Below are 72,089 nucleotides of genomic sequence, written 5' to 3'. Positions count from 1 at the left end.
TGCGAACTCGTCCCTTCGTCGAATCCCTCTTGGCCCATTTCCCAGCCACCTTGAGGATGAGCGCCTCCATGTCCGCATGCCTCCACAGAGCACATCCCTGCACCACGTGTCCTTGGATTCATTGGAGACGAAGACCATTTCAAAAGAAGTTCGTCGTGTAAAATGTGGCCTCCCTTTTTTTTTTGGACCAAACCCGAACTTATAATTTCACAACCGAGAGTCCTGCTGATTTTAGCGAGTGAGATGAGTCGTGCGAGCTCTCGAGTGCGCAGGAGGGTGCAACTGCACCGTGGAACATGAGGCTGGGAAAAGCGGACATGGGGCTGCATTTCGTTCCTTGCACCAGGGCCCAAGTCAACCTACTCCACTGAATGAGATATAAACTGAACTTTGTATTTTATTCTACCAAGTAAGGCCCACTGAGCTATATATCTTTTTTAGAAGCGTCCTGACCGCAAATGATAGCTCAACGGAGCTTCCTATTATTTGGAAATGTATAGCACCCAAATACTCTAAACTCATGTTTCTGGATGTGGAGGGAAAAAGCCGAGTACCCGGAGAAAATATCCACGCTACCACACGGAGATCATGCAAACTCCAAATCTACAGGCTGCAGGGTCGGAACCGAACCCACGAACTGGATACCAGATATATCCTGGCCATTTAAAAATTGAGAAGTTCAATGTAAAAGGATTTTGGGCACCTGCTGTTTTGAGTTTGGCCAAACATTTCAACGCAGAAGAAACCTTTTTTTTAAATCGTCTTGAGACTCAGCTAGGCTTTCCTGGGTAAATAAACGAGAGAGCGGAATGACAATGCAATCAATTTCACGTGCACCTTTTTAAATCCGCGTCTATCGTCAAACATTCCCCAACCGTAATGCAACATCTCGCTCGCAGTGCCGTTTTTTTTCTCTCTCTCTCGAATATATCGAATCACTGTCAGGGTAATATTTACACACCGGGGAGGCGCTAAGAGGCGCGTGCCATGTGGGATACAGATGGCCGGGCTGGCCAATGCTGCTGTGCAAATATATAATTATGAACTTTAAGCCATCCCGTGCGTTGATTTACTCGCACGAACGATGAATGAACGTAACTTTAAATACATATTATAAAAATAATAATAAAAAAAATCCTCAACATTGGTGGGTGGGGGGTGGGGGGAGGGCACTAATATTTACTGTCACTTAATCATAAAATACAGGGATGTGTTTATCGGAAAAGGTTTTCACCGCCCGATGCTTTCGGAATGAAATATGCCCCCCCCCCAGTTGCGGTCTCTTTTTATTCGAAGTTTTTTTTATTCTTTCAACTAAACAATGTGCTTCTTTTACAGAGGAGGCTTGGCTCGCAGTGAGATGACTGGCTTGGTCTCGTAAAACTCTTCAATCTAGCAACGCCGCGCCGACTCTGACGCTACTTGTTTGAAACAAGAAAAAAAACACATTACTCCTTTAGTGTTTTTGTTTTAGTTAACGTAATTCGTTTACCAGAAAATATTTACTTTGCAGTCTGGACATGTACCAACACGTGTTGCAGTTTGTGCTGGTGGGGTGGGTGCCGAGGTAATGATACTTTGCTCTCTGTGTCCAACCTTCTTCGGCTTGAAATCCAATACCTTTGCTGATCTCGTCAAGGAGCGTAAACCATCATCACGCGGACTTCTCGCGGTCGTCCTCGCAGCAAACAGCGGATTTTTGGCGAAACCATCGAACAAAGGCGGCGGTCACCGCATCGCGTGGCGCTTTCAGATGCGCTTCTGCGGCCGTCTGGAAAGCTCTTCCGATATCAGGAAGCCACTGGAGCCGTGCAAATTTTAAACCTTGATTAAAAACTCGTTTTTTTAGAACTGCTTTTTGCGTTTGGTTAGTTGCCCTTCCCCCGCACCTATGATTAGCACGGTTGGCTACGTACGGCGTGAAAGAAGTTCAACATACATACGGTGCGAAAAAAGTTAAACGGTTATTCAGTGCAAAATAAGTTCAACATACGCACGGCGCGAAAGAAGTTCAACACAACGGCGCGATGACGGGCGAGCACCGCGGATCGCGCGGCGGTCGCGCCGGCAGCCCCCACCCCCCCCTCGGGCGTCGCTTCATCGGCGACGACGCTGAAACGTCGGCGGCCGGTGTTCCGCTTTCGTTTTCGCCGAGACGTGCGCGTGGCACCAAACAAGTCGTTGGTTGGGGTCTGAAAAGTTAGAAACCCGTGACGTTGACTTCAGCACGGAGGCGCGTGCGTTTGAGCGGCTCTGAAGCGCCGCGCGGCGTGCGTGTATTTCGACGCGCTGTCGTGTTGTCGCGTAACATTTGCATGCGGTGGTTTTAAGCGTCGTACAATTGGAAGTGAAATAGCGAATGGGGAAACGGTGAGCCCCAGGTTAACTTACAGCAGTGCTGCATGGTTCCATGCGACTTAATGACCGCGCGCGCGCGCGCGCGCGCGTGCGTGTGTGTGAATACGATGTAGTTCGTATGTCTTTATTCGTGGCTGTTTCGAGAGACCATTGGGGCAACGAATGTTTTTAAACGACTAGGGAGACCTGGGATGAACATGAGAAATTGGGATTTGATGAACAATCCTATGATGAAGACGAAGAAAAGAAACCGCACGCATGATCCTTATCACTGGATCTCAAAAGGCGCGCAGCAAGAGAATGCCGCACTCGCCGATGCAATCGCGCACTGCAACACACGCTGCGATTCTTTAACTGTGGGTGCTGGGCCGATATTCATCAGCAAGGTCGCAGACTGCATGCACAATGCGTTCACGTTCTCTTTCTGCCCTCTTCACGTTTGTTTTGGCGGCGGGGGTGCGGGGCGCACAACTCGAAATTGCTGCTGCTATTTAAAAGTTGGAGCGACACACACAAAAGCGAAACAACGAACTTGTTCATCAATTTGTGTTCGAAACCTTGGGCAAAGCAAAAAAAATAACCACCCCCACCCACCCCAACGAGCATCGAGCATAACGGGCAGATTTACAGCTGTACCACGTGGCTCCGAGCCCATCCTTCCTCCCGCCACTCTTGCAAACATTTTTACACCGGCAGCATTTGGTCTCATTTACAGAGATGACAGCCTCTTGGCAGTGTGCAAAGCGGGTAGCAAACAGCTGGTCTGTATACCATACAACCCCCCCCCCCCCCAACACAACCCCAAACTGTCGTACACTTCATACAATGACGCACGTGGCATTCAGTGAGTTTGCTTTTTTAATATAAAATTTATATAAATATATTATTTTAAAAATGCTGGAAGTTTCTTATAGCACATTATTGGTTTGCTCATTATGATTTTAATTGTGAACGCGATTAGTTTCCTTAATCGTTTATGAAATATGCGTTTGCATTCACGGACGCTGTATACACAGATGGTTTTTATTATTTTATGAAAACAAAGCAATATTGTGCTTCTAGTAAACAAAACATATTAGATGTTTTGTTTTTTGAATAACAACATGTAACGACTAATTTGTTATGACTGTTATTAAGATATTCATCATATTTGGTAACAAAATATCGACTGGATTTTCGCAGTTGTTTTAGGTGAATAAAGCTGCAAGGTTTAAATTTCTTACATAAACATTTTTCTTACGAAATTTATCGAAAATAGTTTCAATATTTGAAAAGAATGCAATGAATTTGTATTTGCTTCTCATTTACCACTTTCAAATATAACTAAACTCTCAATTATTGAAATGCATTCTTTAAGATTCGCGAAGGACTATTATTAGAACGTAAAGAAATACCCCAAAAATCCTATAGGGTTTTAAAAGGGCATTTTTGAAATCCTATGGGATTTGTAATGGATATGGCAGTGAAAGAAGGGAAAATGATACCATCGGCAGTGGGGTACGGCATAGTGACACCAGTTTATGAAATTAGCGGTTCGTTACGCTCGTTTAGTTTGACAAATCGGAGCGCAATTTTGCCGACCGCTCATTCCGCACTGGGTTTCAACGGTGCGCAAAGAAGCTGGAAACGAACCGTCTGCGTCAAAAAGCAAAAAAAAATCTGTCACCCGAATTACTTCTCCATTTCACGGGAAACAAACTTGTGTTTTCACATGTGCCCCCCCCCTCCCGGCCCACGTCACATCTCCGAAATCCAGACACTCCACTGGCGGTATATTAATCAGCAGTTGCGCACGCGTTCCTTCTCTCACTCTTTGTTCACGTCGAGCACAGAAAAGACAAACTAACGCAGCAGTATGTGAGAACTTAAACAAATAGCTCCGCGCACACACACACACGCACACAATAGCGGCCCGCGGCAGAGCCAAGACAGCTTGCGGGCACGAAACTTGCTCCAGACATCCACTTCAACACCCCGAGTTGTGAATGCCGTGGCGGCCGTTGGTGACTTTGTGCCGCCCTTCGGTTGTGGTACTTTCTTTTTACTCAAACAAAACAGCCCCCCCCCCTTCGTCTCTTGTCTCCACAACTCCCGCGTCCCCATAACAGTACCTGGCTGTCGTTGACGTTCAGGGAATTATATCGAGAACGTGTCGTTGCAGTCCACACGAGTTTATCATCATCATCATCATCATCCATGGTCAATCCACTGCTGAATGAAGCGACCAAAATGTTCCAGAACGAATTCATAACGAGGTGGCACTCGTTACAATCTTGATTTGAAGCTTTCGTGACTGCAGAAATCCATACTCTTTGGTTCTTTCGGTAAAGTGACGTAGGTATAAAATTTAAAATAATATTTCACGACGTTTCGATCGCAACACAAGCGGTCGTCCTCAGTTCCAATGCTGGATTAGTTTTTTCCGCCTGAGGACGACCGCTTGTGTTGCGATCGAAACGTCGTCATTTATATTTTTTATTTGATACCTACGTGACTTTACCGAAATAACCAAAGAGTATGCTTGCCACAAATTAACCACAATACCTTGCTGATTTGGTCAAGGAGCGCAAACCACCACGCTCCCTGAGAACGATTGCTTGATGGCGCTTTATAAATTGAAGTTGTTATACTGGTTGGAACCTCCTGGTTACACCAGCCCACAGGGGATTATTGTGTCCGTCCGTCCGTCGTGCAGGGAGGGGCTGGGTGGGGAGGGGCTGGGTGGGGAGGGGCTGGGTGGGGAGGGGCTGGCTGGGGAGGGTGGGGCTGGGTGAGGGGTGGGGCTGGGAGGAGAGGGGCTGGTCACCCTGTGGTGCCCTTATAAAACTCAACGTTTAACCTACTCACGTCGGCTTGTGCCCGCCCTCACAGTCGGGCATATTTGCGGAATACACCACGCCGCCGTTGACCCTGGCCATTGACCGAGCAACCCAACGTTCCTACCAGCTCCCTCCGCAGGAATGTGTTCACAGCAGCGAATTTTGGTTGGCTATCGAACAAAGGCGGCTACCGCATTGCGCGCTTTTAGATGCGCATCTGCGGCCGTCTGGAACGCTCTTCCTTTCGACATTAGGAATTCACTGGAGCTCTGTACTTTTAAATAATCTAGATTGAAAACGAATTTCTTTAGAACTGCTTTTTGTGGTTCATTTATTGTCTTTCCTCCACATCTCCGATTAGCACGGTTGGCTGTGTACGGTGCGAAAGAAGTTCAGCATACATACAGATGCACGACCTCTCGGACACGTTTTATTCATTTGCTACCACTCGATCGTTATTCTTGACCATCGGCCATCAAGACGTGTCCTGCCTACTTGTCTCCGTTGCTTGAATGATGTGATCAGGCAAGTAGTTGGCGTTGCAGCACAGTGCTTCGTGTGTTGTTCTATGAAACCCATCTGCCTGAGTTCACTACATTGGCCATGGCCAATATCAGTGATGTTAGCAGTGGTGAGTGATACCTGAAACAATTGGACTCCTGCCCCTTCACGAATTATCAAACAACTGCCACAAGTGGCGTGGCGTGAAGAGGCCGTCACTCGGCAGCGGATTGATCGTGTGTTATGAATGATTATTGAGGTATTATTTGATTCAGGTTAACATCGAATTAATAAATGTAATGTGAAGTGGTGTTTCGAATGTCGAGATGGTAAACAGAGAGGATATCTCCATCATAATAAGCAGTGATCAATCCACTGCTGGATGAAGGTCTCCCCAAGTCGCCATCTTTCGCGATCCTTTGATGCAACAATCAATCCAGGAGTTGGCTCCTAGATAGCTCACGGATCTGCCAAAGTTTTATATTCCACTGCGAAAGCTTCGATGTGCTGAGTCTGGTCTACTCATTATTACAAAGACCATAGACTTTGTTGTTCTACAGGAGACGGAGCTTTTTGCAGCCAGGCTCCGCGATTGTGGAATCCCCTTCCCTTTTCGGTCCATTCTGGAATAATAATACAAATGAAGAATAATTTAAATGTATGAAGCGCCCTTAAACAATCGTTCTCGGGGCGCTATGCACGAAAAGGCAAATAGTTGACATCAACCAAGGAAAGAAGAAGTGAGAAAGACGTTTGAAAACAACTAGAGTGAGAAAGCCATTTTAAACATTTACGTTTTAGTCGAGATTTGAAGATGTGTAAGTATCTTGGAAGTCCTCTGACCTTGAAGGGGCAAGGAGATCCAGAGTCTTGGTGTCGCAATCGCATTGGCGCCGTCACCTCCAAATGTGAAGCCTCGACCGTGGGACAGTGAGCGCTGGTCAATCTGATGGGGCTTGATGATCCTGATGTGGCTGAAGAAGTCCATGAATGGAGGGAGGAGCAAGTCCATTTAAGGCCTTGAATACCAGCAACGGAATCTTAAAATCAATACTTTTTAAATCGTGTCTTAAAACTCGCTTGTTTTACACTCAGGCTTTCTCCATAACTTGAGCTTCTTGGAAAGTGCTTTGAGGCCCTGTGTGCAATTTGCTCAATTATAGAAATTCGACTTTATTATTATTACGATTACATGCACTGATACCATCATTCCATCTCCATGGTGGATTTCCTCTCGGATGCGTTGCAATTCTTGGCTTCCAACGCCGTGTTTATTCTTGACCTTCCGTCATTTCTTCGAGTAACGCATCCTGCCCAAGGCCAATTATTGTGGATGATGTCATCAACCTGCGTATGCTCTCTTCCTTGCGCACTTTTCAGTTTCTACTCTAAATTTTGTTTGCTAAATACTGAGTTTCTGAACCAAATTTCATGGTAGGGAGTACATACCGATTAAACAGCGCACACTCATTAAACACGCAGCGTGTTTGCCACGAATGAACCACAATACCTTGCTGATCTCAAGGAGCATGAACCATCACGTGAACTCTGGACATCCTCGCAGCAGCGGCTTTTGGCTAGCTATCGAACAAAGACGGGCACCACATCGCGCGCTTTGAGATGCACTTCTGCGGCCGTCTGGAACGCTCTTCCTCCCGATAATAGGACGCCACTGGAGCTATGCACTTTTAAATCTAGATTGAAAACTAATTTCTTTAGAACTGCCTCTTGTGTTTAGTTTTCTGTCTTTCCCCCCTCACCTCTGATTAGCACGGTTGGCTACGTACGGGGTGAAAGAAGTTAAAATACATACATGTTTTCATTTACTTTTCACGATCAAGTTTAGCTGCTCTCATCCACCTCTATTTCTTTTTTTATTGCCGTCTGCTTCGAAATGCTGCCCTAAAACATTTTTTTCCAAAGATTTATCTTAGGTTAACAAATCATCTAGGACGCCTATCGAAATTGATTTGTTAACCTAAGATAATCTTTTATAAACTAAAACAACCCAACACATTCTTCTTGCGTCAACCTGTCAGGCTCACTGACATAAAACAGTGATTTTAATAGTGTTAACCCTTTTTCAACGCGCAGCGACGCTTTGTAGGAAACGTGCGGTAACCGAATACATCACTTACATAACGTCGACGGCTGCCCCATGGTTCCCGCTGAGCACAGCTGTTGAGCTTCTCAGCCACTTCTGAACAGATAGCATGTTTTGGTGTCTGGGCTTGCAGCGCATTTCCCTTCATCGCCTTGAAAGTTACCAATGTGGCATTGCATGTGGAGGCTCGCGCGCTGCCCAATGTGTTGTAAGAACATTGCTACTACTGACGCACCGCCGTACACGCAGATAAGGGCGAAGGGGGGTTCACTTTACTGCGCTTATAAAAATGAGAATAAAAAACACTTGCGAATTTCACAGAAATTGTTTCTTGCCAGAAAAATGCACGGAAATGTAATAATAAAATGAGAATATGCCCGAGGATTCCATGGGTGTAAATGTAGAAAAGAAAAAAGGCATTCTAATGAGATATTCGTTTTTCTCTTACAGTCCAACTGAATTGGATTTGAGTCCCACGTATAAGCCATCCAAGTAGGTATCTTGAGTTATTTGCTTTCATAACAAACAAAAAAATCAATAATATATAAAAGACAATTTTAAATATATTGTGGATGTATTTTCAACATTATAGATTAAAAAATATATGACTAATGTGTCTATAAATGCCTACTCTAGTTTCATAAATTGCATTAACTTTAAATTCAAATATGCATTATTTTCATCAGGCTTAATGATCGAGTAGATTCTGTATTTAAGCACACTCCTTGTGGGTGATCGCATATCTGCTTATAACACAAGTAGTGTGTTTGTATCAGAAGTTACCAGTGTAAGTGTGCGTTATTCATTCCTGAATTGCGCTTATGTAAGATATACGTTCCGTCTATCCAGCCTCTACTCATATCGCTTTTATACTGATGTTGTGCCGTTGTGACCCGCCCCTACTGGACATCTGTGTAGAAAAAATAGCTTCATAGCTCATCGGAGATAAATACAGAATCTGATTCTAATATTCAGGTTTATTTTTGTTCAATCTACTCTGGGAAAAAGTTCTCCCCTTGCCAGGTGTCACCCATCACTAGTATTCATTCACTCTGACTGGAAATGAAAAGACAGACAACTTTAACATGAAAAAAACGTGTTAAATGGAGGAGTTATGAAATAACTGAAAACAAACGAACATCAGCTGCAATTACAGGTTTGACACTGTTGCTCAAGGCATTAATCGAAACATTTCGCTTGCGTTTGAAGCATCTGGATTTATAAACAGTAGAACAAATGTGAATTGGAGGAGCCTCCAGACTTGCATTGACACCGTGCCATGCTCAAATGTGCAGGCCACGTGTTGTCTCTTGAATTATATCGTTTACGCGTGACATCTGCCCCATAAACAGGTCCTTTGAGGAGATGCAGCAGAAAGAAAATTATCTCGCAAAGCCAAAGAGATCGCATTGAACATCAATAACGCAAAGAAGCATGCCATGAAAAATGCCTGTGTAGTGAGTTCAACTGAGTCGCAGACGTACTCTTTGGAGGCAACACATTTATTAACACAAACACACGGGGTAACTGCCCCTTGACACGATAACAACCTGTGGTGGTGGTGACCACCAGGATAACCACACTAATTACACCGTAACTAGCTACAATGGACCGGACCACAGCTCGGGTCCAGGTCCACGTGTTGGAGACTCTGTAGGACGTAGAACGTCGATTCTTCAGGATGAACAACAGCAGCAGCCGGTCCCTCTGGGGGACCCGGCTTATATCCTCTGTGACGTGGCTGGCCCCGCCCTTAGCCACGCCCACCTTCGAGAACCCTCGAGCAGGATCTGGGCCCTGACACGTGACCACCCCTAGCCCCCACCTGGGGACCCTGTGTAGACTTTACCGGTCACGTGTCCTTCGGGGTCAACCAGAGTGCCATGGCCCTAAGTAACCCCATTCCCATGGCCGGCACTCTCACACCCTATTCTGTAGGGGTCGGCACTGCACGCAGAGCGTGGTGCCATCCAGCACTGTCAGTCAGCGCTCACCGAGCCCCTCTATGGCCGGTACTGCACCCACATCCACGTGGTGTCCGAGATGTCTCTACATCGCACGCCGTGCCTCTCGAGAGCCGGCATCACACAGTGACATCCGCGGTGTCACTACACCTGTATTCATCTTCTTGGTTCTTTCGGTAAAGTCACGTAGAAGGGAAATGAGAAAGTAAAAATATTATTTTATTATTTCCCTTCACGTAGAAACGAAATAATAAAATAATATTATTATTATTTTTATTTCCCTTCTACGTCACTTTACCGAAAGAACCAAGAAGATGAATCCCTGCAGTCACGAAAGCTTTAAATCGAAATTTACACCTGTATTCCTGCGTAGGTCTTTGCGGTTGTGCTTTATTGCTGATGGAGAGCGGTAGTGTAGTGGTTGGCACTTTGTGTTACGAACCTGGCGACCCGGGTTCGATTCCCGCTCACGGCCAGCACCAGTGACGATTATCTGAACCGGTCCTGGGCCTCACCTAGATCGACTCAGCCTCAAATGAGTACCTGGTGCAGTGTGTAAACATCGCCACTAGGGAGACAAAAGCGGCCGGGCGTGGTGTTAGCCACCCACCACCTCGTGTGCCGTTCCAGCCTTCATAGGTGCTCGCTAACAGCGCTTGCTCCTACCGTCTGTTAAGGCTACACGGGGGATCTTTGTCTTTGTTCGCTCTACTTGTTGCGTTGTTGCTCTTCGTGACGTGATCCCAGCACGTGAAGGGAAAGCGTCGGACGTCATTCCCAAACAATGCGAGGAAACGAACGTGACAACGCGACGGAATTCCCTCGAGACGCCGGTTGTCTACGCGGAGAGCATAGCCAGGGCATAGCCAGCACGCGTGTCTGTCCGTGTGGCACGATTCATCGCGCCGGAGGCTACTTGCCCCCACAGTGAAACATAGGATCGGCAGAGGCGGTGTCTCTTTTCAAAAAGCGAAGTGAAGTTTGGAAATTGAGTGCGATCAGCGAAAGCCGAGAACTGAGGATTCAAAGATGGCCACGTTCGTCAAATACTTAGGCAAGAGTGACACGCACAATGGAGTTAGATCGTGTAAGTATATAGATGTGTCGTTAAACCCGTCACCACCCGACACAGCCAATTAGTAAGGTTTGTTCCGTAAACAGAACGTGGCCAATTCCTTACGAGTACAGCACTACACCGGTGTGTTGAAGAGCAAAGCCACAACATTGACAATCTGAGCACGACGTTTCGCCAGTGATTACAACCGGCATCATCAGGTGGCAGCCAAATGTGGCGACATGTCGTACTCAGATTGTCAATGTTGTGGCTTTGCTCTCCAACACACCGGTGTGCTGTACTCGTAACGAATTGGCGTGTTCTGTTTACGGAACAAACCTTACTAATTGGCTGTGTCGGGTGGTGACGGGTTTAACGACACATTTATATATTTACGCGATCTAACCCCCCCAAAAAATAACCCTGCATTATGGATGATATTGGTCGCGAAAGTCTAGCCCGTGTCAAAGAGTAACGTGGATTTCAGCAGTGCAACCGCGACCCACCACGGGACGTAAATTCGCGTGCTCTGCGTCAATTCTGATCCCGGTGTATGTGTCGAGATATGCCACGTGTCAGTCTGCCCGTGTGCTCCGCGTGATGCAGACAGCGGTGAATGCTTAGCGCGTCACTTTCGCAAGTGTTTAGACAATCATCGGCCGCGTGAAGCGTGAAACGAGTTCATTTGTATCTGAACGGGAGGGGTAAATTGGTAAAACGCGGAGCGTGGTGGTGGTGGTGGATCTCAAGGACTGACTACAAAGTACGCCACCGAGGATACGTTTGCAAGAAATATTTAGATTATTGACAGTAGTAAATATTAATCGGGCAAATTAATGGCCTTGTTAACGTGTTACGCTTGATGTGCATGTGAGTGTGTGCCTAAAACTGTATATAATCAATCAATGAATCTTTATTTGACGTGCCAATATCGCCCTCGATAAAGAAGGTATCGGTGCACATTGCAATGGAACGGGAACGATACCGGGGCGTACATTAAAGGGAATAAAAATTAAAATAAAGCACAAACTGAGCTGAAAATACCCTGCAATGATTCATGGGAGATTGTTGTTGTTGTTTTGGGGGGAAAATATTAAATTTGTATAGTGTCTGAAAGAGAGAAAAAGAAACCCACCCCCGACATTTTTATATTTTGTGATGTGCTGAGCAAACATTACTATTTGTATAAATTGCGTAATATCTTCAAGAGAAACATCCGCGTAGTTATTGTTGGACAGCGATGTGCAGTGGAGAGTTCAAGAGCAGGCGGTGTGTTTGTGTGCCCGGTGTGGATGAACACTGCGTGGTGTTCACGAGCGAGCAGGCCCCAGGTACGGCACGGCATTGGGCAGATACACGGCCGCCTTGTCCAAAGCAAAGAAACAACGACTCAAGGCACCACGTGACATGTTCACGGTGTTGTTTGTTTCTTATTCCCTCCTGACTTTCGGAATGAGTTGTCGGGCTGTATTGCGTGTTGTTCGGCACGATGTCCGACGTTTCGATGCACATGCCGGGAGCTTCTTCAAGGACTGAATGGCAATTCGTGCAGCGTTGAACATTGTGCCAAACAGTGTGCGGTACAACCCCGAAAATACAACCGTGATAAAGCTACATTTCTCTGTTATTTTTCAGTAACGTTCTACAAAAACATATTTATTAATAGGCAAACATTTTCACTCGTAAACTTAACTTGTCTTGCCCTCTTTATCCATGTGTTTTTGTATTTTTTTTCCCTATTTATAGAATAATGTCTGAATTCAGCAGTGAAGGGGCAGGGTCAAAACTACCCCCCTATATAAATGGAGCATTCTGCAGCTAATTCCCGACATGTGTGGCCTCATTAAGACTGCTTCCACACTAACAGGTGGACGCTGTGACAAAGGCGCATTCCATTTTTTTTGTAGGGGTATTTGTTTTCAAGCCCCCTCACCCCTGTGCCCTCACAGCCCCCCGCCGCCCAGCAGTGCGTCTGCCAAGACTGAGCGGATTTTGTTTTGGCACGGAGGCTGTTTGCACGTCCGCTCTTCGATGGGTTTTCGAATCACGCCGCGTGCTGTTCGGTGCGATGTCCGATGTTTCGCGCCGTGTGCCGGGACATTCTTGTAGGGAATTATTACTCTCGCTTTCCATGTCCGATGGAGCTTTGAGTTCCGGAACAATCTGAAGAGTATTCCATTCCAATGCAAGAGGCATCGTGCCAAACAGCACGCAGTACAACCCGAAAACACATCAGGCAACTATGCAGCACAACTGCAACAACAACAACTGCAACAACAACAACAACAACAAAAACTTACGACGTACCATTTGCATGTCCCAAAATTTAAATATACATAATTACCCAGTATACACGACCATTTTTTTACTTTGCATTGAGCAATGTTCACACATTGATGTTCACATATATTAAAACAACGTGCACTTCGAGTAAGATTCGCGTCAATTATTGGCGCGTGTGAACAAGCATTGTTCCAGAACCTGTAAACAAGGAACTTGTAAAGCCACCTGGGAGGCGTTAGCGGGGAGCCCGGCATTGTCGGCGCGACCGCTTTTACTGTTCGCACCGAACAAAGAACCACCACGTGGCCTCAAATGTGTGTTGGGGTTCCTTTATAAGGGGGCACGGCCTAAGTGCGCCGATTTAACAATATCGAATGCAAGTGGGGATTCAATAAAAAGGGTGTTTTGATGGCAGACTGCTCCCTACGTCTGGTGCGACAGAAAGCCCCCGCGGTGTCAGAGTGCTAAAGGCGCACGGGGGGGGGGGCTGGCTACGGGAAAAAATGAGCTGAGCAGACAATGGCACGAGACTCTGTCTCACTCCTTGCCCACTTTCTCCCGCTCCGAAACTTCCCTTGACTCCTTTAACTTTTCACTGGGTTCTAATCAGTATGATGTGTATAGAGGGTGTCCGTAAAAGCATCAACTACTGTTACCTCTTGACTTTAAGCTTTCGTGTCTGCAGGAATTCATATTATTTGGGTCTTTCGGTAAAGTCAGGTAGATAGGATCAAAGAAAATAACGAAAAATAACAAGAAACTACGACGTTTCGATCGCAACACAAGCGGTCGTCATCAGAAAGAAAAAAGAGGACATCTGTCCCCCTCCGTCCCCCTCTTTTCTTATTCCTGATGACGACCGCTTGCGTTGCGATCGAGACGTCCTCGTTTTTTTGTTATTTTTAGTTATTTTATTTGAACCAATCTACGTGACTTTACCGAAAGGCCCGAAGAATATTGTTAAATAATAATCGATAGACAAGTCTTTGCACCGCGGGGTGGAATGTCCGGGCTGTGCGACAGATGCAAGTGTTCGCCAATAAACCTAAAGTTTGGGCAACGTCCCACGGTGCATGGCAGAAGCGTTTGAAACAATCACAGCCGACATGTTGGTGAACACACCGGTGGCTCTTCTCACACACCGACGTGATGTGTATTGCCAATGCCAGGCGGATATGTGGAGGCTTAGAGGGGGGGGGGGAAATGGAATACGATAAAATCTATATCAATTTCAAGTGTACGTGTTAAGTTTGAGAAACTTTTCTCAAATTTTTTTTTATTTTTTTATTTCTCGCAATGTATGGTAACTTTATAAACAATACGTGTCATGAATTTTTGCTGACAAAAAGCCATGCTTAATGTATATGGAAAGCATTGCCTTACATTTTATGACATTTTCCCAACTTATTTTTAATAAAATCAATGGCAGACAGATCATCGTGTCATGTCGTACACTTTAACATTGATTACAGAGAATGTACGTCTTACTTAGGATGATTAATGAAGAAACAATTATAATCGACTGCGTGTATTTGTGGTAGATTCCTCAAGCCCCTTTTAAAATGGCAGCTTGCCTCCTGAAGGCAGGAAACCCCCTATAAGCCACGTCCGCTGTGATTTGGCTGATGATGCTGATGATGTCACCAAGCCCCGCCCATCGCCTCCCGTCCAATCGGCAAACGTGAGAACAGACCTCAATATATATTCCCCCCCCCCCACAACTATTTTCGTCTCATCAGATAGGTCGTGGAAGCGAATAGTGATAAATCACCTCACTATTTTGTTAATCCAGTTCTAGATTATTTCGTTTACTGCAGGCCTGGACACCGGCCTAGTTTCCCATTTCAGTAAATGTGATGGGGTACATCGTTTCCCATTTAACTTGATCCTCAGAAAGTTGATCCGGAGACTCTCCATCGTGACAATGCAAGTGCCACAGCTGCAATCACACCGGCCCGGCCTCGGCTCAGAGCGGACTTAAACAAACGTCTTCCTCGCTGGTCCTCCTACAGCACAACATTGGTCCTTAAGATTTGAACTGCGTTACATGATGTAAACTAGTGAAGGCGTAAAAAAAAACCTTCGCAGCAGACCATTCATTCCCATGAATGCCGGCACTGAAGGCCATTGGAGAATGGTCTTCATGCTGGAAGAGCGAACTTTAAAAGGAAATAAAAAAAAACAGCACACAGATGAAGTGGCACGTGCTGGGTAGCTGCTCACATCCCAGAACGGTGGTGCGTTGGCGGCTGCTGTGACATTGTTGTTCGCTCTGCGAGCCTTGCCACTAGGGGTGGTTTCACACTCATTTGGCAGCAATACCCAGAGCTCCAACTGGGGCTGCCACCTCTGAGGTTCAAAAAAAATAACTGGAGCATGGCAAGAAGAATAAGTGTATCTCAAACTCTTGGAAGAGGGGAGAACTCCGTGTAAATAATTTGATTTTGGATTGCTTATTAGATTTCCATTGCTATGTGTTATTATGTATTAGTCATGACACCACAATCATGGGACCTCCTTTGCCAGTACCAATATATGAGAATAGGCAAAAAAAAGCTATTTCTGGTGTGCACCAAACAGCTTCAAAGACAAATGCATCTATTATCAGAGTATGTTTTTACTCTTTGGTTCTTTCGGTAAAGTCACGTATAAAGACATGATTCCTTGTAAAATGTTTCAGTTTGGTTTTATAGCATCTTAACACCCATTTTGTTGCCAGAAAAAAGGGGAAAACCTATCCTCATGACTAAACAACTTTCCCTACTTTTAACACGCCTGCCAATTTGGTTGGGTCTCCATCGAATAAAACGATTCTTAGCTCATTGGGCCTTCCCGGAAATAAACTGGCTTAATGGTTGAAAAGGGACATTTAATGCCCCATAAATAATTATAGATTTCCCATCACAGCCACTTCAAAAAAAGAGGATGATGCTGGGAAAAAAAGATTGCAGTCATGGGGATATCGCTAATAGTAACTGAGCATGGTTGGCATGGGCCTTGGTGCAAATCCAAATAACATTGTATTGTAATGTGCATTTTGGAGTACTTTATCAGCATTACTGAGACACTGGGTTTGCACTCTGAATGATTAGTTAATCCAGTTACCTTGCACAACACATCCCGATGAAATATTCTATCTCACTAAATTTAGCTCAGACCAAGATCGTAAGGTACCTTGAATGGCATTGATGTCGCGTGGAAAATTATTTATTGAAGAACAACAAGGAACGTGTCGTATATGAGTTAGAGAGAGAAAAAAACACATTTTGGGAAGCACAAGTTGTGTTGTGGTCATCACCTGGAATTATTTAGGTTTTCCTTGCCGAAGATGTTCAGGGGGTTTTGGAACAGACACCCTCTGTGTCATATGCCCTGATGAGTGATAGCTTAAACACTTTTTTTAAGAGGCCAAAAACGACCGTAAATATATATAATAAACCTACCAAAATTTTCCAGTTGTTTCAATGCATTAGTATTACAACTGCGTAGGTCTTCGCGGTGTATCTGTACAGCTTTCCCATGGATTTGCACCGCATGCCCTGAACATGTGAATGTTCCAGTTTTTTAAATTCTAAATAGCATATCTGTGTCATAAGTCATCCCATTAGCACGGTTGGTTACGTACGGTGCGAAAGAAGTTCAACATACGTACATACATTACACGCCGATTGTCATGGCGACTGACGTTTCCCTCTGCTCGCTTGAGAACATTCGAAGAAGCTCGCACCAGCAAGTGGCGCGAGAGATGCCATCAGGACACCACGTCCAACAGGCACGCGGTTTCAACCCAGAAAACACCAGCGGAGTCTCGAGTGAGCTTTGTTGGAACGTAACGTGGAATGCGCCGGTGCCGCTGCGCTGACTTCGCAACCCCCCATACCCCATCCTCGCCCCCCCCCCCCCCCCCAGTTGGGCCCATGATTTTAGCGTTGCCAAGATTTGCCAGCAGCAAATCCCAGGTGCAAGGGAGCGGAACTGATAGATGCCACGGTGACAGGAGATGTGTGGGCCCCCCCACCACTCCCTCGCGCCCCCCCCCACTACCACCCACTCGCCCCCCCCCCACCACCACCCCCTCGCGCCCCCCCCACCACCCACTCGCCCCCCCCCCCCCACCACCACCCCCTCGCCCCCCCCACCACCCCCTCGCGCCCCCCCCCCCCCACCACCACCCCCTCGCGCCCCCCGTTCGTTGTGCCAGAACGGCGCTACTTAGTACTGTGCGAAACCAGGTGCGTGGCTTCCTTGCAGCGAGGGCGCTTCTTAGCCCCCTCCTCAGCCTCCCCTGCCGTCCAAAACCAAAATATCACAGAAACAAGCCTCAGATTTGACATTTAGAATAAAGCACAAAGTTAAATGAATGTACCAAAGTTTCCATCTATTATATTTGTGAGCAGAAGTATGCGTGCACACGTGGTGCGACGGCGCCGCCTCGAAACACGCCACACGTCTAACGCAAACGTGCACACAGGTCTGTAATGTCTCTGTGTGTGTGTGTGTGCTTATGGAGGAGGCTCGTGGAGGACTCTACTGTCAGTTGGAGGCAGTCGCCCTCCAACAACTACAACGGAGGGCAGAGGAGCGACGCTTCACAACAACGAGCGGAGCGCCGGGCGGCTAAAATACATCAAGTTGGCACAGTAGGGGGCACAGCTGGTGTGTCTGCCAGTCATCTCAGTCAGTCAACCCACGGCACCTGGGTATGTCCCGTGACCTGCTGTCAGCGAGCCTTCGACACTTCACGTGGCCTCAAAGTGCACCTGGCCTGGCACAGGCATCGTGGTGATGTCACATAACTTAATGGCGAACGGCGGGTGTGTGTGTGTGCTTAACGAAAGGCACTGGCTACAACAGCCTACAAGGATACATTGGCCTCATAAACAGATATTGTCGAGACGTTTTGCGAATGGAATGCTGTTGGCAACATATTTATATTGCAAGTTTCATTGGTTGACACAATCGACATCGCCTGAGGGACATTTGGTTCTCACCTGGTGAAATCAAGGTGCGCATGCACAGCCTGTTGTTTATCCACTGCAGGATGAAGGCCTCCTTGTGGCCGTGGGGTGCTGTTAGTTTCACCACACGTCTCCACGCTGATACCCGTGGGTTGGTGCCGGGCAGGTTGTATCGAGGTGGGAGCATAACAGTGGAGTGCGACAATTTTAATTTTCAATGCACTGCCCTCGGCTGTCAACCAGTGTAGCCCTATGGTCTGTAACGCCTGTTGTGCGTAGTGATCGCCCCATCCAAAAGGAACGGTAACAAGTCAGACCGAGGCTCATAGTATCCCATTGTAAAAAAAAACTGCCTTTATGTAACTACACATTTCATGCAGATGTGCGTACGTGCATTGTCCGTGTGGGTGATTTACAACGTCTTTTTTTCGTGGAAATGTACACTACATCTGTGCGCGTCTATTATAATTGGCAACAGGACAGAATGCGGTTTGTTTTTTGCAACACATTAAACGTGTAAGTATATGAATACCAATTTAGGCCTACGGGGCAACAAGCGAAGCTGGATGAAAATGAAAGAAACGGACGCTGCTTGGCAAATCGGCCGCCAACAAGAAAGGAAGAAGAAAGAAAAAAACAACCGACGGTGAGCAGCACAGGGGCTGCAGAAAAGAACCGAATCTTTCAGGAATCATGATCACAATCGCTATTTAGACTGGAGGAGGAATCCGGTGAGCTACGAAGCTCTTTGTCCCACAGATGTCCAGCGGCATGGGTGGTCTGGCGAGTTGCAGGACGTAGGTTACGAACCACGCGCGCCCTCTCGGCGCGCAACCTTCGACGGGAGGCATCGACTCTCCTCCTCCCGTCGGTGACCGCACTGCATCTGCACGCGCGTGCGTGCGCGTGCGTGTGTGCGCGTGCGTGTGCGCGCGTGCGTGCGCGTGCGTGCGTGTGCGTGTGTGCTCGTGCGTGCGCGCGCGTGCGTGTGTGCTCGTGCGTGCGTGCGTGCGCGTGCGTGCGCGTGGAGACGAGTGGCCCAGTGCACAGAGACACCACGGGCGTGAGCACGGGATCCGGCCCGAGTAATGCACCTCATGAAAACATATTGTTGCGAGTGCTGCTTGGCATCTAGGGTCTCAATATAAACGTGAAGCATCTACTCCACGCAGCGAGACTCACAAAGGTCCCATCTCCCTTTCCTGCCCCTTTCTCACTCCTGTCGCTCTCGGACTGAAATATTTGTACCCCTGTGGTTTTTCTGTTGCTGTTGATTATCATTAATTATTGTTTAATAATTGTTATAATTGCTTAATTCATTATTATCAACGGGTGCAGTGGTTAGCGCACTGCACTGTGAAACTGACGACCTCAGTTTGATTCCCTCCGAAGGTTTACAGCATGGGTGGGGAACGTCCGGCCCGCGGGCCGTACGAGGCCCGCGAAATCATTTGGTGTGGCCCTGCCAAGGCAACCGCAGGCGGGACTCTAAATTCAATAAATCTAGGAGCAAACCTGGAAAAGCAGTTGCGAGTAGCAACATCATCAATACCAGCTAACATCACACGCCTCACCAAAGAGAAGCAGTTACAGCCATCACATTAGGGGTGAGTTAATTAAATGTTTGACCAAATATAACAAGGTAATTTTTAAGTTGATAATTTTGTATTGCCCGCGAATGATGTTATAAATATCCAAATGGCCCTTGGCAGAAAAAGGTTCCCCACTCCTGGTTTACACCATCGGTGGTGAGTGATGTTTTAACAGGTCCTGATCCTCCCGCCCTCTGACTTTAGCATAGTGAAATATCAGAATGAGAATATGTATTCATACTGGAGGAATCCGATGAGTTATTAAGCTCTTTTCACATGTTCCAATCGGAGTGTAAAGTATAGGAAAGGTAAGCAAATCACCCAAAAACTATTATTAAAACAATTGTGTTTTTTTTTTATTTTACCAGGTAAAGCCCACTGAGCCATTAGCTTATTTTTCAGTGGCAATCTGACCACGAATGATAGCTCAACAACAATCACCATCACTGACAAGGCATGGGGAGACCTTCACCTTGGCAAAGGATCTGGTTCTAGAAAGCCGCAACGAGTCTCAACATTCACTTCAAGAGGGCCTTGTTGGAAGTGCTTGGCCAAATTTCTTGTTCATATATAAATAGTTTTATCACGTGGAAGGTCACCACATTGCCTGAAGGAGACCCACACGTGGCGAGGCAATACTCAGCTTCTGCACAAATAACTCAGAAACCCGTTCGCTGTACTTCCTCATTAAGTGTCCCGATTGTCCACTCGCTACCACACCGAGGTGACGGTAAATTGCGTCGAATGAACTCCTCTACGCTTGTCTCGCTTTGCCCTGTGTATTTACTCTGCAGGAAATATGTTACATGCATCTGTGTCGGAGTAAGTCTGGATTTTGAACGTTGGATAAGAAAAGACAGTGCGTGCATGAGGAAAATAGATTCTGCGTCTATTTAGTCACCAAAAAATGTATATTTGTAATCGCTATTAAGCCTCGGACAGGGCTTGTTGTTCCAAACGCATTTCGCAGGCCGCTTGCTGTCTAAAAAAAGCACAAATGCAGCAGCAGCAGGAGCTAAACAAATAATGTTTTTTTCCCAGCGGTATCCCGTTAATCATGCTATAAATCCCTGAAATATGAGCGATTCTTTGTATAACTACTTAACGGTGCTCTTTTTTTGCTGGAGAAATGTGTAGAACCCAGTAAATGCTCTTTTGACCTTTTAGGCGCCAAATACTTGATACATTGGCAATGATAATAATAATTTAAAATAAACCAGTTTTTTTTATTCAAACAAATGCACCACAAAATATCTTCACGCTCGAATATGTACACAATGGCGGGCACACACGGAGACAGACTGCCCTCTTTAGCCTTGAAAGATTTGTTGGGGAAAGTGCTGTGAGCAAGCACTGTGTATGGCATTCCAAGACAAAAACCCCCGTATAACCTTGCCAGACTGTTGGGGCAAGTGCTGTTAGCGAGTACCTATCAAGGCCTGCACGATACACGAGGGGGTGGGTGGCCAGCACCACGCCCGACCGTACCAGGTACTAATTTGAGGCCGAGTCGACCTAGGGGAGGCCCAGGACTGGTTCAGATAATTGTCACTGGTGTTGGCCGTGAGCAAAAATCAAACCGGGGTCAGCAGGTTCACTGCTACATTACCGCTCCCCATATGGCATACATAACACACACACATTGGTGATGGCAGTGATAGTGCCAGCACCATGCCTCGTCATCCTGGTCTGCCTCGTGCTGGCATTGTCCACATCACGTCAGTTAATCAGTACAGGCTGAGACGAACACAAGGGAAGCCAGCTTCGAATAACAAGAGCCGCCGAGGCAAAGGTAGAGATGCAGCCCCGGGATTAGTTGCTCACGCCTTGACTATCGGGAGCTCTTAGGGGCCGTCCATAAATGACGTCACGCACCTGGGGGGCGGGGGGGGAGTCAGACATTTGCGACGATGTGTGACGAGGGGGGGGGGGGGTTGAGAAATGTGACGTCACATCAAAATGCGCAACTTTAAATAAATATAGACAACACGTTCTACTTAATTAAATAGACTTTTAATAAATGTTTCTCCTACACCATCAGAGTGCAGCGCCACATTAAATACGCACTACAATGACAATAGTTTAAAGCGATTTGAAGCATTTTTTTTGGGGGGGGGAGGGGGCAGAGCTTTGTGACGTCATATTTGACGGGGAGGTCTGACTTTTTGTGACGCCGTGTGACAAGGGGGGGGGGTCAAAAATCGTCCAAAATCGCGTGACGTCATTTATGGACGCCCCCTTAAAGAGCCCCTCTGGCGAGCATTTGATCTGCCGCTCGTCTATAAGTACGCACGTCGAACTCCGTTCACAACACCCGTACAGCCAACCGTGCCAATCGGCGGAGAGCACGCGCGCTTTAAGCCCAGCAGCCACACGCGACGAAACGGCTTCAACCGTGGACCCGCTGCTTGGAGCAAAGGTGCGGGGCGATTGTAAAGAGTCGCCAAGTTTGTTTCAACTGCTGCGCCGGCAGTGCGCGAAACGGCGGCCTCCCGAATCGGCAATTCCGGCGCTGGGTTGGAGGGGGGGGGGTTGTCGACAAATGCGCCGACCCACAGAAGTCCCGCCCCCCCCCACCCGGAGTTGTTCTGCCGTGAGCGGAGCCTCGCGCGGCGTCTTAGAGCCCCGGGCGCGTTGCCGTTTGCCGTTCGGAGGGCGCGCGCCACCGCAATGAGCACGGACGGCCGCACAGCTTTTGGAAATAAAGTTAAACAAAATAAAGATCAGCGGTCGTGATTCACAACTTGACAATATTTACTGGTAACCACCAGAATTGGCGGTCGGCGGACTTTTCCACTGGTAAAAAGCAGCCTCGCCGCCAGTAAACACGCAATAAGTTGTGAATCGGGACCAGGAATGACCTGATAAATTACGTAGAAGTGCGGTACATGGCAACTCCTGTTGGCCGCTGTGCAGTTAACAAAAAAAAACAATAGCTGTGGGTTTTTTTTAACGAACGAAACATTTCTGGGTAAACTGCATTCGACTCAAGAATGATGACAGGAGTTGTCAAGCGAATATGCGGGTTTGTTCAGCATAATCTCCTAAAAGCTGCCAATGATGGCATGTGGAGGCACGCGTAGAGCCGTGCAGATTGTGTCGCTAGGTGAAGGTTAATCTGCGGCGTGGAGGGCGCTGAGCATCACCATGTCGGGACACATTGGGACGGCTTTATCACCTGAAGGAAACTCGGTTTGGACATTTCTGAAAAAAAAAACAATAAAAATGACAAAATATCAAAAATATTTCTCATCACCATCATGTATTATTCATATTCTGCCTCCCTTGCAGTGTATCTCGAGGTGTAAGAACCAATGGCCATTTGAGATAATAAACTCAGCAAGCAAGTTAGTTAAGTCAGACTCACTAAAATACAACATTCAAAATAATCTAGCACAGACAATATAAAGAATACATAAAAATACAAGTCAAATGCTAAAATGTGCTTCAGTTTATACCTTCTTATTCCAAACGCCATCTGAAAATGATACATATTCGTAATAATTTGATCATTTTGTGGGTACATTCACGTGCATTGAGTGGTGGACGTTTTTAAATTAAGTGTGCACCGCACAGAGACGCCTCGGCAGTTTTCAACGTCGCCTTGATGTCAAGGATTGTTTGAGATGTCCAACGTATTTATTTATAATTGTTTTTTTTCTTTAAAGCACTTTTCCACAGTGCTCCTAATGACTGCGTGGCAGATAAAATCCAGGTACACAACCAGTTGTTGATTTCTTCACATTCCCAGAGCTCCTTCAGAGCCCGAGGGACACAACAAAAGCTGGTGCTCAGTCAAGTCTCCTCTTTGAAGCTCCTCTGTTCCTCTCCGAGTTTTGGAAAGTATTCCTTTGGGTCAGATTTGGAAAGAGAAGCCACATTTTTCTAACCCCTCCGTGGCGTCGGCAAAAAGATTGGACAAAGAAATGGTGGCTTCCCAAGCTGTAAACCATTCTTTTGTATCAATGTGTGCCTGGATTTTTATAATTTATAACATTACTAGGAAATGTTTTTGTGACAGCATCAATATATTACTGAGTCGAACGTTCCTTCTAGCCTCACACCTACCTGCACGTGTGTCCGTGTGTGGATACGTGTGTGTGTGTTTGCGCGAGTTTGATTTCCGTTCACAGCCAACACTGGTGACGTATATCTGAACCAAACCTGGGTATCTCCTAGATCAACTCAGCCTCAGATGAATACCTGGTGCGGTGTGTACACATCGCCACTCACTTTCACTGCATCGCGCGCTTCCAGATGCGCTTCGGCAGCCGTCTAGAACGCTCTTCTTTCCGATATTGGGAAGCCACTGCATTTAAAAAAATCAAAATTGAAAACAAATTTCTTTGGAACTGCTTTTTGTGTTTAGTTTGTTGTCCTTTCCCCGTAGCTCTGATTAGCTCGGTTGGTTACGTACGGTGCGAAAGAAGTTCAACGTACATACAACATGTACTCGGGAGACAAAGGTGGCTGGGCGTGGTGCGAATCACCCACCCCGTCTTGTGCTGATGATCCTGTCTTCAGATGTGCTCGCTAACCCCAAATGTCTCTTGAAGGCTATATGGGGGATCTTTGTCTTTGTATATGTGCGCACCCGTACATTGCCCTGTTACTTGTAATTTGTATTATCTGCCGGAGCTGTTGGCTCCACGCAAAGTCCTCTTATAAGCCATCCTATTCTTCCAATTAAAGGTAAAATGTCAGCAAAATGTTTTGGTGGATAGAGTAAAATAGGGGATAACCCTGCAGATAATAAGATCTGCGAGAGAAACTACAACTCCTTTTAAGTGTTGTCGAATATTGTAATAGGAAGTTTCAGTCAACAGGATAACTCTTATCCGTGCTCATGTGTGGGGCGGACTTCACGGATTCTATTATCCGTATTTTGACTCCACTTATCCGTAATAATTTTCTTTTTTTAACCAGATAATAGGATGCATTTGTAGATGAACTGATCCATGATTTTTTTTGCGGATAATAGAAGCAATGATTGCCAGGAAAGGAGGGGACTAGTCAAGACCGTTGGATAAACACGGATAAGAGGATGAATTTGCCGTTCAACTCCACTTGTTCATGAACAAGCGTAGGGGCTAATGGGAATCTATTCCACAGTGCAACGCAGATAATCACGGCAGTACTAATAGGGGCGCAGGTAAAGGGAGTGTACAATGGAACCTACATTTACCGTGGTGGCGAGATGCTAATTCTCTCGCTTGGTATGCAGGAGGTCGTGGGTTCGATCCTGACCCTGACGCCTGCTGTATATTTGAAGTTTGTATGTTTTCCCCGTGGTTGTTTGTATTTTTCTCCGGGTCCTCCGGGTTTTCCACCCACATTAAGAATCAACGTCACGTGTTTAGAGTATTGAGCTGCTGTAAATGTCCACGTGATAAGCCACTTTGTTGAGCTATCATTTGAGGCCAGGTCGCTTCTGAAAAAGAGCTGCATAGCTCATTGGGCCTCACCTGGTAAAATATAAAAAAATATTTTAATAGTTTAGTTTGTCCTGCGATTAACAGAGGATGTGGGTAATAGGACCATAGCTAAGTGGAGTTCTAGTACTGTGTATCACTCACACACCTACTTACAACCGCCATCCAATTTATTGCCATGAGTCAGGGTTGAGATTCTATGAAAAAAATATATACAACAAATTAATTTAGTGTAATTTCATGAATCTGCTTTGTCGTCTTTATAATTTATGCAGTCTCATTTGTGGGTTTGTTTACCCAATTAGCATCTACATCGCATTGTTCGTAATCTATTCTCGCACGTACTTCATGGGGCGTATTGTGAGCGAAAAAAATCAATTTTAATCCATGCACCGTCACATGCCGATGTAGCAACGCATCGACTGTACTTTTACAAGTATACAGTTGTTTGTTATCATACTAATGTGTTGCTTGGGAAGGACATTGCATGTCATTGGCGTGGCACAGAAGTCCCTCTGTACACGGATTGCTGTTATCAGCAGGTGCAGCGATGAGCGCATTGCGTTGTGAAGCCAACGCCCTTCGTTTAATCCCGGCCACGGCGAACATCACGGAATGAGTGGTATCTCAACTGGTCTTGGGTGGGCCCCACAATCTCCGTCAGTCCGCACTATGGTCAAGCAACATGGCATGGGGATGCCTTAATACAACCGTCGATTGACAAAAGGGTTGTACGTCTTTATTATGTATGTAGGAGATGAGTGTGTACGTGAGGCAATTTTTGTAACATTCAATCCATCATACTTAGCGGGTTTCTTTCCTGATTAATGTTGCCCGGTATCATTTGTCCAAGCGAAGCGACCTTGCCCTTGTTTTGACTTCTGTGAGTCTTGGCAGCAAGGTGTGGCCTTACACGGTGATAAAACAAACTTCTGTTTTGTCCACCATTTTTTTTTACGACAATACTTCACTGCAGCAGCGCAGCATATTTTAGTAGAGTCTGCATGATTGTTTCACGCACCTCTATAAATGAACCTTATGGCGAGACCCCGGGGTCCCATAAGCCGCCGGCTCTCGCATAAACTGTGTTGCGACGTCATTTCATGTCTGTTGATACGGCAAATCTATTCCTCTCGACGGGCTCTACACGATGCGCTAATCACAGTTTTGTTTATGACTACGGCAATTTTGGCAACAACGGATGCTTGGTGAAGAACGAGAGGATTGATTTCTAGTGGGTCGCGGCGGTTCATGTGCGCGGTGGGACGGAGTCGCCAAAATATAAGTAAATTAATTAATTACGGGACCCCGGGGTCCCGCCATAAGGTTAAAATCATCATCATGAGCAGTAATCTATCCACCGCTGGATGAAGACCTCCCCATGCCATCATAATCGTGCAGCTCCTGCAATGCCACAATCCATCTCCTGCACATGAGCTGATCTTTGTAGTTCCATCTCCACGGTGGTCGTCCTCCCGGGAACATTTAGAAAACATTTTTTCATGCCATTTCATCACCAGTCTCATCTGCCGGCCATCACCGCATTCAAGCGAAGCTTGCTGCCCAAGTTCACTTAACCCTTTCCCGTTCTGACACGTCTGCATGTTGCAGGGTGTGGGGTCCCGTTCACCGCTGAATTTCGGAACGTGCAAGCGGTTAGCGTTAGTTTTATATAGAGAAGCGAACCGCCATTGTTTTTTAAGACATTTTACTCACCGCAGAAAACTGTAGCGACACGACCGCACTCTATGATAGCTGGCACCAAACTGTGCCACACGCCCTCCCGCATGACGTACGTACACGTACGTACGTACGTCATGCATACTTTAATCGGAATGGGAAAGGATTTAAGTACTTAACAGCAGTAAATATGTATCTAAATTGTGTTGGTTCTGTGATTTAACGTTGGTCAACTCGATGCCAAATGGTGCACAATATGTTTGTATCTCAAAACTTGTGTTATAATTTCTTGCAACGCCATTGGACTAGTGAAGCCATCCTGATGGAGCGCTTCCAGATACTTAGCAGCAAGACGCATTTAAACAAGTGGGACTAAATAGTCTGGCGCCAGGACCCCACACACTCTGCAGTCGCACTGCATATAATGAAATAGATGTTTGTTTTACGTACATATTGTAACGCATATCCTGCACTGCGCCATGTGCACGCCAAATCCATTCCAGCTTCCTCTCCACATTATTTCATCGCTTGCGGAATAATGGAAACATTACGATTCACTCAACCAAGGCTGATATATTAGCCGCCATCTGCTACCGAACAAGGGGCAATTTCCAGGGAACAACAGAAATGTCCACCGCATTACATGGGCTGCTCTGTCATTGCTCAGGCCCGGCCTGGCCTGTCTGCGCCCACCAGACCAATTAAAAGGGAGCCTGGATGAAATACAGTTTCGCTTCCAGCGCGGTTCATTATATCCTATATGCCAATCATGTTCCTTGTACATGCGCTTGCTTTTCCTCACCGTGCAACCTGAAGTAGTTTATTTTGACCAGTTTTAGATGAAATCACTCTCAATTGTTGAGGTTGTGTTGTTCTTGGCGCCAGGACCTTCTTTACACAGAGGCTTGGCCATGCAGCCCGAGCGCTGAGCTCTTTCTTGGCGGAACCCAAGCAGCGTGGAGCCACGAATGGCGTTCTCTAAAATACAATATAATTACGCCATTATACAATAAACATATCATGTATGTTTGTGCGTGGCATGAAAATACTTTCCGTTGTCATCGTTAACAGTCGACGACTTGTAACTTCAGAGGAAGCAACGGGCTGCCATTGTCAGCGGTGGTGACTCTTCGAAGCGGTGGCGTATTGTCCTTTGCTCACACACTGCTGTGGATGTGGCATCTGAATGTACATTTTCTAGAGCACATACTTGTGCTCGAATATGTTTTAAAACTTCACAGTTTTACTCCACCCCCCACCCCTTCTCCCCCAGCCCAAATTACTCCACTCTTCACCAATGTTCCTTTGGACCTGTATTCACTTCACACATCTATTCTAGTTCAACTGTCAAATCAAATCTATTCGACAGGAAGAGAGTTTAGAAGCTTCCATTTAAAGCATTAGCATGGCGGGAATTTATTTTAACGTGGGTTTTTTGTTAAATATATATACAACCTATGTCAAACGTTACGAGGGGGCACTATCTCACCACCACCACCACGAGTCCCCGCTTCTTTCTGCTTACAATAAAGTCCGGCTCGACTCTGCACGACGCAAATTACTCAAGTCGAGGGCACTGGCGGCTGACAGACCGACTCACAGATGGGCAACTTAAGTTTCTTATAATGGAGATAATATGCGGCTTGATTTATACGAAAGTGCTGGTTGCTGAGTGCAAACAGACGCGGCAGATCCCCACCTGCAGACATTAAAGCTTTCTCCCAACATATTTCCACCGCTTAGCTGTGGCGCGCATAGCCCTTGCAGACTGTATCAGGGGGGGGGGCAGCATGGTAGCCAAATTGCGTTTGAGAAGACGAAAATAAATACTTCGTTGGGTTTGATGCAGGCACCTCCTGCCTCTGCTTGTACTCAAGCTGGGGAAGTTTTTTTTGTTTGTTTAATACGAATATAAAAGCCACGTCTGAAACTATTCTCGAATTAACATGTGTAATATATGTTGTTCACTAGCAATTTGGTCGAACGTATTACAGAGCCGAGTTCCTGGTCCGTCCGCTGTGTGCCAAGGGCTTGTTCCGTGGTGCGCTGCGGGACGTCATCCTAGAATGGAAGGCGCAGTATAAATCGAGCAGTAAAAGGCGCACACGCGCGCGCGGAGTAACATGTTGTCGCGCGTAAAACGTAAGAGGCACCTCTTGGAATGCTTCTACAAATCCTCGGGGGAGCAGGAGGGGTCTCTGTGTGTGTAGCCCCAGGGCCGATCTCGACACGCTTGTTTTTACGTTCTCCCCCTTTATGGGCCAATTAATTGGGGCCCCTTGTAATTGTATTGAAGAGAGCTGTCTTTGATCGCTTTTCTTTGTTTTCTTCCGAGGGTGCTGCGCCGTAAACGGGGAAAATTAAAATTGCGCTGGCACCCCACCACCGCACCGGCAAACGCGACACCGTGGTGGTGCAAGTCTCTCCCCCCCCCCCCCTCAACACATCAGCGGTCGGCTTCCGCAACGGGGGGAGAAAAAAAAAAGCCCCCTCCTTCCCCCCAACAAATCTTTAATCTTATCTTAACGGGAATTTATATAGATTGAGATGAGGCAATGGACAAATCTGCGAAGCGTGAATTCGGTGAAAGCGAAATTGATGACAGTAAATGATTGTGGATTGAATTAATGAATGAATGGGGAATGAGTGATAGCCATGTGAAGAGAATATGAAGACGGAATAGTAACGGTGGTGGTTATAAGGGGGAGATTAAGGGGTCGTGGGGTGATTGCGAGGAAAACTAGTGAGCGAATGTGACCGCTTAACGTGGAGGGGAAGTTTGGTCCCAGTGAAGGGGGGCGAGAAGAGAGAGAGACAGCGTAGATTGAGCACAAGGAGAAGGAGGAAATGGATGCGATATTTCCGTAGGAGAATCCGATAGGCTCACGAAATTCCACGTGGTCGCACGATAAAAAAAAAGGGCATGCGGTGCCCTGACCACGTGTCTCTCCGCATACATCCCCACGGTGCACTCCTAAGTGAAACAAACCGTGGCATTAATAGGCCCATTTAAAAGTTAACTGGGCCTTCTAGGGTTGTCTTTGTAGGTTGCCCACGGAATAACACAGGGGAGTACGCATGGCCCCCTGATGTGAGGACGGGCTCGGATTTCACGGCTTGTTATTCTAACTAAGGCTCTTGCGGCTCTGGACGATGGCAGGAGGATGGGAGGAGGCGAGAGGAAGAGAGGTTGCATGAGTGACCCCTTTAAAAAGAAAAAAAGAAGGTCACGTGCAAACAAACTGTTGTTCCGTGGACTCCTTCGAGGTGGCAATGGATAGGACGCACGTCCGCCGGAGAGCGTATCAGCCGCATGCACGCGTTGAGTTATCTTTCGGCGATGCACGCGCCTCTGTTCACGTGTTCACACGGGCAAACACATCGCACGCAATGTATAACGTGTTCCGAATTAAACCATACTTTCCGAAATAGTTAGAACATTCTGGAAATCCGACTTGCTGCGATGCATAAACAATATTTTTTTTCCTTAAAAGTAATAATAGGAATAATTTACTTCGGCAGTGAGACATATAACATAACACTGCAGCTCACACAGGCTGCAGTTCTCCCAAAAATTGGATGTGTGCCTGCTATAAAAACAACTTAAAAAGGCACTTGAGATTTGAAAAGGTCAGCAGCCTTCATATTAAAAAAGGAGAAATATTGTGGAATTTAATGTGACAATGTGGTTGAAAAACATCTTATAAGTCAATGCTTCAGCCTATCCTCATTCAACTCCCTTGTCAATTGTCGACACTTTTCTTGATGCCAAAGGCATGCTTAAACTCCAGCAACCAGTCCTTCACTTGTTTTTATACAACCAAGGGGAAAAAAGTATTTGAAAATGTGGGCCTTGTTTTGCACACAAATGCATTGGTAAGTGGCTCAGTTGTCTTTCTGGACAAGCTTGCCTTGTAAACAGTGCGGATTTATTCTAGAAGCAAAAGTAGCTACATATGTTATGGGCCCCGCACTTTCAAGGGCCCCGCGCAAAATGCTTTAAAGCTATCAATTCCGGTTAAGTGATTCTGCACTTGCTTTATTACTATAGTACTATACCGCCTTCGACTTTTATGAACGACTGGGTGCTTAAGGTTAGCGATGTGTCTATTATCTGGCTATATAGCAAATGCAAAAATACAATTACTTTACTATGCAAGTAAAAAATGTGTGTTTTAATATTTACGTGTTTTTATATTTTATTTAGGGCCCCTTTATCACGTATGCTACAGGCCCCGCACTAGCTTATTCCGGCCCTGCTTGTAAATGTTGTGGCTTTGCTCTCCAACACACCGGTGTGCTGTACTAGCAACGAATTGGCATGTTCTGTTTACGTGACAAACCTTACTAATTGGCTGTATCGGGTGTTGGCGGGTTTAACGACACTTTTATATATTTACGCGATCAAACCCCAAAAAAACCTGCATTATGGATGGCCTTGGCACTGTTGCGTTGAGTGCGCAACACATTTCTCTAAATGTCCATTGAGCTGCTGCAAGGAACCCGAGTGAACATTTTGTGTCGGCACTGATGCTGACCGCCGTGTTCGAGGATAATGTGGCGGCGGTTGTGGATGTTCATTCTGAGCTCCGTGGCTGGATCGTTGTGTACATGCAGCTTTGGCACAGGGCCCAGAAAACATCACACGAAGTTGAAGAGCGGGCAATAGGCAGCCACCTGCGTCATCGCCGATAGCAGCATCTATACGTGGCTGAAGAATGAAGGCGAATCATGAACTTCCAAGGGAGGAGAGAAGTGCTTTACACCCTGTAATGTCACTTATTGAAGAAGGGTGACCCATTTAAATTAGAATGGTGATCAAAAAGTTTCACTTCCAATGAACAGATGTCTTCTTATTCTTCTAAGCTAGAAATCCTATTAATGCTGGGGGTTGGCTTCTTGGATTAAATGTCTCTGTGTTCGTCTATGTTGCGTGCCCTATCGTATCACGTCCACAATCTAGGTATGCAAATATACGCATCCTCATCTCATCCATTCAGTCAACGTAAAAAAGTAAAAACTATTTTGTTGGCAATGGAAATTATTAAAAAACATATATATACTTTAAACATAAAAAAAAACTCTTACTGCCAAGAATTGGTCATGGAAGGATTGCTCATAAGTTAATTCAATAATAATAATCCTTTATTTACCCATTGAAGCCTCTGAACAAAGCCCCACGAGGTCCCCGCTTGGGCTGTTGACCATTTTATATTTTTACAAATCACAATTCTCTAATATCTCCTGATTACGCTCCCCAGACATGTTTTAATAAGTATATGCATATACAAACTAGAAATTTACATTTCTGCTAACTGGCCCCTAGTGTAATTGTGCTTAAGAAAACACAGCACCTATGACATGCCTTTGAGATGACCAATCAGTCAGAATTCATTTTTTTTCATTCTATTCACTGAAATATCATTTTGCAATTTTAATATGTTTCTGGCATAAACCATGGGGTACTGACGCAGAAACAATTTTATGGTGCTTAGGACAGTACACACTTACACAAATATGCATTATTCATTTCTAGTATGTATTAAACGTACCCCATTACGGGAAGCAGACCTATTTATGGTATCGAATAACAATAAACATCTCATCCCGTCTCACGTGCACACCATTAGCCCCGAGGACTCTTGGTAGCTGTCTTGCGTTTGCGTGGCGAAGTCGTCAGAACAATCCAACAAGATATTTCTCGTGAAGCTTGCACAAAACGCTTGAAAGGTCGCGATCGAAACGGCTTCCAAATTTGGCTTTTATTCCATAAAATTCAACAGATGTTTAAATGACAAAGTCACTTTTTGTCGACAAAAATCCCAGAAGACCTTCAGAACTGACTTTTTCTGCTTTATTCCGCGCCCCCCACCCACCCACCCCAACTCCACCTTCTCCCTCCGTGTGAGTAGCCTGTGGCAGCCCACCGGCCTAAGTAATGCGAGTAATTTTGTTGAGTGAAAAACAGTGGTGACACTGATTAAAATCCCTCAGGCACAGCAGGCCTGGTTTTAATCGCAGCCTCAAAAAATAGGCAACAGTCTTCCAATTTATACAAGACATGGGCGTACAGTGTGCTGCGTGGTACCGGAGCAGCACATTGCTTTTCCACATTAATTTAGTTTCAATGCTCTAACATATAAGGCTGTGTGCGGTCTCCACAGGATGCTGCTGTGGTGTAATGGTTGACCCGCGGTGGCGAGATGTTAACTACCTCGCCTGGTATGCAGGAGGTGGCGGGTTCGATCTCGACTCTGACGATGCCTGTATGTTTGGAGTTTGCGTGTCTCCCTCCATGTGATCGCGTCGATTTTTCTCCGGGTCCTCCCGTTTTCCCCTCCGCATTTAGAAGCACGCGTTTAGAGTTATTTACCTGCTATACATTTCCACGTGATGCGCCACTTTGTGGAGCTATCATTTGTTGCCAGGTCGCTTTTGAAAAAAAGCAGTGGGCCTTACCTGGTAAAATAAAAAAAATTGTTTACATTTAGTTTAGGAATGGTGAGCACTTGCAATCCAGAGGTTGCCGGTTCGATTTCCCGGTGGGGCAGTTGATACAATGGACAAGTTTGGTCCAGTGGTGGATTCTCCTAGTAGCTACTACACATGTAGTAGCTACGGGCCCCGCACTTTCAAGGGCCCCGCGCTAAATGCTTTAAAGCTATCAATTCCGGTTTAGTGATTCTACACTTGCTCTATTACTATAGTACTAAACCGCCTTCGATTTTTATGAACGACTGGGTGCTTAAGGTTAGCGATTTGTCGTATTATCTGGCTGTATAGCAAATGAACAAAATACAATTACTTTACTATGCAAGTAAAAAATTAGTGGTTTAATATTCACGTGTTTTTTTATTTACGGCCCCTTTATAACGTATGCTACAGACCCAGCACGAGCTTCATCCGGCAATAGTTTGGTCACCCCTCCCGCCTCTGTCCATTCAGCAGTGCACATGGGTTCATCGCAGTTAGCCGGCATGCAGGTCGTGTGCGGTGGGGTAAAGTGTGGGCACTCCAACCTCCTTTTGCCAGCGGTGGCATGAAGCAAGCAATACGAGGCCGCACCTTTGCCTTTAAAAAAATAAACATTTTACTATCGGGTTCATGATCTATTCACCATTTGTAGCCGTTGATTTTGTTGCAAAGCGTCTTGTTTATTGACTAGCTGTTGAATAGATTCAGTTCGCATTCGGATTCTCTAAAACTATTATTTGCCAACCTCATTGTGCTGGAGCTGTGTTTGGTGGCTTGCTGTATATATGTGCTTCTTTGCCTTTCACCCGTCCCACAATAATCTGTAAATAAATATAGAAGGGGGGATAAAAAAAAACACACACGTGAAACTTGCAGAGTACGCGTATATGTTTCCACAAATAGCCCCAGCATTGCACTTGCGACATTAAGTATGTGCATATAATTGCCCAAGGTTTATTAGCTACAATTACGCTGTTGACATTAAAGTGCACAGTGATGTCCACTTAAACATGGTATAATGCTTGCAAATGCACCTAGGGCTCACTTTTAAACATGCGTTCGAAACCATTATCACACTCACAATGTCATTGATGGGGGGGGGAGGGAGTTTCCCAGAAACTTGACCCCCTTCTTTTGAAAATGGCCCTCTGCTATTGACATATACAGACCTTGGGGTAACATTGTAGCTTAGTCATTCCAAGTCTTTTGCCCGCAGAACAATTTCCTCTCGGCAGCTGGATGGCCGTGCTGTTCTGGGACAACGACCTCAAAAAAACGAACGCGTAAAGGCGAGCAACTGCTGCGCGATTGCTGAGGCAATTGCCAGGTTTGATTTATCGTCGGAGGGCGGATTATTATACGTTTATTCGGGGCTAACCCCTTTTAACCCCCCTTCTCACGATTACCCCTTGATCTCGTTCTCACATATCTTCCCGGAAACTACCCACATTTAAAATACCCACGACTTGATACGCTTTGTGCCCCGCTCATCGTGCCACTCAGTCAGTAGTTTGGCACTTACCGATGTTTATTTCCCTTTGCCGCCTCGGTGAAATGAGGTGAACCGAACGCGTGAGAAAGTTAAGGTGTTCACCCATATTGGGTCATAAGCGTGCTGTACAATAAACCCAGAAAAATGACCCATAATACAGCTTTTTTTGGTTAGCTCGCGTAAATATATACATGTGTCGTTAAACCCGCAAGCACCCGACACAGCCAACTAGTGACACAGCCAACTAGTGAGGGTTGTCACGTGAACAGAACGTGCCAATTCATTACTCGGACAACACTAGTGTGTTGTGTATAGTGTAGTGTATAGTAGTGTAGTGTATAGTGTAGTTTATAGTGTAGTGTATAGTGTAGTGTACTAGTACAGAACGCCGGTGTGCTGGAGAGCCAAGCCACAACATTTACAATCTGAGTACGACGTTTCGCCAGTAATTGCAACTAGCTTCATCAGGCGACAGCCAGGGAACTGAGTTTGATTCCCAACAACAGTACACTGTCTTGGGCCCCCCCCCCTCTTCACCAACCAACACTGATCAGCATGGTGAAGTGTAGTTAAACGACCTGCATGACCGACAGTGGAGGCCTTCATCCAGCAGTGGATTGACAAAGGACTGAACTTTTTTGTGTATAGACACTCTTTAATTGACTGAAATATATTTTTATAGAGAGGACTGCAGAGCTTGGGAAATTGCTGATGCTGGCTCACCACCTGGCTGCCTTTCAGCTTCTCCGTGGTTCCTCGGTGATTGTGAGATGCAATAATCTTCATGAACGACATTTGCTTCAAATTTCACCAACAAGGCAGTGTTCATGGATGATTTGGCCAATGACCAAAAAACGCCGATGCACCTGATCTGGTCATATCTCGAAACGCTTAGTAGATTTGAGTCTCGTTAGCACTCCGAATGGAGGCTGCTTTGGGTGTACCCGATTTGGCAGTCTTTAGGGCTGCAGGGTGGCTAAGAAATGAACACAACTGAGCCGAGACTTTACGTGATATGCCCTGCAATGTGCGGGGTTTCTCCAGGCACTCTGGGTTCATCCACCTCGCCACTCCTCACTAGAATTGGTCAAACAACCGAATGCAGGATTGTCCTGAAAAAGAGTCTTGAGACTCAGTGAGGATTTTCTGGATAAATAAAGGACATTATAATAGGAGTTACCACTGCGTTTATATAATGGTTGGAGAAGGTGGTAGGGCAAGGGCCGCATAACTTATTATTAATATGGTAAGGTGAGGCTTGAGACTAAGAATAGACTGCATAGCAAAGGCTGAGCCACCACTAAACATGGTAAAACAGTAATGGTTGTCTGTCAAATAAGATTGGCAAATAAGTGTAGTTAAATCTTTTTTGCATGGTTAATCACATCTTTCCAATGATTACTCAGTTTGTAACCGTCATCACGGTTGAAATTATGTCTGTGTTCGTATATTTGTATGGCTTCGTGTACAAACCTTTGATGGTAGCCAGGAGGTTTGCAGAGAACCTTGGTCTCGGAAAATACAATTTCATGAGAGCCCACCGAGTTGTAGCAATGATCGGCAACGGCCGAAGAATCAGTTCTGCCGTGTTTCAGATCTGACTTGTGCTCGCGGACACGATCAGAAACATGACGTTTCGTTTCTCCAATGTAGCAATCACCACAAATGCAACTCAATTTGTAGACTCCAGGATATTGTAAGTCAGGAACGACATCCTTCACAGATGGAATCAAATCACGGATTTTATGCACTGTACTAAATCGGACTTGGATCTTATGTTTGTTTAGAATTTTGGAGATCTTTTTGGTCACGCCTGCTATGTATGGCAACGTGATAGTTTTTGTCGGAGTTTCATGTGGCTGTTTCTGTATGGTGGGAGAGACAGCTTGGCGGATAGTGCGGTCAGAGTATCCTTTCATCCTGAGGGCCCGATGTACATGTGTAGAGGTGTAATTGTGTATGGGAGCGGATGGCAAACAAACACAAGGGGCGTGGTTAGGGCCGTACACATAGGAGGTGGCCACACCGACGTCCGCACCTGCATCCCCCACGGGCCCCTCCCGGGGGGGCCGCGGACTATAAGAGGGGGTGAGCCGGAGGGCTCGAGGTCGAGGTATCAGCTTTAACCAGCGAAGACGGAAGACCAGCTAGAATAGGCCCCGGAGCTCCCCTGGCTCGCTGTCCTTATCAGGGCCGACCAGGGCAAGCCGGTGGCGTGGCCCCGAGAGCCCAGACTGACGAGCAGGTCTGGGAACTCAGGGGGTCGGATCCCAGCTTGACCAGGGCTGGGACAGGTAGCCTCCCCTAGCTCCCTAGTGGAGGACTTGGGCTTAGGTTAGCGGGGCTTAGATGTTGTGTCTCCCTGTTAGCCGAGTAAGGGGACGTTACCCCTTAGGTCCTGTGTATACTCGCTAACTGTATACAAGTTGTGTTAATAAATAAGTGTGCCTCCGATCCCGTCGTCAAGCCTCCTGAGTAATTACTACATCTGGTGTCAGAAGTAAAACGTCCAAAGATGGACACACGAGGGACGACACGTACCAGGGAGTCGGAGAGGGAGGACACCGCGGCCGAATCACCACCAGAGATGGCCGAGGTCGGATCGGAGCAGCCGGGGCCGAGTACACCCGCGCCGCTACGACAGGAGGGGGGGGATGCGTCGGCCGAGGGACTTCGGCTGGCTCACTCCCGCCTGGCGGAGCTGCTCTACGCCGCGGCCGCCGTGTTGGAGGAGATCACGCGGCTGGGAGCTGGAGGGGCTGCGCGGGAAGACGGCAGCAGCCGACGCACGCCGGCATTTCCCGCCACCCCGACGCGGCTCGCGGTTAAATTTCCCGCCATCACTACAGTGCGAGCAGAGGGCGGGGCCGGCCTGCGTCAGGTGACTGCTGAGGGCCAAGCACGAGCCGTGACATCATCAACGCCGGCCAGCGCGTCAACAACGGAGCGACCGGCGATGCCATGCTCACAGCCCGCCCACACTGTAACGTCGGCTGGGAACGAGGGAGCGAGATCCGCAGCCACGGACGTCGCCTTACAACAGCGACTGCCGCCTCTCAAGGAGTTCGTGGGAGCGGCTGGAGATTGGGGTGGCTTCAAAAGGCGGTTCATCGCTCATCAAGAGATGGCGAACTGGACGGACGCCGAGGCACTATGCGCGCTGCCGGCGATGCTGGACGACGACGCCCTGGCTACCCTCACCTCGGCGCCTAAGGAAAAGCGCGCCACGCTGCACCTGGCGCTGCAGCTGCTGTCAGCCGTCTATGGGCCGCCTTCGGACTGCAGGCAGCTGTTCCACGATCGGCATCGGGGCGCCAACGAATCGCCCCTGGCCTTCCGAACGGCTCTCCTGGCCCTGGCAAAGGCAGCTTTCCCGCGGATGGACGAGGAGGGAGTGGACGCCATGGTGGCTGAAAAGCTGCTGCTACTCGCCGATGAGCTGGACATCGCCGTCTTGGCTCAAGACGACGGAGAGATGTCGTCCCTGCTGGTCGCGCGCCACATCCACGGGGGCTTGCGGTCCCTGCGTCGCAAGGCTGCCAAGGGGGTGGCCGGCCATGCCATGGCGGCCACCGCCCTCCCATCAGAGGAGGTCTGCGGGGTGGAGCGGCGGGGGGAATGGAGATCGGCGGCACCGCAGGCTCGGAATGGACCGAGCCGCCAGGAGCAGCCCAGGCCATCTGGGGCGCTCACACGCTGCTACAACTGTGGCCTGCAAGGCCACGTTGCGTCAGGATGCCGGGCTCCCCGTCAGCGCGGAGCGACACCTCGTCAGGACGCCACGCCGTCTCCACCCAAGCTCCAGCAGAGAAATCCGGCGAGTCGTGGCACCTCACACGTTTGGCCCATGCACACATCCGACACACACTCACGCGCTCAACTGAACAGGGTTCGAAAATCGCCGCCCATCGCGCGCGATTGTTCTGAAATGCGGCGAGCGCTCCAACCGGGTCAGTGGTCGGAGCTCGCCCATCGTGTCGTTGCTGCGTCGGCGGGATCATCGGTTGTGGTCGGTCATATTGATGGGGTAGAGGTGCGGATTTTAATTGACACAGGGGCATCGGCGACCATTATATCTGATTTGATTTATAACATCCTTCCCGTTCAAAGTCGTCCCTTGCTCCCTGTTGACGTGCCATGCTATGCTGCTAACGGGGGCTCGCTGGGCATTATTGGGCAAATCCGCGCCAAAATTTGCATTGGAGACATTAAATTATCCGGGCCTGTTTTGGTTTCCTCCTCACTCGCGGTTCCGTGCCTGTTGGGGACGGATTTCTTGGCCAAAATGCCCATCCGTATCTTGATTGACCAGGGGTGCATCGAGCTCCCATCGGGCCGACGTGTTACATTTTTGTCTTCCCCCACCACGGAGCGTCGGGCGTTTGCCACCGTGCAGGCGCTCGTGACAAAAACTGTGCGCGTACCCCCGGGGGCTCAGATGCTCGTCCCTCTTAGGTTGCGTCGGCCGTTTGCTAAAGGGGTTGCGGATCGGGGGGTCTTGTTGGGACCATCTCGGGCCGGGGTCAATGGACCCGATTTGCTAGCGGCTCAGACCATGGTGAAAGGGGATGGGGACCCCTTCATTGCAGTCCTTAATGTAGGATCGCGAACGGCCGTGGTTCCTCAAGGGACCGTGCTTGCACACGCAACGCCGGCGCCCTATGAGGAACCACTCGTGGGTCAGGTGACCACCGATCCTCCGTCGCGACCGCATTCGGACTGTGATGACGGATGGCTGGATGCACTTTGCGCGGGATCTGTGGATCTGTCCGACACGCAGCGTGCGCAGCTGCGAGTTCTCCTGAAAGAATTTGCCGACGTTTTTAGTAAACACAAATTTGATATTGGTTGTACTAAATTGCTGCGACACCATATTGACACGGGTGACAGCGCGCCAATCCGCCAGAATCCCTTTCGGCTCAGTCCCGCCGAAAAGGATCATGTCAAATCGGCTGTTGATGACATGCTAGCCGCCGATATCATTTCCCCTTCCAACAGCCCGTGGGGCGCACCGATCGTTTTGGTGAAAAAACACGACGGCTCACTGCGGTTTTGTGTCGACTTTCGGCGATTGAACAAAATTTCTGTGGCAGATGCGTACCCGCTTCCTCGAATGGATGAGTCGCTCGATGCCTTGGCGGGGGCGCGATTCTTTTCCACCCTCGATTTACTATCTGGATTCTGGCAGCTTCTTCTGGATGACGAATCAAAACCTAAAACTGCTTTTCGGACACCGCAAGGTCTCTTCCAATTTAACCGCTTGCCGATGGGCTTACATTCTGCGCCGGCAACTTTTCAGCGGTTAATGGAACTGGTCTTGGCAGGCTTGCAATGGGATTCGTGTTTAATTTACTTGGACGATGTCATCGTCTTTAGCAAATCCTTCGAGGAACACCTCCAGAGGCTGCGTGCTGTTTTTCTCAAAATGCGGGCTGCCAATTTAAAATTTAAACCGCAGAAGTGCCATTTGCTCCGCGAATCGGTGCGGTATTTGGGTCACATTGTTGGGCGCTCGGGGATATCCACTGATCCCGCCAAAACGGAATGCGTCAGCTCCTGGCCGACTCCCACCTCGGTGGGAGAGGTCAGGAGTTTCATTGGGTTCGCGTCGTACTATCGACGGTTTGTGGCTGACTTCGCTACGATCGCGAAACCATTGCATGCCCTGACGTCCAAGGGAGTCAGGTTTCATTGGGGGCTGGAGGAGGAGGCTGCTTTTCACGCCCTCCGGAATGCCCTGGTGGGGGCTCCGCCGTTGAATTACCCCGACTTCTCACAACCCTTCTTGCTCGATACAGATGCAAGTAACACGGGCATCGGGGGCGTGCTGTCCCAACTCATTGGGGGCGTAGAGCATGTGGTGGCTTACGGAAGTCGGGTACTGTCTCCAGCGGAACAACGGTACTGCGTTACCCGTCGGGAATTATTGGCAATTGTTTATTTCATTCAGCAGTACCGCCCATATCTGTACGGTCGGCGTTTCACCGTCCGTACAGATCATGCGGCCCTACAGTACGCTCTGCGGGTTCAACAACCATCGGGCCAGTTGTCTCGATGGTTGGAGATTCTCCAGGACTACGACTTTGTCACCACATATCGTAAGGGCGTCCGCCACACGAACGCTGACGCCCTGTCACGGTTGCCACCCACTTCGGAGTGCGCTTGCCTCCTGGGTTCGGGGCGTTGTAGGCCCCCGAACGTCACCACCGATTCGGTCCTCGTGGCCGCCGCCGATGCGCCTTTGGCTTCGGGTCCTATCGAGCAAGAAGGGAGGGATTCGTTGCTGGGGTTGTCGGTCGCGGAATGGGGACGCCTCCAAATGGAGGACACCTCCCTCCTCGCTCTGCGCCGTCGCGCAGGGGGGGTTGGGCAGGGGGTGGCGAACATTGACTCGTGGGGGTTGTTCCAGGGTCTTTTAATGCACTGGGACGGAAAAACCCGCCGCCAGCAGCTCGTGGTGCCTGCAGCATTGAGGGGTAAGGTGGTATGGGCTGTTCATGAGCGGCTTCTGCACTTGGGGGTTCACAAGACCTTTGCCACGCTCCAGCTCGATTTCTTCTGGCCGGGCATGGCAAAGGACGTGGGGGATCTCCTGGGGTCGTGCACACAATGCGCGCAGCGAAAGCCACCAGCTAGGGGGTCCAACCCTCCGCTGCAGTCCATAAAGGTTTCCCGGGTTAACGAGCTCGTTGCGCTAGACATACTCGGCCCATTTCCCGCTACACCCAGGGGGAATAGGTATTTATTGACAGGGGTCGAATACTTCACGAGATGGCCTATGGCCTGGCCCCTGGCCAACCAGTCGGCAGCAGCCATCGCGGAGGCCTTTGTCCAGGGCTATGTCCTCGACAAAGGTGCTCCGGAACGGCTGCTTACTGACCAGGGTAAAAATTTTTCGGGAAAACTCCTCCGCGAGGTGTGCGACCTCTTGGGTACGGAGAAAATTCGGACCTCCCCGTATCACCCTCAAACTGACGGGATGGTGGAACGGCTACATCGGACCATCACGTCTATGCTGTCCCAACAGGTGTCCGAATCCCAGACAGATTGGGACCTTCGCATAGCCGGTGTGTTGCAGGCCTACAGGATGGCTCCCCATGCGGCCACCGGATTTTCCCCTTTCTTTTTAATGTATGGCCGCGAGGCTAACCCCCCTGTGACGACCCAGCTGAAGCTCTCGGCGCCTCAGGCGAAGTCTACCTTGTCCGAACACGTTAAATTTAACATCAGCAAATTGTCTGAGGCGCGGGAAGCGGCCGTGCAAAATTCTGAACTCCGCCAGAAGGCGAACGAGAGGCTTCGGCTGGGGCGGGTACATGTGTTCAAATGGAAACCAGGGGACAGGGCATGGTTGCACTGTCCCCAGGTGCCACTGGCAACCTCGTCAAAGTTGGTACGGCCGTGGCGGGGGCCAGTGGAGGTCGTACAGGTCTTACGGCCGCAATGTGTTCGCGTCAAATGGGGGAGGCGTCGGTGGTACGTGCACCCCTCAAGGTTGAAACCGTTCATTGCGTCGGCCCGTGGTTCACACACACACACGCATGGCCAAACGTGTGAGGGGTCCGCCGACTCCCCGACGTCGCTGCTCTCGCCTAACATGACATCAACTGTTCCATCTCCAGGTGCAACAGGAGTGACGGGTCCACGCCCGCCAACCCCTCCCGGAGGGGTCGGGGGTCACTCGGCAGCGACGCCAGACTCTCTTGCACCCGGACCGTCACCAACCACCACTGAGCGTGCCGGGTCGAGCCCTTGTGACGGGCCCGCCGCGAGAACGCGCGCCAAAACGCGCAGACTATTGTGAGGTCGGCCGTTGGGGGGCCCTTGCGGACAGTGGGGGAGGGACATCCGGAGCGCATGTATATATGTTGGGTTTGCGGAATGGGGTATTTATTCGGGAGGGTGCGCCGGGTTATTTTTTTCTCTTTCTTCTTCTACCTGTTCCTGTTGTTGTTATGACTGTTATCGTTCTTGTTAAATTTACGCGAGGCACACACGGTTTTGGGGAGGCATGCACCTTTATTCTGGTTTTGTTGCAGCCGGGGACGGCTGCGAGCTGTACAGGGGGGGGTGATGTAGAGGTGTAATTGTGTATGGGAGCGGATGGCAAACAAACACAAGGGGCGTGGTTAGGGCCGTACACATAGGAGGTGGCCACACCGACGTCCGCACCTGCATCCCCCACGGGCCCCTCCCGGGGGGGCCGCGGACTATAAGAGGGGGTGAGCCGGAGGGCTCGAGGTCGAGGTATCAGCTTTAACCAGCGAAGACGGAAGACCAGCTAGAATAGGCCCCGGAGCTCCCCTGGCTCGCTGTCCTTATCAGGGCCGACCAGGGCAAGCCGGTGGCGTGGCCCCGAGAGCCCAGACTGACGAGCAGGTCTGGGAACTCAGGGGGTCGGATCCCAGCTTGACCAGGGCTGGGACAGGTAGCCTCCCCTAGCTCCCTAGTGGAGGACTTGGGCTTAGGTTAGCGGGGCTTAGATGTTGTGTCTCCCTGTTAGCCGAGTAAGGGGACGTTACCCCTTAGGTCCTGTGTATACTCGCTAACTGTATACAAGTTGTGTTAATAAATAAGTGTGCCTCCGATCCCGTCGTCAAGCCTCCTGAGTAATTACTACACATGTCTTAATTCACCGGCCAGGTGGTGTTGGTCAACAATGCCATGGGCTCTGTGGTATAGCGTTTTGATGAGAGAATTCTCAGCCTTTGTTATGCAGTCTATTCTTAGTCTCAAGCCTCACCTTACCATATTAATAATAAGTATGCGGCCCTTGCCCCACCACCTTCTCCAACCATTATATAAACGCAGTGGTAACTCCTGAAATCTCTCATTTACTTGATACAGCTGTCGTGGCTGTGACGGTACCACCTGAAGACGGAAGCTTGTGTTGCCTCCGAAACGTCGTGATTTTTATTTTTATTTTATTTTACTTTTTAATGTTTTTACCTACGTGACTTTACCGAAAAAACCTAAGAATATGAATCATTGCAGTCACGAAAGCTTCAAATCTAGAATTAAAGACATTATAATAGCTCATCCTGGCCAATGTCGTGCCCTTTTGTCAATCTGCTACTAGGAGGAATGCCTTCCCACAACAAGTGTTTTTGTGGGCGTCGTTTGACCATTGTAGTCAGTGCAGGTTGGCGTAAGCAGACAGGGGACATAGAGGTACAGTACAGCATCTTGGCACATTGCCCTCTGCTGTCCACAGGGTAACCCCCCCGCGGTCTATGACGGTCTGCGGTGCGCATCAAGACCACCCATCTAGCCACTATCGAGGATAAACCCTGCTTCGCTTCCGAGATTTGAATAGATCGGGCGAATTCCTGGTGATTTTGTCCCAAGGATTCTGAAAATGGGTGTGCGGTTTTCTCTGACATGGATGCAATTCCTTTGCGCTCTCCAAGCTGGTTACGGCCAGTTCCAGTGAGTGGGTGTGCAACTCTCGGTATAACATTTCTGAATCGCTACAGCGAACATATTCAAGTGATTAACTGGGAATTGCTTTATTTGTATTGGAAATTTAATTTTAAAACATTTTGGGCAACGCGAGTGGAAATCATATCTGCCATAGCGTGCCAAAAAACGCAAGGAGCAATCGTTGACAACGCAGCGTGTTCGAACGTGTTCACATATTTATTCATTTCCTCTCGCAGTGCTGTTTTAATCTGTAATAGATTAATGGTCGTGTACGAGGAGCAATCGAGCAGACATCGAATGCACGCACACTTGCGCAGATGGTTTTAAAACATTTCTTTTTTCAGTTTAGTAACCCCTAGCATTGAGGATCTGATTCTCTTTTATTTGGTGCACACTTGGGATTGCACTGCAAACAGGAAGAGGATCACATGCATTAGAGATTGTATGCCACTGAAAGGTGTCGTATTCGTTGTTCAGCGGAGTGTGCGTATGTATTTGTGTATCTTAACTTCTTTCTCACCGTACGTAGCTAACCGTGTACGAATCGGAAGTGCGGGAGCGAGTGAGCCTTCGCAGGTCACGTCGCAAAATCACGCCATGGCTGGTGGCCGAGATTACCGTCGGAGTGGGGAGCCGAAGGAGAGATCACAGCCGAGGGGAAGTATACGTGCAATCATACACAGCATGTGCATTTCTGCCAACAGCTTATATGATGACAATGGCAAAATGCGAAATGCACCATGGACGCCAATTCGTACATATTAGAGAGGATTAAAAAGTGGTGGAAACTTTTTTTTGTACCGCTCCATCTCGGCGCTGTATTTAGATCTCACATCATCTTGCCACCATCGTTGGCTTAAAGTTCATTTTCCCATGAAACGTACGAGTTAAATGCAGAGCCATTGAACAACCGCAACACGGGTTGACACAATACCCAATTATGGGTATTAGAAGGGCTGTCAGGGCATTGTAAGTACCCACGCTTTGATCATTTGGAAGATTTACAAAGCGTGATGAATTCAGACTTCATGCTCTTATGCTCCAAATCAAATCCATTATTACGTGGTTACCCGGAGAAGAAATTTTGCACGAGGGTTAGTGCAGAAGGCTCAAAAGTGTTCTGTGTTCCAAGACGAACTCAGAGGCAGATCTAAAAACTTCCCAGGCATGGGAGGGCGGGGCGGTTGTAAAATGTGAAGGTATTTAAATAATATCGTACAAAGGAAAACGCTCCGTGTATTTTCTATGATAAATATCAATAAAATACAAATGTTGTGGATCCACCACTGCACTGGCCAGGCCTTGCCCACTACGGCGTTAGTCCCCAAATGCATTACACATCTTGAGTGCAGGTGAAATTAATACGAGAACGGAATTTTTAACTGAGAAGCTTGCGAGTACTTGTTAGTCTACGATAATGTCTTGAACAAAGTTTTTGAAGTCAAGTAGAATCAATTTGGTCACACTGTCAACGCTGCTCAACCCGAGATTTAAAAAAAAGCGTTCTGATACTTCATTTCCTTTGTACTGTTCGCCTTTGGCGTCCTCTGGTCTAACACTGCTGGGAGACGGCCATGAAGAAGGCTGTGTGCGGTGTCGGTCAATCTGCTTCAAAGGCAATGCATATGTAGTGTCTTCAAAAAATACTCACTCCGACACGTGGTAACAAGTCACCTGCTTACATTTTATTACTTCTGTTCACGTGCCAGTTGTAGGCACTCCTATATCTATCTTTACTGTCACATACACTTGACTTATCCCGCTCTCACCTATCCTGCACTCAACAACTCCACACTCAGCGACTCCACACTCAGCAACTCCACACTCAGCGACTTGCACACAACAACTCCTCACTCAGTGACTTGCACACAGCAACTTCACACTCAGTGACTCCACACTCAGTGACATGCACACAGCAACTCCGCACTCAGCGGCTCTTAGAACTCTGCATGTACACCTCTGCCCTCACCTACGTTGCCTCATACCCGCTCACCCGTCTGTCCCGGGCGGGGGGTTCAGCCAACATCCGCCCGGCGACGGCGTGAGGGTTGAGGCTTCGTTGACGGCTGGAGCAGCAGTGGCGACATGTCTTCACTCTTCGTTCTCGGGCAACTCCCCTCCGCTCAGCCACACTCCCGCTTGTATCCCCCGTCTCATTCCGAGACCGCACGTGCTTCCCCTTAAGCCGCCGCCTCACCGGCACCTGGTGTCCTCATTATCATCACCTCCCATCTCCCGTCTCCCCGGCGACACCTCCTGCCTCAACGTGCAAACCTGCTCGACCTCGTTTGCACCCGCTTCTCCCCTTAATTACTGGGGGTTTGTCGGTGCAAACCTCATGTTTGCAACGCAAACACCTGTTCGTCCTCAGTTGCACCCGCTCAATTGCGCGCACCGCGTATATCTCTCCTCTCCGCATACATTATCAGAGCATGGTTGTTTGCATGTTTTGCCACAAGTATGCGTGGTAAATGCAGACTTGATGCCTTGCAAAAGGTTTCTATTTGGAGTTTGAACGTCTTAACATGTGTTTTATTGCCAGAAAGGGTACAACCTATTCTTATTTTTCATCACTATTAACACAGTAAAGCCTATGCATTAAAATGCCACAAGAACGTGGTCACAATTAGTAGAAGATGAACACAGTATATTAAATTGGGCAGGACTGACACATGTCACATGTGTAATTGTATTTACATCATATTGTGTGGTGCAGTGTAGACCCTGACTACTTGAGTTAAATTCCTGGCCACGTCTAATGTCAGTGGCAAGCGATGTCAGGTCCTGGCCACTACCCTAGGGTCGCCAACCTGCACTGACCACTGTGGTGAAGTATGGTCAAACGACCCCCATGACCGATATGATGTGGGGGTAAAACGTTCATTCAGCAGTGGATTCACAAGGGGCTCTACATTCTTCTTGTAATTTGAATTGCAATATGGCACATATTGTACTTCAAAAGGTCAAACGTTTGAGATTCCAGAATTGAGCAGTCGGACAAACCAGAGAGTATTGTGGTCGTTTTATAAATAATTTGTTTCATTTAGTTTTCAAAAAGCACAGCTGATGATCAACATGTTGTTTAGGTTGTGGTCATGGGGAGAATGTACACGTGGTTCTTCGGGTACGGCTGCGTCGAAATGAAACGTAAAAATGCACAAAAATGCACGCTTAGAACGTATCTCATGTGTACCGAAAGCAATCATTCTAATTATTGTTTTTTTTTAATAAAAAATCTAATAATAATAAATCTAATAAAAATCTAAGAGTATGCCCGTATGTGTCAGCGATTATTTTTTTTTAACATATACTGAAAGTGGTCCAATGACCAAAGCACCCGCAATGCACCCCACCTGATCTTGTCAGATCTCAGAAGCTAAGCAGGTTTAAGCTTCGATAGCGCCGGGATTGGTGGCCATCGCGCAACAAACGGGTCTTTGAGGCTACTGCCGTGGTTCAAGGAGCAGTGCAGCTTGCCATCATCAATAACCCACAATTATTAGAGTGGTGAAGTATGGTCAAATAACTCGCGTAGCCCGACGGCGTGGAGAGGGCCTCGTCCATGCAGTTGATTGACAGAAAGGGCCGTGCATTCACGTCTTGAAAAAGTGGTGCTGTTAAATAACGCAGTGTGCGCGGTTGAATACCACATCATTGCGTGAGGCTTAGCAGAGGTTTCGAGACAAGTCTTTTCACAATGGTTGTGGTTAACTCGCCATGATTCTGGTCTCAAGGCGTGAATGCGTGAAGTCTCTGAAACCTCACAATGGTTTATGGGCCGCCATACCACGTGCTTCTAATTGCACCACAAATGCGCAGAGTATATTCAATGCGACTTATTGGGTATGTGTAAATCATATATTTTTTAAATATGTATTAATGTATTCATTATAACATAAGTTATGCAAATGTGACTGTTGCCCTTATACAATGAGATGCTACCACGGTGTAATGGTCAGCACACTGGATTTGTAATCCAGAGGTCGCCGGTTCATATTCCTTCTCTCGGAGTGGCGGCTGTAATAATGGGCCAAATGAGCAAACTGGAACTGCAAAAGGTTTTTCTACCATCGAGCACACACATACTATCAATCAAGATTAACGGTTCAAATCAATCGGCCGCCCTCATTAATACTGTGGGTGTATTAACCGTAAAAATACGACGTGCCGTCTGCTTCCGAGTGGATGTTAAAGTTCGCTTAACATTATTAACAAAAGGAGGTCAATTGTCTGCTGGAGTCATGGTCCATTATTTGCCAAGTTTGAGAAATGACCGACAAATTACTCCTTTGGAATATAGCATGAAAAAATTGTAAACTATTTTTTATTTTACCAAGTAAGGTCCACTGATCTGTATAGCTCTTTTCAGAAGTGACCTGGGCGCAAATGATAGCTCAACGAAGTGGCTTATCACGTGGAAATGCACAGCAGCCAAAATACTCGAAACGCGTGTTTTTATATGTGGAGTGAAACCCCGAAGGACCTGGAGAAAAATACATTCAACCACGGAGAGAGAGAACATGCAAACTTAAAATATACAGGGTCAGGATGGAACCCAAGCAACATAGTTAACATCTCACCACCTTGGCACCCTCTACAGCAATCATCGCCCCCAACTGTGAACACTTGGCAGGAACCTCCTGAAAAAAGAGTCATTAGACTCAGTGAGGCTTTCCTGTATAAAGAAATGTAATGAAATACATAAAATAAATACTTTTCTGAAAAGACACAAACATCAATTGCCATTCTGCCTACCCTTTATAGACCATGAAAAGGCATTTAAATAATTGGAAATTGATACGGTAATTTAAGCTCTCACAAACCAAAACCTAAATAAGAAATACACAAAGTAATAAAGACCACTTCAAAAATACGACAGCTCCACTGAGTTTGCATGAAGAAAGTGCCAGAAAAAGAAAGGTAGTAGACGAGGAGGCAACTATTATAACAAACCACGGGACGAGCTCCTGTGTAGGAAATGCCAGAAGAACTTCGACAGAACGCTGCAAAAAGAGGGCTCGAGAGACAGACAGACAGACACGCAAACTAAACTCACGTGCAGTAAGTTCGCTGGACAACAAAAGACAGCTGTCAGAGGAACACGACTGAAAAACACGCCACAATGAGATGGGCCGGGATCGAAATGATCAAATAAAGGGGCGTATGAGAACAGGTGACAGACACTGCATTTGGAAAACTAACCGTAGTAATTCTAGATCTGAAGTTGTCGTGACTGCAAGGGTCCATACTTTGTTTTTTTCGGTAAAAATTTTTTTAATTTAATCACGACGTTTCGGAGGCAACACAAGCTTCCGTCTTCAGGTGGAACAGCAACATTTACTGTTGATACAGTAATTTTGCTAACAGTAAAAAAAATTACTGTCTCAACAGTAAATTGTGTTGCCTCCGAAACGTCGTGATTTAATTTATTTTATTTTTTACCAACGTGACTTAACCGTAGTAAATGAAAAGCAACATACCAATGTACCTAAAGTAGAAAGTTCCTAAGTAGTATATATATATAAAACCTGCTGTTGCATATGGATCAGAAACATGGACGTTAAGGAACTAAATGGAGAGGTGCATGCCTGGAATTACACTGACAGCAAGAAGAGCACATGCATTAGAGAGCGTACACAAATTAAAGACGAAGAATGTATTGTTAATGAAAAGTAAGGAGGGAACATGCCCAAGAGGATGTCTACCACAGAGACGGATTGATTAAATCAGCTCGTATGCCGCAACAAAGATGGACCGTTGCTTCGGGAGACTGAGAGATGACAACGGCTTGGGGAAGCCTTCATCCAGCAACGGATGGATCATGGCTGACGATGACGACGACGAAGAGTTTCCCTGAGCTTGACCAAGTGCTGCTGCATACAAAACACTCTGCCGGGTTCAATACTGAGCGCCGGTCAGCAGAGCCTGTTGAGTCAACAGTGCTTCAGTGCCATTGTTGTGAGCGAGTGCCTTGCTTTGCAGGGTAAAGCAAGGGGGCAGGTCACTTCATGCAAATCGACAAGTTACGACAGGGCAGGAGCTGTATTCGTGAGCACAGGCCCAAGTGACACGTGCCCAGCAACAATCGGCACTCGTGAAGTTGTAATAGATGAGCTGCGTTTCTTGGTTTGGGCAAGGTTATACGAACGTGGGTAGCGAGACGATCGGGGGGATTCTTGAGTGGAGCGGCGCGAGGAATGGAGCATGAAGAGAGAAGTGGTTTTGTGTGTTTTTGACCCGTGCCATGGTGTTGGAGCGTGGTGTGGCTGAGATGAAACAGTGGCACAAAATGGGTCGATGAATCAATGACTGACGTTTATGGGAACGGCAACCATAGAAGATTGATAAGGATATATAACTGTTCAAACTGAGCTATTGATGCTTTGATATTTGCGTTGCCTTTGAGGCCGTCCATTAATGACGTCACGCGATTTTGGACGATTTTTGACCGCCCCCCCCCCCTCGTCACACGGCGTCACAAAAAGCCAGATTCCCCCTTAAATATGACGTCACAAAGCTCTGCCCCCCCCCCAAAACCATATTTCCATTTTGAAAATCAATCGTGCTTCAAATCGCTTTAAACTAGTGTCATTTTAGTGCGTATTTAATATGGCGATGCACTCTGATGTTGTAGGAGAAACATTTATTAAAAAGTCTATTCAATTAAGTAGAACGTGTTGTCCATATTTATTTTAAGTTGCGCATTTTGATGTGACGTCACATTTCTCAACCCCCCCCCCCCCCTCGTCACATATCGTCACAAATGTCTGACCGCCCCCCCCCCTAGGTGCGTGACATCATTTATGAACGGCCCTTTTGTACCATTCGCCTTTGGCGACCTCTGGTCTGACACTGGTGAGACAAGTCCATAAAGAAGGCTGTCTCTGGTGTAGGCCAATCAGTTTCAAAGACAATGCAACTATTATCAGAGCACGTTTGTTTGCATGTTTTGCCACAAGTGCGTGTGGTTAATGCAGACTCGGTGCCTTGCAAAAGGTGTGCCTATGTGGTGTTGGGACATCTTAACCCGTTTTATTGCCGGAAAGGGTGAAGCCTAATCTCCTATTTTCATCATTTTGATCCTGGCAAAGAGGTCCCAGAGACGTGATCAGGAGGTGACTGACCGACAGTGAGAGCGTGACCGGAGTGAGTCAGTGAGTACTGCGTCATACATCAACTTGACCACTTAAGGTTAAATTTTGCTCGTACAATGAGCTAGGAACGAGTTTATTCACCCCAGAAATAAGAACAATATATGGTATTTGATCTAATGTATATGATCCAATACATTGAAACATACAATCGTGCACTTAATACAAAACGAAAAGTGCATACTTACATCGTATAATGTAGTTTGGGCTTACATATTCTAGGGTCAACACAAATGTAGCACATATCTTAGATATATAATAATTAGTGCTGAGATGGGTAATCAATCAAACTGAGAGACTCTATTGTCAAAAAAATAATTGATTTGGATGATAATCTATGAACCAGGAGGTGTTTTAAAGTTGCAGATGCTAGGCATCCGGCCCCCCAAATGTGGGAAAATCATCGCAGCGCGTCCCCACACATGACGTGGCGATGATTGATGACAGCGAGGACATCAACAAAGTCGGTCAGATCCTGCTCTCAAAGTACCTTTTGAGCCTCGTGTGTGGAACTTATTAATGGAGTGTATACAAAATATACGCAAATTGCAGGCTACGTGTTGGTTTTTAATCGTCGGTGAAAATCGAAACAACGGTTGATAGCTGATCAATCATTTCACCTGTGGATAGTAGCATCTCTGTATGAGAAGGGTGAAGAGATCAGAACGCCCAATGAGGAGATGGTGCAATGAAACAAGTTCGCGTGCAGACGCTGGGCGGATGTTCACATCGCAGGATGGTGGGAGATAGCAATGGCTTAAGGAAAGGCCTTCATCCAGAAGTGGTTTGATTTTGGCTGATGATGAGGATGATGAAGAGAGTACCTCCTTCATGTCATCGCAAGCTTGGCAGTCATAAAAATATGCTCTCTGGGTCAGAGGGCATGCCTTTGGAATATAAGATGCAGGAGGAGCAGAGGTTTATTTAATTGAAAGAGCGTGATCTCAAAAAACCACGGCGGTTAAATCAGTAAGTGGAGAAACCAAAACTGTTACACAATTCAGTGCATGTAACAGCCGTGTGATTTGGCAAAAGATGATGATGAGCCTGGAAGTGGGGGCATGGCATGAGGGATTATTCGGGTCTCGTGGATGTCTGAGGGATGTCCTAATGAGGTACAGGTGATTGCTGCGTGCATGGAGATCCCAGCAGAGAGGGGAACACATGTGGAATAGCTGAATATTTCTCCTCATATCCAGTGCCAACAAAACATCTGCAGAAGCAACCATACCACAGTTCACAAGAGTACTTCCATGTCCATCTTTGCTCATCATCTGCGTGAAATGGCATATTTCTATAATTTGCTTGTTTTGAGATCGGTTGGCGTCATCTGTCTCAGCGTCACTTTCCAGCCGTCTTTGTACGCACGGCGAGGGAAACGTCACGTTGTGCTTGGTACTTCTGGGGATGCCACGGTGGTGAGATGTTATCTACCTCGCCTGGTATACAGGAGGGCATGAGTTTCATCCCGACACCTGTATATTTGGAGTTGGCGTGTTCTCCCCGTGGTCGCATAGATTTTTCTCCGGGTCCTCCGGTGTTTTCCCTTCACATTTAGAAACACGTGTATTGAGTATTTGGTTGCTAGAAATGTCCACATGATAGGCTACTTCATTGAGTAATGTTTTGTGACCAGGTGACTTCTGAAAAAGATCCTTTTAGCTAAGTGGGCCTTACCTGGTAGAATAACAAAAAGCAGTTTAATAGTTTAAAATCCGAGCCCACATACGCATTACCTGTTAGTAGCTTGGCAGAGTTGACATGTGGATGTAATTAATGCAACACAAACTTTATGTATCTCATCTGTGTGAGGCCAGCTGACATAAATACCACTTAGGCAATGTCCACCTGCTTTGTGCTAATAAATGTGTTATTGTAGTGCACAATTCATGTATTTTTTACTAATATATATTTTTAAAGGCATTTACATCTAAACCATTCCCAAAGGAATATCGATAGCTTGTAGGCCTGCTGTTGCACCTTATTTATGAATGATGTAGCATTAAGATGATAACACAAGACCCAACCTAGTTCATCTGATCTTGAGCCACGCCAATAGCTAGATTTATCCATAATAGATTTTTTTTGGGTTAGATCGCGTAAATATATAAATGTGTCATTAAAACTCGCCGCCACCCGACACGTTTATATATTTACGCGATCTAACCCAAAAAACCTCTATTATTGATGATATTGGTCGCGAAAGCCTCCGTGTTAAGCTGGATTTATCTTTACACGTCGCAACAAACAACATTGAACCCGGACGATCTGGCGATCACTCTGTCGGGGCCTAGCATGGCTCACGTGGGTAGCCAGGGCCCACAAATCACGCCAGGAGAGAGCCATGAGCCGTGGAAACAGCTGCCGCCAACCTCCGCACACTCTGCAGGCTCACCGTCCTCCCGGGGAGAGACGGATCTCCAGGATCTGGAGACTTCCGCGCCGTGTCCCCGGTGGCCCATCACTTAAGACATTTCCATTCTTCACGTCACTGGCCACCACCTTCCTCTCCTGGCCCTTTCAGATTGTGTTTCCTGTGGCTCAGATGAAATTGATTAGTTGGAAACAAAAAGGTCGTCCACTATGAAGTATCCGCACGTGAGCCTCGTTTTAAGGGCCTCCTTGATATGAGGTTTAATTTACCAATTTTATAATTTATTTTTAAATTCAAGAAAAAAAGGCACTGTAATCCTATTTACTAGTTATTCTGACAATGGGTTTTCTAATATTTTAACTGAATTAAAATTTGGAAAATAAAGTGCAAATAAAGGTTTTAAACTCCCAAATATTTTAATCTACTAAGACTTGAAAAAATCAACTCGTGCTACTTTGTTCAAATCTTTTGTACGCTTTTCCAGACTAAATATTAATACAACACAAAGAATATTACCTCAAAAGCATATTGAGGTAATATTAATTGTGCGGTATTCATTTTCAATGGTTTTATTGCAATAATGAAGAATGTCTGCATGTTTTCTCCAGTTTTAAGCAAGTGACCAAATTAATCAGTGTTATAGTTGACGCACCCTTTGAAACAAATGTCGTATATTGCACATTTAAGAAAGGATATAAATTTTTCTAAATTGAGAAAAGTTATTCTACAAGTTACATAATCTATGCTTCATAGGACATTATTAAGCCATTACAATGCATTCAGTATATTGTTAGTAGTAAAAAAATAACAACAAATAGCGAGTAGAAAAGCCGTGTTATTTACCTCATGGTATACAATTCCTATTGAGTAATAAAAGAGGCCTCTGTACAACCTATTTCATTTCTTTGATTTTTTTTACACATATGAACGGGATATTTACTCTTTGTTTTATTGCCAACGAATAGCTGTGCTATGAAGGTGGCCTTTCGGAGCTCGTGGGTGCAGCGGGGAAGCTGAAATGTCACCGCCAAGACAGGTGCTGTTTGCGATATCATTGTAACTCCACGCTTCTTGTTCTGCAGGCCAACCCGTGTGCTAAAAAAAGGTTTGCAGGTCGCAACAGGGGAAGGGAAAAAAGACGACAAGGAAAAGTCTACCAAATAGAGAGCTGCCTTTCTGTCCCCTTCCTAAATGCAACATTTTCGAATAAGAAATGGACTATTCAAGCCCTCTAACTCTGAAATTATTGGAATTTCAAACTTTAGGCTTTACAGCCAACGTCTGAAATCCAAAAACTCGAGTCCCATGAGCTCTAAAATTCATGGGGTTAATTCGTTAAGATGTGAAAAGGCAATTTGTATTTTTTTTCATATCGTGAGGTTGCTCAAGGGCTTTATTACATAATTTGTGATGAGACAAAAAAAATATTTTGCCTTTTTAATTTTTTTATGGGGACTTGATTACAAAATATAATAACCCTCAGCTACGCTCATTCTCAAAAGTATATTTCCACCATGTCCCGACCATCTGGATGACTTATGAAATATGTATTATAGTAGTGATGCAATTTAATATGAAAAAAAACGTAACCAAGTTTTCAGCTGTTACTTCTCCTTAGAAAACGATCCACAGTATTTCACAATATGTACTTACTATTTCAACAGTATTTGAATTGGGGTTTATATTAGATTTTTATTTGAAAGTGTTTGTACAAACCTGTCTTGAAGATGGTTAGAAATCATTCATACACGTAAACATTCATCATGCTCTTAAAGGAAATTGGAATAATGCTGACTTGTCAATGCATGTTAAGACTGCCACCAAAATTAACTGTATAGGCTGCATATTTGCACTAATCTTGTCCTAATAGCATTCCCTTGTAACTATGCTTTACATATAGACTTGTCATCCAATTGTATGAACAAACAAACTAATTGTGTGCACCTAAGCAGGAAGGCATATGTTAAACACTATATTTTCACCTGTTGCAAGTGCCCATCGCAGTTGAGCCGTTTGGCCGCACACACATATATACAACAGTGAAGCAGGTTCAGTCCCAGTGCCGGATTATCCTACTAGCAAAAGTAGCTACATATGTAGTAGCTACGGGCCCCGCACTTTCAAGGGCCCCGCGCTAAATGCTTTCAAGCTATCAATTCCGATTCAGTGATTCTGCACTTGCTCTATTACTATAGGACTACACTGCCTTCAACTTTTATGAACGACTGGGTGTTTAAGGTTAGCGATTTGTCGTATTATCTGGCTGTATATCAAATTAAAAAATACAATAACTTTACTATGCCAGTAAAAAAAATTGTGTTTTAATATTTACGTGTTTTTTTCTATTTAGGGCCCCTTTATAACATATGCTACAGGCCCCGCACTAGCTTAATCCGGCACTTCTCAGTCCATATCCTTCCATCCGTCCCGAATTGTCCGTGGGGTGCCCACAAGGTGCGAACGTTACGCGTCGACGTCGGATTAACACCGTTCGCGTTGTTTGCGTGAACACGAGGGGCTTAACGCGTCGCTGCCAACGGGGATGCGCGCGCAAAGGAAAACGCACCCACAGCCCTCCCACAAAGCGTGACTTCACGTGACCTTTGCACTTTCACGGGAGTAGCCCTGGAGACGGCGATCTCGCACTGGGAACGCTCTCGTAACAGATGATTGTTGCTCCCCTTTTGTCGCCACAAGTAATTAAGCGCTATTTAAGGGCCAGTGTCGCGGGGGGGACAAATCGGGTCTGAATGGATCCAAATTCCAAAGAATCATCGGACACTGACACACTGCCCCTTCTTCCGCTTTGATGGAGTGCGGGCTAATGAAATTCTAACCATTGGTGCCGCTAGAGGAATGTCAGACAGGTTGAAAAACAAGTCCGACTCTGAAACGGCTACCTAACGTGGGTCAATGGTGGAGCATCAATAACAGGACACGCGGAGACTGAATACACTCGCTGATGATGCGTCAGCACTTTTGCAATTAATCTTGATTTGAAGCTTTCGTGACTGCAGGAATCCATACTCGTTGGTCCTTTCGGTAAAGTCACGTAGGTAGAAAATAAAATTAATCACGACGTTTCGAATGCAACACAAGCGCTCGTCCTCAGGCGGAAAAAATATAATCCAGCAGTGGAACTGGAACTGCTGGATTCGATTTTTTCCGCCTGAGGACGACCGCTTGTGTTGCGATCGAAACGTCGTGATTTATTTTATTTTATACCTACGTGAGTTTACCGAAAGGACCAAAGAGTACACTTTTGCAATTGTTGTTTATATACTCCGTTCAAAATTTTATTAAAAGAGAGTGCCAAGTTTCGTGCTTGAAGTCAAGGCCACAATTATACGTGGTCCTTATCACGAAGGATTGTCGGCAACCAGTGTATTTGTAGTATGACAATTTATAGCTACAACTGATTACTAATTATAGCTTCAAGATTACAGTATCCATTAATCAAGTCAGTTTGCAAGATTGATTTAAGAAGATAATAGCAATATACTCATCGTATGAAACTTAAAAGATACGTTAAAGTGCATGTTGTTTAACCATGTGACACCTCAAGAGACCAGACACGTCTCATTGCAAGAGTAACCTGGGTCATCAAAATGACAAAACGGAAACATAAAATAAAGCAGAGCAATGAAGCTAATATAAAGCAGAACAATGCTTCAATGTAGCCCAAGGCATTTGAAGCTGTGACTTGGTAGTGTTGAAGGATGATCTTTGTCCATGATTGTGTCATGACAGGCAAGGTGAATGCTGTTGAAATAACACATTGAACAAGAAGCAAATGTCCTGATGCATTTCACATTTTATTGGCTGGGTCATTTGCTTAATGTATTGTTTATATTATTGCAACATCAATACATATAACTGTTACTGCAATATGTAACACGGAAAACAAACACCTACATTTATTTAATTTTGTAGAATATTCCCCTCTTCTGGTAGCACGCGCTTGCTGAATCTTGTTTATACAGTCGACTTTTTGTATTGCTAATTTTTTTGTATTGCTAGAGGCTGCTCTTAAACGAAGCTCTATTAACTGTAAACCGACTCAGCTTTTGGTCTCAACGTGCACAAACGTTCAAGCAGTGCATGGTCAGCGGATAATCCATAGTGGGCCTCGCATGCCAGCTTGCACTGATGTGTTTGTAAATGTTTAATGTTTGCCTCTTATGCTGAATGGCTTAATCGATTATATGATGGCACAAGGCCCCTTCAGCTGTTGACAGCATCCAGACACACACTCAAGGTAATAGCGAGAAGCCAACAAAGTAATAAAGCAAGCATTGTTAAGTTTAAATGTTAAGTTTAAATGGGTATTAAAATAAACTTGGTTTAATGTCTAAGAGGCTTTTGAAGTCTTGACAATTAAATCCACTGTAATTACGGAATAGAGATGAATGGAATAACTGGTACTTCAACTCAAAATAAAGGAAATGGCTATCAGACAAGCTTAACTTAAAATCAGCAGGACCCATAATGAGGGTATGTTTAATACACGAGGAGCTTAAGGTTTATCCCACACACATATGCTTAAAATTCTGCAAAATTTCATAATGGTAAAATAACTTTTCTTAAATTACCCGTGAATTGTATAATTGTTGGAAAAATGAACCACCATTGAATTGGATCATTTTGGGGTCAAAGCGTTTTGTTGCATTGCTATCCTGTTCCTGGCAGATGTGAGGCTATTCCTGAGCTGCTACAGTAATTGTGGTCAATTTGCAGGCTTCCAGTGTCAGGATTTTCAACCACAAAGAGCTTATTTTGGTCCAAGCAGAACCCTTTATAACATTACACACATCGAGGAGCATGTTTGACATTGATTTAATTGAACACACACACACAGGGGTTATTAAAGGGATAGTCGATGCACATTCCCAACTTAATGCATTGGACTTGAGCTTTACAGGCTAAACATTTTATTTGATCCTTCAAAAAAAATCACGTTTTTAATTTTATCCCGTGGCTTATGTAACACTCTTACTGCAGAGGTACTTTACTTCATTGGTTGCCATTTCGCAAACAACTTAAATTATTTGGTACAACTGTCAAACGAAGGTTAGAGTTTGCACAGGATCATCTTCCGTTTTAATTCAAGGTGAACAGTCGAGTAACGGTGGAATGCCTGCAGGTTGTCGAGTCGATGAAGCAAAGCAGTTCTGAAATAGACCTTTCGTCCATTAATGTAGGGGATTTTAGGTAAAAACACAAAAAGGATTAAAAAAAGTGCAAGAGCTTACAGAAATATGGGAATGTAAGACGAGGTCAGCGTTTGCCGTCCGATGATGCCAAGACAATCTGGCTGCAGCCAGTGATAAAGGCGGGACCACAGTTTTCATTTTTCTCATTCCACGTGGCTTAGAGCCGGCTGTGGTTCCCAGCACGTAGAAGCCCTGGTCGAAGACGGGTGCTCGTCGGCGTGAGGGCGAGCAGGTGTGAGCACACATCCATCAGCAGCCTGCACGGTGCCGCGCCGCGCACGTACGTCCGCGGTGGGAATGCCCCCATCCCACCGGGCGAGGAATTTACACTGTCACCGCATTTCAGCACCTACCCTTGCGCTGCCAAGTAAGCATCACATGTATCATATTCGATTGCAAGTTTTGTACAAAAAAATGTAGGAATCAACGTTGCGTTCTCAATGAAAGAAAAACAAGTTTTGTTTCATGAGCACAGTGGCTTATCACTTCTTGGGGAGATTTGTATGAGAGTATAATAGTCACGAAATTGAGCTACTTTCAGGAAAGGAAAGACATTTTCAATACCTGTTGGAAACAACGCTCCACATGCCCTACATCAACGCTAATTGCGAATGGCAAGCCATCTGCTCAGTATTAAATGAGTTGATTATCATGCACCAGAAATCTAGCAAGAGCTAATACATAATAAAGTGTGTCCTTTGATCTCATTGAGGGATTTTAGGTGCCACTCTTTTTTCTGCTATAAGTTAGAGCTCGGCCTTAGTAATAGTTTAACATATTTAATCTTACAGGAATATTTCAGATATCCAAGTTTAAAACATATAATTTGTGTTTTAATAGTAAACATATCATATGGGACAATACATGTAAAGAGTGTTTTTTTAATGTCCCTCTCAAGAATACTTAACAATGGGCAGTCATTTTATGTAAGTATGTATGTTGAACTTATTTTAAAGGTCAATACAACCACGAGAAGATTGACATAATTTCTCAAATGGCTGACAATTTACATAGTTTTACAACTTTCTTGGTACAAATGAAAACTTGTGAAATGTTCAAAATATTAAATTGTTCAAAATTACATTTAACTGAAGCAAGTCCTCTGTACCAAATGCCACTTCTTGCTATGTATTACATTGTATACTGTTGCTTTTTTTAAACAGATACAGAAAATATCACTTCTCTGTTGCAAAGTGGTTTATTATAAATATGAGATAATAATATAAATATTACGTTGTTTTTTGGAAAGTTAAGAAATATAGAACTAGTAAAGTCACATAGATGAAAAATAATAATACAATGAAAATAACTCATTGAAATCACGACGTTTCGGAGGTAACACAAGCTTCCGTCATCAGGTGGAACTGCCACAGCTAAATTTTGCTAGTTATTTTCATTTTATTATTTTTATCATTATTTTAATTTTTCACCTACGTGACTTTACCGAAAGAACCAAAGAGTATATATCCTTGCAGTCACGAAAACTTCAAATCTAGAATCTACACGTCACTGATTATCATACTGACATTGCCATACACTTTGACTAACACAACTCCATGGTTAAATCTTGAAAGCTTTGGTGACTGCAGGAATTCATATTATTTGGGTCTTTCGATACCGAAAGACCCAAAGAATATGAACTCCATGGTTGTTATCAGAAAACATTATATTGTTGTAAATGTTTCCATTTTATCATTAACTTTTTTTAAAGCAGAAGACAAATAATATAACCCACTCCAAATTAACAATGTCCAAAGACACAATGTGCTCTGTTTCATGCCACTTGCTTGGGTTTTGACCTGTCCAACCTTGGATTGAGGGGAGTGCATTACCTTTGATTTGAGCCTACTGTACAACAGTGATGATAATGCATTATTGATGATGATGCATTTAAGCAGCTTGTGTGGCATGTAAAATATGACTCAAATGGAAGAAGCGTGTCTCCAACTCATAACTTAAAGAAGATGTGTTGCTACAAAGTAAAGAATGCATGACTTGGCTCAGACAAATGTGAACGCATCCAATTCTAAACAGCTGTGGGAATATGCCTCAGAAAGATTCAGTATAATATATTGTTTCTAGAATTTTGCTATAAATACAACCCACAATGGACAATTCGTGTAAGTTGCGACTGCTCTTTAGCATAATGAGTTTTTTTTATGAAAATGTACTGTCACACAATTGAAAGATGGTTGATATTTTTATTTGATAAAAGAAATCTGTTACAAAGTATTAGGAATAATTCATTTGGAATGATTGCATGTGTAGATATTGTGCTTCCCGTAAGAAAAACTGTAATACTAAGAAAGAAGGCCGTTTCCTCACTTCACTTTTTGGGTGTGACAATTCCTTCAAGCTGGGTCTGAAAAAAATAAAACAAAAAACAATTCAGCCTTGCTATATACTGGTTTACATGACATTATAATAGCATTTATGTGTCTGATTTTTGGTTTAGATCATAGAGTAAAAAATATAGTTGATCAAAAAAATTAGGGTAATAAAAATAAATAAAGTATTACATTTCTGTGCTTCTGAGAATTATAAAATAGAAGTGTACATGGCTTGTTCTAACTATAGTAATTGCTCCCAAAAGGTATCAAACATGCACTGTTAAACAATTCGGATGTGGCTTTACTTAATGTTAAGGAATGTATTTTCCATGTAAAGGCCTTACTACCAATAAGGCAATGCAATGATGCCTGTGCAACAAATGTTCAGTGCTGAGTTTGCATCAAGAAATCCGCCATCTGGCATTACAATCTGGGAATGAGTGAAAAAAAATGTAACAAGAGTAATCGGTATAACGAGTTTGATAATTCCAGGAAGCATGGCAATTCAATGATTAATTTCTATTGTAATGTCTAATTTTAGACGCGCTTGCACATTGACTAATGAACTTTAAAAGCATTTAGTGGAGGGAAAGCTTATTATATCTGTAACATTACACTGTTTCATCTATTTCATGTGAGGAAAATAGAGGAACTGTAGTTCTGCAATAACTTAAGGAGTATTTAAATTAGTTATGTAATGTATAAACATTACAAATGTAATAAAGTATACCAATATATGAACATATATTTATGCTTGCATGAAGGTGCCTCACATATTTATTTATATGGCCTGTATTGATTGTCTCTGGATTGCCTATGTCTGAGAAGTTGTTGGTATGATTCGTTGCTAGCCTATGGGGGTTGGTGTTAGTGTAACTAAGATGGCTCTGTAGCAGCGATTGCATCATTGTATGTATGTACGTATGTATGGTGAACCTCTTTCGCACCGTACGTAGCCAACCGTGCTAATTGGAGGTGCTTAATAACCATGGGAAGAGTTTCATGACCGTGGCCTGGCTGGGTGTTGTCGTGTGTCCTGCGCGGTACCTTGAGCTGCTGGTTCGTGCGCTTGAGGAACTGGATTTCCTCCGCATGCTTCTTCTCGTCCACCTGCCGTCGCTCAGCCTCGCGCTTCTCGATAGCCTCACACTTGGCCTTCTGCTCATTCACGGCGCGTTCCAGTTCGCGCTTTTCCTCCTCCAGCTCGGCGATCTGTGCACGTGATAGGCAGCAACGGCCAGTGTCTTCGCTGGCCAAGCACTAATACACCCGTTTTCATGGGCACTGCACGGTCTGCAGGTCAGGGCGTGCAACCACTGTGGGTGTCGTTGGTGTTTAGACACCACCAACATTTAGAGATATGGATAAAAGACACGTAAAATGTTGGACAACAATCATGGTATGTTTGAGTTCACACTTTTCGCCCTAAAACCAGCTGACAAAGGCATGTATGTTGAATTTATTTGGCACAAAAAGTAGCCAACTGTGCTAATCGGGGGTGTAGGGGAAGGACAACAATCTGAACACAAAAAGCAGTTCTAAAGAAAATAGTTTTCCGTCTTGATTTAAGAGTCCATAGCTCCCGTGGCTTCCTAATATCTGAAGAAAGAACATTCCAGACGGCCGCAGAAGTGTATCTGAAAGCGCGCAATGTGGTAACCGTCTTTGTTCAATGGCTAGCCAAAAGCCGTCCGATAAAAGACACCCATAAAATGTAAATTCCCATTTCCTTAGAACAGTTTTTTTTTGTTTAGTTTGTTGTCCTTCCTCCGCACCTCCGATTAGCACGGTTGGTTATGTACAGTGCGAAAGAAGTTCAACATACATTGGACAACAATCAGGGTATTTTTGAGTTCACATTTTTTTCTCCCTACAACCAGATGAAAATAATGCTGATTATGCTGAGAATGGAATGTTAAAATACAAAGCAGCGCATGGACAGTCGGCTCAGTACTTAGTCAGTAATTCAGCAGATAGCCATATCCTTGTGAACCAATTGGCCGTGTATACTGGGTGTGTATCACTGAATGTGCATATTATTAAAAGCAGGTGTCAAAATCCATAAACAGGTGTTTTCCTATTCAGCGACATTTAATGCCACAAATGTTTATAGGCACAAATTATTATTGAATCATGCAAATTGAGGCGATTTACAATGCTGGGTTAGAGTTTCAGCGGTGGTATATAGCATGGAGAGAGATTAGCTAGTTACATACTTACATGCGGTCTCTAACGTAGGAAATTAAGGTTGGTATTATATACCATTTGTGTGCAAATCAGAACCTGATGGGTATTTACTTTATACTGCTCTTCAACATGCAGTGAGCTTAGATGGGTATATAGTATATGCAGCTGGTGCCTCTTGTTAAAGTACTGCAATGTGGGTTTGCTGCTTTACTAATGTAGATGCAGTGCAGTGCTACCTACCTTCTTTTCCATGTCGGCTTTGCCCTGCTCAGCCTGCAATGCTTTGCGCATGCCAAATGCCACGCTGCTCTCGTACAGTGTCTGGAAGGCAGCGATGGTCATACGAATCTCGTCCCGCACTCGTAATAGCAGTAGCCCCCTCTCTGCGCAGTTAATGGTCACTTGCCGGATCAGCTCATCTGGGGACGGACCAAAAACACGCATTGTGGTGTGCACAGCATTCACATTCCAGTGTTAGGTCACCTGTTTTGCAGTGCGTTTTCTGACCCCGACACACATTTTTAACCCCCCCTAAACACATTGCATACTGTAAATTCCCATCAAAAGGATCAGAGAAAAGCCACTACAAGAAACCCATTTGCTTGATTCACATGAGCTCGGCCACTGATCAAGCTGTTAAATATATACCTCGGCCATAACCTGTGGAACAAAAATGGCATCTAAGTACAGCTGGGCTTTTCAATTACCATACTTAAGTAACCGATTATTCTACCGATTATCAGTTTGATTGTTCGACTAATCGGATAACACAAACATAGTTGGGGAAACAAGCCTCGCTTCCGTTCCCACGTATGCCGCTCGACAGGAACTTGGAGGTGACCCGCATGGCTTTAGAACGTCACCAGCAGCATCAGTTGCACCACGCGGTTTCTAGGGGGTTTCCTACCTTCAAGAAGCAAGATGTGTGAAGGCAGCCACCATTTTAATAGGGCCCAGAGTAATCGATATCAAAATTAGTCGATTATAATTTTAATCGCATAATGAACTTCATTGACTAATCACCCCAAATCTACTCTTAACAGTATATATGTGCTTGTGTGGTGGAGCTTCTGCGTGAGATTATCTAAGAGTACAAGGTTGAGTACTGTAATTAATTGAGATGTAAATTTTTTGGGGTGATGAGGTGTGAAGATGAAAGGAGGATGAACATGAAAGGAGTAATGCAGTAAATAGGCATAATAGTATGGGTAAGTAAATTGGATTGAAACACATAGTTCATATTCATACAATGACATCAATACATTATATAGGAATATTTGGATAGGTTAAGTAGGAATAGGATATCAGAATATATAATGAGGCAAGGGGTTGGACAGAAAAATTTAATAATTAAAGACAACATTTTTATAAGATTGTAGATATGAAAGAAAATAACAGACAATTGAGTAGATTACAAATGGGTGCTTGATTATTCCAGATAAGTTAATAATTAAGGATGTGAGGAGCAAGGTGTGAATAATAGAGATATAAAAACAAAGATAGGGCATCCATTGTAGAGAATATTTACGCGATCTAACCCAAAAAACCTCTATTATGGATGATAGTGGTCACAAAAGCCTACGTGTTAAACTGACAGGGCACTCAATTGACTATGGCAAGATGAGTGCTTTGTGCTGTAGGATATTTTAATGACATTGCAGGAAGTGAGAGAATGCAAGAAATGGTAATGTAGAGAATGATGAATGACAAACAACACGAATGAAGGATGCGCCTAAGGGAGGGTTAAGGAGTAACGTGATGGAGGCATCAGTTTGGGATTTATATGCATAAAAGGACTTAAGTACTCAAGGACCTTGTGGCACATGGTCAGCATGAGATGATGATGATGATAGAATTGGGGGAGAAGTTGTCCTGTAGTTCGGGGTGAGAACTAGAGCCAGGAGATTCTCACGATTCTTCACTATTCCATTATTGGAATCAAATATGATTCTGAGCAGGAATCAAATACGATTTGTGGGATTGGCAGGAATATGGAATTGTGGGGTTTCCAAGGCTGTGTGGAGCCAGGAATGTCATATAAAAAAGGCAGGGCCCATGATAGGGCTTGGATGGCCTGAATGCCCATTGCTGAGGTTATTGTTTAGCAGGCTCTGCCAAAGCTTGAGACGCTCACTTGCAGCGTATACAATGTACAGTGCCGGAAAGGCATACTGCTGTTAAGTGTTTAACTATGTGGTTGATGTGATTGATCTGAATTGTAATGTTGAGGTGCCTTATAGAGCGTTCGAGGATCCTATTGTCAGTATCTGAAGATGTTCTGTACTAGAAAGATCTGGAGACTCATGACTGCCATGAAAATCCAAAGTAAATGTTCTGTCCACGTCATTCTGACTGGTCAGGATTTGTCAGCAAATGATCTTGATTATGTCAAATGGCAAATACCTCATATGCATGCCAGCCTGTTTTTTTGTGTCAAGAACGCTCCCTTTTAAAGGTTAATGGTCACTGAGAATGCATGACTAATGGCCATGATATCCTAGGTATTGATGGATCCAGTGTAATGCAACTGGTAAATAAAATCTCTAAAAAAGCATTTAATAACTTGTGAAAATAAATCCTGTATTTAGAATAGAGAAAAACGTTGTTGAAAATGTGTGCTGCATCAATGTAATACATATTATGTATTTAAATAACTGAAGACATTCAGACAATTAACTGCATTAACACTGAATAGAAACATCTGATTAGTTGTAATATGTATTAAAAGTTTTGAAATAATATAAGGAAGTTCAATTTCACGTCATCTCAGCTCATTAATTTCCAATGTAAAATGCACAGTAAGAATGCACCATATTGTGCTTTGGAAACAAAATGAAGTGATCATGTATCATTCAAGCATTTTGACTGATATTAGTCATTATAAAGTCATACAATAGCAGCGTATCACAATGTCCCTGGAGCAGAATGATTATAATCCAGACAGCCGAGCTTGCGCTTTGATCAATCTTCGCTGCAGCAGGCCCTCGAGTAATTACATCTTCGCACGGGAGCCCAAATTAGCCTAAACCTTTAAACCCCGTGGTTCTCATAAACGGCCCAGAGGGTCCTGAGCCAGAGGAGGCCAACCAGGGTGGATGTCCCCTGGAGGAAAACCAGGGGCGGAAGGTTCAGGGTTCTCCGATTTTCAGGCGATTTCCCCAGACTTAGCCTTGACAGATGTTGTGCCATGTGGAAGCACAAGCCAATGTTTTTGATTGTTAGGACTGCTATTTCGTGTGGTTGAAAACACAGCAATGAAATATGTGATCACAAATTACCTGATACAAAACTGAGTGTGTATAATTATCAACCATTATGCAGTGGCATATTGATAGGCCTATTGTTTAAATACATTGCATGGTGGCCATATAATGAAGGCTATATTAAATGCTAATGTGTATATTACTGTTTGTGTGTTTATCCAGGTTAAACTGAAGTGTATATCACTTTTGTGTGTAATAAATTGCATATATGCATGCTCATATATAAGATGCATACCGAGTAACACATGACATACCTTAGTTCTTCTCCCTTGGAAGAGTAAATCTAAAATGTAACTAGAAAAATAATATACATAAAGTACATTTTATTTAAAACATTAATATAAAGTTGATTTGAAGCTTTCGTGACTGCAGGAATCCATACTCTTTGCTTCTTTCGGTAAAGTCACGTTATTTTGGTAAAGTCACTACGTGACTTTACCAAAATAACCAAAGAGTATTAATTTAAAGATAAATCTTTTGTTGTTGTCACAACGATGTCAGAATTCAGCAATAAAAAAGCACTGTCATATTTATGTTAAACTATGGTATCTGGCTCAAAGACCCATAATAAGTTTCTTTTCTGAACAAAGGAGGCAATATAAATTGAATGGCTTTGAAAACAAGATACACATCAGGTGAACTAAAATGAATGAGCCAATAGTTGATTCCTACTGCATTTTAGGTTGTATGCAAGAAAACTGCATAGGCAGATTCCAAGCTCCATAATCTCTCATTAATCAGCTTAAGACACATCTGTTCTGATGAGCAAACAAGGAACTCTAAACCTGGCTCTGTGCCTCCAAGTCATCATCAAATCTTAATTTGTGCACTTTGCTAAATATGTGCGTTTTACAGTTGTTTTATCATTATTAACATAAAATTGCCCTTGAAATCACTGCGTGCGTTCTTTAAAAAATATGTGGAATCATAGATGAGCAAGGAATGCAGAAAACCTCTGATCATGTATTGGAGTTAAAGCAATTTTAAAAAGGGACTTAAATGAGAGTGTTTTAGTTCCCAAGTGAACCTGAGGCAGTATCACCCTGCTTGCATGGAGCTGTGCTGGTGGTACTGTGATTATGTGTGTGCTATGCAATTGGAGAAGAACGAGTGCAGGCTATCTGTGGTGCAATCGCAGGCCACCGTTGAGCTTGCGAGTTCTCAGGAGGCTGAATCCATGCTAGACGCATCTGCATGAACTTGCATCGAGAAAGTTTAAAAATATTTAGTTAAAAATCTGCATGTGCAACGAGCCTAATTTCCTGTGAGGCACAACCTCAGTTGGAATGTTACCTTTGGTTGGTTGTTTTTTGTAACTCTAAGCCTCATGTTTAGAAGATTTATGAGATACACATGGATACATACATTTGTAGATGGAGGGATGGAGAAAGTATGGGAAGGAAATTACCTTGTTTGGCATAAACCTATATATCAGGGGTATACACTTGCTTGGGATCAGCTTGTAGCCGACACCTGCATAAGCTTCAAAAGTCTACATTTGCCCATGGTATCTTGCTTGGTCTACCTCTGTGTGTAATTATTAAAGTTTGTTTAACTTTTGTTCCTTCCTGAGAATTCTCATGAATACGTAAAAGTACATAATGGCACAGCTAATGTATACAAGGCTAGAATTCATGCCACATGTACTAATGCAGCTACCATATGTCCGTCCAAGTTAAAACACCTTCTTTCTGTTTTCCGTCACAATGGAAAAGAATAGTGATTGTTGACAGCAAGCCCTCAAAATTCCCCACACTTAAAAAATGGATGTTAATAACTGTTTGATTTTTTTCCGTTTAAATATCACCCATTAAAGCATTCACATATGGCTGTTGTGAGGTTTGCATTGTGTAAACTCGTAACATACTTTCCAGATCAATTTGTTTGAAATTAGTCTTGGTTTAAGCAGCACATTATTCATAAGTCTGCCACTTTCGCTCTGTCATGTCATCCATCACATGCGTACATTGAAAAACAAACATAGGTTGGACCACAGGTTACACATTAGGAATGCTCGCATGAATATTTTGGAGCTGAACTGTCAAAAGAATATCAGCTCACCAATTGTTTACGGAAGACATTCTGAAGACACGTGGAGCCAGGAAAAACATCCATTAAGCATATGTGTTGGTTGATTTGCTGATATCAGTTACATTATCTGTGTATTATCCTAGGAAAGCGTTTATGAAGCAGTTATTTTATTGAGATCTTAAAACGTTCAGCCAAGTGACTCAACTCAAAATTAATTCCGAGGTAAAGTTCGGTGCTTATATTATTTGTATTTTCAACTGTAATATTTATATAATGAAATATGAAAATGACATCATTTATTCATGCACTGCATAATATTTTAATGGCTGTTTTAGTGCAGCGCAACTCAATGTCATGCAAGTGTACGTGATTGATGTTTGGGATACCTATTTTTGGAATGACTGCACAAGATAGGTAGGAAAACAACACATTTCCCATCAAAGCACTTAAGGAACTAATTATGTGACCACTGTTCCTCGTCTGAGAATTAGTATTTAATGATGGGCATTTGGCCGATGTTGGGCCAAGTTCCATGGTGCAAGGCTTGCACTTAGAGGTGACTCAGTTCATCACGGTTTGCAACCAAACAAGGCAAAGGAAAGCACAATGTCTCAACAGATGGGGTGGCTGGTACCCGACTGATGTTTTGATTATTATAGTAAGGATTAAGGTTTTTGGTTTAGAGTAGTTACAGAATTTTCTGTGCGTTCCATAGCACTTCATGAGGTCCTGGATAGGGTCAAGCCCGGTTGTAGATTTCTAAGTTTAGGTTAATGGAGAGCCAAGTTGTTGCCATTAGTTCGAAGGCATTATATAGCCTGTGGCCGATCATACACTTAAACATGAGTTAATGCACAAAGTGGGGAGAATTTTTTCGTACTCATTTTAGCATGCACTCTGAAGTTGTCTTAGGTGAGAGGCTGGCATGTAATCATAATGCAATAAGAGTTTAATAAGCATACCGAAACACTGCGAGTAGAGCTCTCGGCGGACAGGGCAAATGCCGGTCTCGCGTGCCTGTCGCTGCTGCAGGCGGACATCCAGCTGCTCCTGAAGTTTTACCACGTCGAGGCGGGTGGCCGGCGTGCTTGACACCTGCTGCACCCACAGCTGTCCATCCTCCGTGATCTCCCTGCACCAGTAGCCCAGCAGCAACCAATTAAGCCAGAGCTTTCCAAATCTAAGTCTTGTGTACTACATTCTACGACACTCCCTTATCTCATGGTGCAAGTTTCTACTTTTAAGTATCCGTGTCTTTCACTTGTCAATGAGATGTGATTTTCATCCACCAACAGTTTGGTAAACACAAAATGTTGGGTATATGGGATTTCAGCACCTGCAGTTTGGAAACATGTTAACTTGAATGAACTGTAATGAATGAGACTTGTAAAGAAAATCCGTACCCAACAAAAGAAGCAATTTTAGGCTGTCTACATTGCTCAACAGTTGATAAAATAATGGAGTCCACGTGTAACACGTTTTTTCTAATATCTACAGTCCTCACACACATTTCCTAAGTACAAACAGCTGAAACAGATATACATACAGTAACAATAACATTTATGTGACTTTTGCTTGACTTACATTTTCATTATTTAATACGATTTTCAATACAAAAGCACTTCGCATTGTGCACTTACATATTGTGACATTCCAATTTTACTGTCTCGTTTCATATTTTACCACGATATAAATGATCACAATCAATCAAAGCTACTTTGACGAAGACGGATAACCTTTAAACAACTTAATATGGTATAGTGAACTAAGATGTTATCAATTAGCTTTGAATATTGAAGAAAACACCTTGGAGGGAGGATTGCATTCAATATTTCATCAGTCTGGTCTCTTGTCGAATCCGCAGCAGGGGATTTTCCCTTGGGTGGGCTGGGAACGGGTCCGGTGTTTATTGGTTGCTGTGGATTGACTTTATTCGGATGAGCCTTGTTAAACAAACAACACAAATCAACAAAAGGCTGCCATTAGAAATGAATGCTTACAAAACATATGTTAGATATGTGTCGATGGAAATGTGGACTATAATATTCCTGCAACATTAAGGAAGTAACAGATGACATGTATATACTAGAAATAAAACACTTTTTCCGCTGATAATTATCAAACGCTAACTTCCCTAGGGAGATATTGGGTCTCCAATTACAGTAAACAATTAGGTCTGTATTTGCGTCCTTATACATCACACGTAAAAACAAAATCCAATTAAAGTAAATGCATCAGTGTACGGGTAAAAATACGTATAAATTATAATAAGTAAATGCTTGACAGTGATATAATTGATCAATATATGTGCAATACTTTGCAATGTTATATTGGCATGTGTACACTCGCAATTACCAGGTAAAGATCATGTTATTTGGCTGATGCAGGAAAGCAGAGACAAACAATATCAATGCCCTTAACCCAGAATTTCCCAACTTTTGTTACTGAAATAATGACAGTATTTTGAGGACCTTGAAAGTTCATTTTTATCGTAAACTTTATTTTATCAACTAAAAGTGATCCAGTTATTCATGTATGTTCCTTTCCACATCTCTATTTGTGTATATTGCTATCTGCATCTCTTTTTGCATGCAAAGACCCATCACAAGGTAGAAACACAAACAAATAGACAAAAAAATATGCATTTTTTAACTCAATTTCCCTGTACAAGAATACCGTTGAACCGTATGGGTTGACAGGTAACGCTGTCTTCAAACATCACCGCTCAAAACAGCAAAGCGAGGGCAAAAAAAGCACTTAATAACAGTGCACACATCTTGTACACAAAATGTATGTTTCGTTTAAAAAAACCCCCACATCAAACTTGGTAAGCGAAGTTAAACTTGAAGCGCTCCGTTTCTTAGGGTTCCTCGCTCTTACCCTCGGCGTCTTTTTCTCGGTGTTTTTCGACACCAGCAGCGGGTTATCGTATTTGACGAGTGAGTCTGCCGGAGGAATCATTTTGTGCCCGTTCTTCTTGTTCTCCTCACAATAAAACAACAAATCTTAAAACTTGGTAATCTCGTCAAGTTGCCGCGTCGGCTCACTCCGCCTCGAGTCGCGGCCTGGCGTGTGGGCGACGCGTCGTTACCATGGAGACGTTGCTAGGTGACGTCGCCGCGACGGCGACCGTGCGCGGTGGCTGCCGGGAACGGCGCGCGTCAGTTTTAAAAGGTCGCGATTCCAGCCAGAATGCAGCATCGGGAAGGATTCACTGCAATCGATGCTTTATCGATGCTTTATCAATCCACTATATGAGAATGCGGACGATGGATTGCTTCGCAAGCAAATTGCTTTACGTGTTTTATTGACGAGGTCTCGGTGACGTGGTTTGGCCGCGAGCACGTGTCCGACGTTTGAGGCCGACATTTGTGACGAGGGGGGGGGGTGAGAAATGTGACGTCAC

At 45.2% G+C, this 72,089-nt stretch overlaps 1 protein-coding gene across 1 annotated transcript; it reads right to left on the bottom strand.

Moving 5' to 3' along the window:
- Positions 1-61,059: 61,059 nt before the first annotated feature.
- Positions 61,060-71,767, bottom strand: DNALI1 (dynein axonemal light intermediate chain 1). Its single transcript, XM_078862463.1, has 6 exons — positions 71,564-71,767; positions 70,490-70,626; positions 69,646-69,815; positions 63,630-63,808; positions 62,250-62,414; positions 61,060-61,234 (listed from the first exon to the last, which is right to left on the bottom strand). Exons 1-6 carry the CDS (start codon positions 71,642-71,644, stop codon positions 61,199-61,201), a joined length of 768 nt encoding a protein of 255 aa, XP_078718589.1. The 5' UTR covers positions 71,645-71,767; the 3' UTR covers positions 61,060-61,198.
- Positions 71,768-72,089: the final 322 nt, after the last annotated feature.

Source organism: Lampetra fluviatilis, chromosome 14 (assembly GCF_964198595.1).
Source record: "Lampetra fluviatilis chromosome 14, kcLamFluv1.1, whole genome shotgun sequence".
NCBI lineage: Eukaryota > Metazoa > Chordata > Hyperoartia > Petromyzontiformes > Petromyzontidae > Lampetra > Lampetra fluviatilis.
This window is presented reverse-complemented; position numbering and strand designations above follow the sequence as displayed.

What these genes read in the sequence shown, in the direction of transcription:
- DNALI1 (XM_078862463.1), bottom strand. Translation starts at nt 71,644, where the DNA reads ATGATTCCTCCGGCAGACTCACTCGTCAAATACGATAACCCGCTGCTG. An exon ending in AATGCAATCCTCCCTCCAAG is followed by an intron (nt 69,816 to 70,489) that starts GTGTTTTCTTCA and finishes CTACTGGTGCAG; the next exon opens with GGAGATCACGGAGGATGGAC. An exon ending in AAGCCGACATGGAAAAGAAG is followed by an intron (nt 62,415 to 63,629) that starts GTAGGTAGCACT and finishes TCACGTGCACAG; the next exon opens with ATCGCCGAGCTGGAGGAGGA.